Source organism: Chiloscyllium plagiosum, unplaced genomic scaffold (genome assembly GCF_037043375.1).
Source record: "Chiloscyllium plagiosum isolate Xiang-an unplaced genomic scaffold, Cpla_swu_hap1 HiC_scaffold_28, whole genome shotgun sequence".
Classification (NCBI taxonomy): Eukaryota; Metazoa; Chordata; class Chondrichthyes; order Orectolobiformes; family Hemiscylliidae; genus Chiloscyllium; species Chiloscyllium plagiosum.
In genome coordinates, this window is record NW_028270166.1 from 1,497,339 (window position 1) to 1,558,286 (window position 60,948).

General features: G+C 44.6%; 2 protein-coding genes and 2 long non-coding RNA genes across 5 annotated transcripts in view; 2 read left to right on the forward strand and 2 right to left on the reverse strand.

Annotated features, from left to right (window-relative positions):
• The window catches only part of LOC148142481 (uncharacterized), a 156,586-nt gene extending 147,958 nt beyond the window's left edge, over positions 1 to 8,628 (reverse strand). The window contains exon 1 of the long non-coding RNA XR_015751792.1: positions 8,552 to 8,628. This is a non-coding gene — a long non-coding RNA (uncharacterized LOC148142481). The remainder of the gene's footprint in view (positions 1 to 8,551) is intronic.
• The window catches only part of kxd1 (KxDL motif containing 1), a 70,691-nt gene extending 44,578 nt beyond the window's left edge, over positions 1 to 26,113 (forward strand). The window contains exons 3-5 of the mRNA XM_087975870.1: positions 2,181 to 2,333; positions 14,721 to 14,767; positions 25,501 to 26,113. Coding sequence (XP_087831996.1) covers positions 2,181 to 2,333; positions 14,721 to 14,767; positions 25,501 to 25,742 — 442 coding nt within the window. The 3' untranslated portion in view covers positions 25,743 to 26,113. The remainder of the gene's footprint in view (positions 1 to 2,180; positions 2,334 to 14,720; positions 14,768 to 25,500) is intronic.
• Positions 26,114 to 29,830: 3,717 nt separating this feature from the next.
• On the reverse strand, positions 29,831 to 35,233 carry LOC122565506 (protein S100-A1-like). Of its 2 annotated transcripts, none has more exons than XM_043721547.2 (3): positions 35,078 to 35,233; positions 34,215 to 34,366; positions 29,831 to 30,144 (listed from the first exon to the last, which is right to left on the reverse strand). In XM_043721547.2, exons 2-3 carry the CDS (start codon positions 34,353 to 34,355, stop codon positions 29,962 to 29,964), a joined length of 324 nt encoding a protein of 107 aa, XP_043577482.1. In that variant the 5' UTR covers positions 34,356 to 34,366; positions 35,078 to 35,233; the 3' UTR covers positions 29,831 to 29,961. The 2 variants fall into 2 exon arrangements, with proteins under 2 accessions (XP_043577482.1, XP_043577483.1); XM_043721548.2 differs by having other exon boundaries at positions 34,215 to 34,369; positions 35,078 to 35,229.
• A 23-nt stretch (positions 35,234 to 35,256) lies between these two features.
• On the forward strand, positions 35,257 to 58,751 carry LOC148142482 (uncharacterized). The gene is made up of 4 exons (XR_015751793.1): positions 35,257 to 37,007; positions 41,874 to 41,935; positions 55,803 to 56,128; positions 58,360 to 58,751. It is a non-coding gene; the product is annotated as an uncharacterized LOC148142482 (long non-coding RNA).
• The last annotated feature ends 2,197 nt before the right edge of the window (positions 58,752 to 60,948 follow it).

Consider the following 60,948-nt stretch of genomic DNA (forward strand, 5'->3'; position numbering starts at 1 on the left):
TAAGTGGGCACATTGTGTTACAAGGCACAATAGTACCAAGAAAAGCCAAAAATAAAGTTAACTTGGATCTTCCCATTCCTTTAACAAAAAGAGAATCTTCTTGGTATATTGGATCAAGGCAATTTTATCAGGTATTTTTTCCAAATTTCAAAACTTTAATTGCTCCTTTGACAAGGTTTTTTTCAAAATAGATCTGAAATTTGAATGGACAAAAGAATGCCAGAGTGCCTTTGACATCCTGAAAGTTGTAATGACTACCAAGTCTGCAGTGGTGACAGGGTGTTCTTGAAATGGATTTATATGTATTTAAATGAGGCTGTTAAAACCGACAGTGAATAATTTAATAACACTTAAGGAAACAAAGAGTAAAAAGAAAGAAAATTGGACTAAGTGTCTTATGGCACGGGAGTGGGTGTTGAGGACAGACACAAATATCATTCTTTTTAAATAGACAGTCATCAGACAGTTTCTTTGAGTGAATGTGCAGAACTGTGGTTAGCTTAGTAACCTCCAGAATAGCCAGGGTGCAAGAAGTCAAGTCCTGTGTGATTTTTGTGAGTTGAAGAGAAAGACCTAAAAACAGAAGATTATGAAAGAGGAGATTAAGGAATCCTTGTTAAGAAAGAAGTGAATTGCGGTCATAGTTTGAGTCTCCTGAAGAGACACTAGCTGAAGAAGTGAATGCTGAACTTGATTGATAAGAAACCAAAATCAGCTGTTGCCCTGAAGAAGGAACTTTAGAGTGGAAATAGGGTGTACTTTCACTGAGGTTTGAGTATCTGTAGGATTATTATTGAGTAGAAAAGCATTGAATTTTTACTTCTGATTGGTGTAATTACTAGTTTTTGCACAGTGTAGAAGAGTTTATGCTTTTACCTCTTTGTTGAATAATTTTTTTTGTTGAAAGTACATTGGCAGACTCTTAAGAAAATCTTGAGTGTCTGACTGCTATTACCCAAATAGTTTTTAAAAAAATTTTGATTTTTCAATCCAGATCTCTCTCTGGAATTCTGAATTGTCTAGTGTTACTGTCAGCCAGGTAATTCTCACGGGACAGAGTCCACACATAGACTCTCAGCAATTTTACACACTGAGTCTCAATGGATATGGATTTCACTCACACTGACCCTTACTACGGTCAAGATTAAGACATAGACTTGTTACTGGGCAACGGGTTTCCAAACGCAATGCCACAATTGTTCCCACACAAACAGATTCTCAGTGGAATAGGGGTCTGAGGTGAAACGGTTAAAAATTATGTCCCAATACATGTGTGAATCTAACCGGAATGGAGGTGTTGCTTAGTCCCGTGTGAATCTTATTACACACCTCCCCGTGTGAATCTTCTTATCTGTATGTAACCAGAATGGAATGTGTTTTTTAGCCTTGCTCTGCTGTTCACATGAATGTTTATATCTGGAAAAGAGTATATCAGCTGGAAAAGTCTCCAGTTCGGTGAGTCTGCTCCGGGGTTACGTTTAACCGCCGAGCGTGGGTTGTTGGCAACCGCTCTACGAGAACTGACGGCTCCCAGTTCCGGTAACATGTAGAGTGAGTATAAGCCAGACCCGTTGTGGCGACGCTGCGGGGAATAAAATGCCCATATTCTAGCAGACTCGCCTCTTGGTCGTTTGTTCTGTGTCAGACTACTCTCCTACGAACCTGACCTTGAGAATTTTTTAAAACAGGGTCCCATTCCAACACTGACTTGTTTCTGGGGAATGGTACGCAGACACTGACTCTCACTGGGGTTGTGGGTCTCTCCCTCTCCCTCTCCTGCCACACACTGACTCTCACTTGGGTACAGGGTTTCTTTCCCCTTCACCCACCCACCCACCCAAACACACACTCACACCCTCTCACTGGAGTACGGGTCACCACACACATGCACTGACTCTCTCTGGGGTACGAGCTTCCCCCCCCATTACACACTGACTCTCACTGGGGAATGGCTCCCACGCACACTGACTCCCACTGTGGTACAAGTTCTACACACACTGACTCTCACTGGATTTGTGCTCATATTTCATTGTATGAGGAGATAGGTTTCAATGCAGCAGGAGAGGTGTTTGAAAGTTATTGCAATTGGTTGTTCCATATTTGAACTTCTGAGTAAATGTAGCAGAATCTCACTACCGCAGATCAGGGCCCAACACTTATCAACATTTGTCCTCCTTCAGGCTGGACCGTTTTGAGAAGACAAATGAGATGTTACTGAACTTCAATAATCTGTCGAATGTGAGGCTAAACCAGATGACAGAACGATACCAGCATCATACCAGGGCACTTGTGGACATGAAGAAGGATCTTGACAATATCTTTCGGCGAATAAGGTACAGTGTTAGCAAATGATCGCATGTTATGCTTCGGAAGAGAAATGGCTGTACCCTCACTGACCCTCACCCTTGCCAACTTTGTTGCCACTGTTCCTTATCACAATCATTTCAAAATCTTAACCTTGTTTACAGCTTTCTCTGTCGTCACTACCTTCAACCTGCAACTCTCTCTCCTGTCTTTCCAATTCTGATCTCCTCAATGCATCCTCTGCATCAGCCCCTATGGCAGAGCCTCCGGGCATATTCCAATGCATTTTGTGGTTTCCTCTCTAACTCCTTCTATCAACAACTCACTAAAATCCTCCTCTTCTGACCTTTTATCCCCAGTTGAGTGAGCAGGTCAGCTGGAGTTCGCAACCCTGATCCCAGTCATTGAAGACAGTACATGGCCAAGACTTCTCCTATCTCCCTGTAGTTGGACAAACTGACAGCAGTTGTTGCCAATAGGGAAACGTGATGAGTTATCAGTGGGTAGCTCCCCTGGAGGAATATACCACAAAGTGCTCTTTAGGGATAAGAACAGATTTCCTAGAATCACAGAATAGTTACAGCACAAAAGGAGGCCATTTAAACTGTCATGCCTGTGCTGGCTCTTTGAATAGGAATTTTCCTCATGCCATTCCTCATTTCACACTTCTCTGCATTGAATTGCATTTGACATTTCTCTGCCCATTTCACCTGTTTATCTTTCTGAAACTCTACACTGCGCTCCACACAGTTCACAATGTTCCAAGTTTTGTATCATCTGCAACATTTGAAATGTGTACCCTGACCCCAAGCTCGTTAACATATTTCAGGAATATTCATTTTGTCTTGATTTATTGTTTGAAATGGGAATAAAGGAAATCTTTGTTCTCTGCCAAAATATTCTCATGCCATTAAGGAATTTCTTTCAGCTCCTGTATTGAGGTATTGTGCCACTGGAGGGAGCAGGTGCTTGAGGCAAATACAAATATCAAATCGTTGCAGAATTTTCATCTTGAGGCTTATCATAGTATCAAAGCACATATATCCTTCCTTAACTACGGAGAACAATAATGTACACAGTACTCCAGGTGCTTCTCACTCATGCCCAGTATAATTGAAGGATCACCTCCCTTTTTTTGTGTTCGGTTCCTCTTGCAATAAAAAATAACATTCTATTAATTATTCTGATTTCTTGCTGTATCTACAAACTAATCTTTTGCAATTCATACTCAAAACAATTGGGTCACTCAGAATTTCAGAGCTCTGCAATCTCTCTCTGTTTAGATAACATAGTGGCCTCGTTCCTGATGAAGGGTTATGCCCAAAATGTTGATTCTCCTTCTCCTCGGATGCTGCCTGACCTGCTGTGCTTTTCCAGCACCACACTCTCGACTCTGACCTCCAGTATCTGCAGTTCTCACTTTCTCCATGGTGTCAAAATAGTCCGTTTTGCATTTTTCTGTTATATTGCATTTGCCAGCTCTCTGCTCGTTCACCTAACCTATCTATATTGTTTTGTAACCTCCTTAGATGCTCTTCACAATTTTTAAACCTATTTTTGTGTCTTCAAATTTAGCAACAATGCCTTCTATCTCTTCATTCATGTCATTGATATAAATTAACAGTTTTGTGAAGGGTAGGTCATGCCTAAATAATTTTATTGAGTTCTAACCTTATTGCGAAGGTGACAAAACAGGTGGGTGAAGGTAAAGAGGTTGATGTGGTGTATATGGATTTCAGTAAGGTGTTTGATAAGGTTCCACATGGTTGGCTATTGCATAAAATAAGGAGTTTTGGGATTGAAGGTGATTTAGCGGTTTGGATCAGAAATTGGCGAGCTGAAAGAAGACAGGGTGGTGGTTGATGGAAGTGTTCATCCTGGAGCTCAGTTACCAGTGGTGTGCCGCAAGGATCTGTTTTGGGGCCACTGCTGTTTGTCATTTTTATAAATGATTTGGATGTAGAAGGGTGGTTTAGTAAATTTGCAGATGACACTAAGGTCAGTAGATTTGAGGATAATGCCGAACAATGTTGCAGGTTTCAGAGAGACATAGATGCAGAGCTGGGCTGAGAAATGGCAAATGGAGTTTAATGCAGAAAAGTGAGGTAGTTCACTTCAGAAGAAGTAACAGGAATGCAGAGTACTGGGCTAATGGTAAAATTCTTGGCCGTATAGATGAACAGAGAAATCTCTGTCCAGGTGCATAAATCCCTGAAAGTTGTCACCCAGGTTGATACGGTTATTAAGAAGGCATGTGGTGTGTTGGAGTTTATTGGTAGGGGGATTGAGTTTCTGAGCCATGAGGTCATGCTTCAGCTGTACAAGACACTGGTTCGGCCACTTCTGGAGTATTGCGTACAGTTCTGGTCACCGCATTATAGGAAGGATGTGGAAGCTATGGAAAGGGTTCAGAGATGTGCTAGGTTGTTGCCTGGTATGGAGGGAAGATCTTACGAGGAAAGGCTGAGGGAACTGAGGCTGTTTTCGTCAGAGAGAAGAAGGTTGAGAGGTGACTTATTGAGACATATAAGATAATCAGGGGGTTAGATAGTGTGGATAGGGAGAGCCTTTTTCCTCTGATGGTGAAGGCTAACATGAGGGGACTTAGCTTTATATTGATAGATTTAGGACACATATCTGGGTAGTCTCTTTACTCAGAGTAGTAGAGGCGTGGAATGGCCTGCCTGCAACAGTAGTAGACTCACCGACATTAAGGGCATTTAAATGGGCAATGGACATACATATGAATAATAATGGAATGGTATAGGTTAGATGGGCATCAGATTAATTTTATAAGTTGGTGCCACATTGAGGGCTGAAGGGCCTGTAACGTTCTATGTAATAGTTGAGGTCCTGGCACTGATCCCTGTAGCACACCACTTCTTCCATCTTGCCAACCAGAAGGAGACCAATTTTTGCCTACTTTGTTTCCTGTTGTCCAGCCAATCCTCTATCCATGATGCTACCCCGATACCACAAGCCTTTATCTTCCTCAGTAACCATTGATATGGTACCTTATTCAATCCCTTCTGGACATCTACAGTACATAATTTTACTTCCACTAAGAACTCCAATAAATTGGTTAACCATGATTTCCATTTCACAAAACCATGTTGACTCTGTTTGACTATCTCAGACTTTTCCTATAACGTATTTAATAATTGTTTCAAACCTTTTCCCACTCTCAATCCAACTGCCATGGCGAGATTTGAACCCAGGTCCCTAGTACGTTCCTGGATTTCGCGATTAATAGTCCAACAATAATACCACTGGGCCATTGACTCCTAACGTCTCCAATCTATTCTCATCCTTGTAGCCATGTACCTTTGTACAGATTGGGAGATTTCCCACTTCAATACCCTACCAGGCAGTGCTTTCCAGATTCCTCATCACTGTCTTGGTGAAAAAATGCTTTTCCTCAAATCCTCTCTAAACCTTAAAATTATGCCCCCTCATTATTGACCCCTCAGCTAAAGGAAACAGTTGCTTCCTATCCATCCTGTCATAATCTTATACAGCTCAATTAGATCCCACCCTGCCTGCCTCAGCTTCTCCAGTGTAAAGAAGCTTATCCAGCTTCTCTTCATCACTAAAATGTTCCGCCTCTGGCAATATCCTGGTGAATCTCCTTTGCACCCCCTTCAGTGCAATCACGTCCTTCCAAGAGTGAAGTGACCAGAACTGCACATGGCCAGCCATGGCCTCACCAGAGTTTTGTATATCTCCAAACTAACCTCCCTGCTTTTATAAACTTTGCCATGATGGATAGAGACAAGTGTCCCATATCACTTTTTACAACCCTGTTAACCTGTGTGCTGCCTTCGGGGAACTGTGGACAAGCACTCCAAGCTCCCTCTGTTCCTCTGAGCTTCCGGATGTCCTGCCATTCACTGAGGTAAAAACAATGACTGCGGATGCTGGAAACCAGATTCTGGATTAGTGGTACTGGAAGAGCACAGCAGTTCAGGCAGCATCCAAGGAGCAGCGAAATCAACGTTTCGGGCAAAAGCCCTTCATCAGGAATAAAGGCAGAGAGCCTGAAGCGTGGAGAGATAAGCGAGAGGAGGGTGGGGGTGGGGAGAAAGTAGCATAGAGTACAATAGGTGAATGGGGGAGGGGATGAAGGTAATAGGTCAGGGAGGAGAGGGTAGAGTGGATAGGTGGAAAAGGAGATAGGCAGGTAGGACAAGTCCGGACAAGTCATGGGGACAGTGCTGAGTTAGAAGTTTGGAACTAGGGTGAGGTGAGCGAAGGGGAAATGAGGAAACTGTTGAAGTCCACATTGATGCCCTGGGGTTGAAGTGTTCCGAGGCGGAAGATGAGGAATTCTTCCTCCAGGTGTCTGAAGGAGGCCCAGAACCTCCATGTCCTCGGCAGAGTGGGAGGAGAAGTTAAAATGTTGGGCCATGGGGCGGTGTGGTTGATTGGTGCAGGTGTCCCGGAGATGTTCCCTGAAGCGCTCTGCTAGGAGGCGTCCAGTCTCCCCAATGTAGAGGAGACCGCATTGGGAGCAACGGATACAGTAAATGATATTAGTGGGTGTGCAGGTAAAACTTTGAATTCACGGAGTACTCCCTTGTCTTGTTACTTCTTCCAAAGTACATCACCTCCAGTTTTCTGAGTTAAATTCCATCTGCCACTGATTTATTTTAAATCCTCTTGGCTTCTGCAGTTACAAGGCTCACTACAATATGAGCCCCAGTATAGATCAGGTGTGGACAATCCCAACAGGACAATTGGCATCCTCCCAGTACCAGTGTGGCCTGTGAAATGGAGCCCAATTCTCCCATACCAGTCTTTGAGCCATGCAATCACCTTTCTAATTTGATTTGCAGTATTGCAGTTTGTATGTCACTCAGGTAATGGTACATACAATATTATCATTTGAGGGTCTACTGTGTAATCTGGTAGTGAGGTCCTCCTACTGGCTGTTCAGAACCTCATCCTTCATCCTGCCTACATGGACTGTGACATTTGGATCCACCCCTCCATCTGTCTTTTTTTTGAAGCTCTGAATTACCAAACTTTGACATCACGCGTGCAATGTAACCTTCTGCACTCTTGCTTTTGGCTGCAGAGGACAGTGTTAACTCTTCTAACTATACTATCATGTGCATACACTTTCACCCAAACATGACATGACCTGAAATCTGTTGGGCAATTGCGAAGGCTGAGACTCTTGCACTTCTGCCCTCCAGAGACTCTATCTGCCTTCCTCGCAGTTGCATACTCCTGTCCCTGAGCACTGACTAATTCAAAAAAGTCTATTCCAAGAAGTGTGACTGCTTCCTTGTGCAAAGCATCCAGGAAACTTTCCCCTCACTGATGTATTGTGGTGTCGTGTCTTTAGTTCAGCCTCCAGATCATAGCAACTGAAGCTTCTTGAGTTGCAAACACTGATTGCAGATGTATTTGCCCAGGTTTACACCAGCATCCAGGAGCTTCCACATGCTATAGCTGTGACATGTCACCTGACCTGTCATCTCCAATTGTTTTAATTAATATGTAATTAATTTACTCAGTTGTTTAGTTTTGTTAACCTTATCACCAGTTCCTATACTATTTTGAATGGTAGGCATAAAATAAACCTTAAACACTCTACGTCGGGGAGACCAAACGTAAACTAAGGGAACGTTTCACCCAGCATCACAGGCAGGCCTGCAAAGGCCAACCGGACCTCCCAGTCACCGCCCTTTTTAATTCCCCTTCCCACTCCCTTTCTGACATGACCATCCTTGGCCTCCTCCCTTGCCAGATTGAATCAAATCACAAATTGGAGGAACAACATCTCATCTTCCACCTGGGCAGCCTATAGCCCAGAGGATTCAACAATGAGGTCTCCAATTTCAAATAACTACCCTTCCCATCCCCCGACTCCCTTCCCAGCCCCTCCCCCTCCCTTCCACTCCTCTCAGCCACCCATTGACCAATCAGGTTGTACCCTCTACCTGTCTCCACCTATCCCCACCTCATCACTCTGCCCCTACCACCCCCTTTATCTGCAGCTCCCCTCAACACCCACCCCCAGTCCTGAAGAAGGGTTACACCTGAAACATTGACTTCTCCACTTTCTGATGCTGCCTGACTTGCTGTGTTCCTCCAGCCTCCTGCCTGTCTACCTTAAATACTTAGCAGCAGCTAGCTTCTTTCCTGTAGTAGGGTAAGAACCAATTCATACAGGGTGAAAAAAATTGAAGACAGATAAAGATGGACCTCGTTCCCCACTTTCCCCAATTCATTTACTCACCGACTGTCAGTGCTCAACTCCTCTGTCCGGAGGCCCAATCTCATTGTCTTGATGTCTCTGGGCCTGATATTGGTGAAAAATGAATATAGCGAAGGTTGGAAGCTAAAAGACAGGACGAGCAGAGTAGTCATCTCTAGATTGCTACTGGTGCCACAGGCTAGTGTGGCAAGGACCGAGAGCGAGTGCAGATGAACATGTGGCTGCAGGGCTGATGTAGGAGGAAGGGCTTCAGATATGTTGATCATTGGGATACCTTCTGAGGAAGGTGGGACCTGCACAAGGAGGGTGGTTTGCTCCTGAACTGGAAAGGCACCAATATCCTGGGCAGGAGGTTCCGCAGAGCTCTTCAGAATGGTTTATACTAGTTTGGCGGGCAAATGGGAACCGGAGCTATGGTTCAGAAGATGGGACAGCTGGTGAACAGACAGGTACAACATACAGAGTCACTGTGAGGAAAGACAGAAAGTTGATAGAGCAACGTTGAAGTGTATCTACTTTAATGCAAGAAGTGTCAGAATAAGGGGGATGAACTTAGAGCATGGATCAGTAATTGGAGCTATAATGTTGTGGCCATTATGGAGACTCTGATATCACAGGGGCAGGAATGTTTGTTGGGTGTTTCGGGGTTTAGATGTTTCAAAGGTAAAGGGAGGGTGGTAAAAGAGGTGGGAGAGTGGCATTGCTAATCAGGGATAGTATAACAGCTGCAGAAAGGGAGGTCGTCGAGGAGGGTTTGTCTACTGAGTCAGTATGGGTGGAAGTCAGAAAGAGGAAAGGAGCAGCCACTTTATTGGGAGTTTTCTATTGACCCCCCAATAGCAACAGAGACACGGATGAGCAGACTGGGATGCAGAGGTTAGAAAGGTGCAGAAGTAACAGAGTTGTTGTCATGGGTAACTTCAACTTCCTTACAATGGATTTGAACCTCCTTCGTGCAAATAGTTTGAATGGAGCAGCTTTTGCCAGGTGTGTCCAGGAAGGATACCTGACTGATTATAGAGACTAGGCCATATTGGATTTGGTGCTTGGCAACAAACCAGGTCGGGTGTCAGTTCTCTCGGTGGGAGAGCATTTCGGTAATAGTGATCATAACTCCCTGATCTTTACTATTGTCATGGAGAGGCATAGGATCAGACGGTATGGGGAAGTATTTGGGGGAGGGGGAATTACAATGCTATTAGGCAGGAACTGTGGAGTGTAAATTGGGAACAGGTATTCTCAGGGAAATGCACAACAGAAATGTGGAGGTTGTTTAGGGAGCACGTGCTAATAGTACTGGATAGGTTTGTCCCACTGAGGCAAGGTAGGGATGTTGGGGTGAAGGAACCTTGGATGTCAAGAGATGTGGAACACCTAGTCAAGAGGAAGAAGGAAGCTTACTTAAGGTTGAGGAAGCAAGGATCAGACAGAGCTCTAAATGGTTACAAGGTAGCCAGGAAGGAACTGAAGAGTGAACTTAGAAGAGCTAGAATAAGTCATGAAAATGCCTTGGCGGGTAGAATTAAGGAAAACCCCAAAGTGTTTTACACTTGCGTGAGGAACAAGAGGATGGCCAGAGTGAGGTTAGGGCCAGTCAGGGATCGTGGAGGGAATTTGTGTTTGGAGCCAGAGGAGGTAGGGGAGGTCCTTAATGAATACTTTGCTTTAGTTCTGGATGTAGATTTGCTCACTGAGCTGGAAGGTTCATTTCCAGGATGTTCCGTCTCCCTACTAAGTAACATCTTCAGTGGGCCTCCGGTAGAAGCACTGTTGATAATTCCTGCTTTCTGTTTATATGTTTGGGTTTCTTTGGGTTGATGATGTCATCTCTTAGGATGACAGGAGATGACATCACCAACCCAAAGAAACCCAAGCATATAAATAGAAAGCCTGATGAAGGGCTTTTGCCCAAAACGTCGATTTTCCTGCTTCTTGGATGCTTTTCCAGCACTACTCTAATCTAGACTCTGGTTTCCGGCATCTGCAGTACCCACTTTTGCCCTGGAGAGAGAAATGGGGAGAAGGTAACAAAGTGTACAATAGGTGGATGGGAATGGGAATGAAGGTGATAGGTCAGAGAGGAGAGTGGAGCGGATAGGTGGGAAGGGAGATTGGCAGGTAGGACAGGTCATGAAGATGGTGCTGAGCTGGAAGGTTGGAACTGGGGTAAGGTGGGGGGAGGGGAAATTAGGAAACTGGTGAAATCCACATTGATGCCCTGGGGTTGAAGTGTTCCGAGGCGGAAGATGAGGCGTTCTTCCTCTAGGCGTTGGGTGATGAGGGAGCGGCGCTGGAGGAGGCCCAGGATCTGCATGTCCTTTGCAGAGTGGGAGGGGGAGTTGAAATGTTGGGCCACGGGTGGTGGGTTGATTAGTGTGGGTGTCCCGGAGATGTTCCCTAAAGCGCTCTGCGAGCAGGCGTCCAGTCTGCCCAATGTAGAGGAGACCACATTGGGTGCAACAGATACAATAAATGACATTGGTGGATGTGCAGGTGAAACTGGGATGGATATGGAAGGCTCCTTTGGGGCCTTGGATAGAAGTGAGGGAGGAGGTGTGGGCGCAGGTTTAGTAATTCCTGCGGTGGCAGGGGAAGGTGCCAGGAGGGGAGGGGAGGTTGTAGGGGGGCATGGACCTGACCAAGTAGTCACTGAGGGAACGGTCTTAGCGGAAAGGGGTGGGGAGAGAAATATATCCCTGGTGGTGGGGTCTGTTTGGAGGTGGCGGAAATGTTGGTGGATGATGCGGTTAATGCGAAGGTTGGTAGGGTGGAAGGTGAGGACCAGTGGAGTTCTGTCCTTGTTATGGTTGGAGGGGTGGGGTCTGAGGGCGGAGGTGCGGGATGTGGACCAGATGCGTTGGAGGGCATCTTTAACCACTTGGGAATGGAAATTGCGGTCTTTAAAGAAGGAGGCCCTCTGGTGTGTTCTGTGGTGGAACTGGTCCTCCTGGGAGCAGATACGGCGGAGGTGGAAGAATTGGGAATACAGAATAACATTTTTGCAGGAAGTAGGGTGGGAAGAGGTGTAATCCAGGTAGCTGTGGGAGTCGGTGGGTTTGTTTAAAAAAAAAGTTAGTGTCAAGTCAGTTGTCATTGTTGGAGATGGAGAGGTACAGGAAGGGGAGGGAGGTGTCAGAGATGGTCCAAGTGAACTTAAGGTGTGGGTAGGAGAAAGTGAGGACTGCAGATGCTGGAGATCAGAGTTGAAAATGTGTTGCTGGAAAAGCGCAGCAGGTCAGGCAGCATCCAAGGAACAGGAGAATCGACGTTTCGGGCATATTCACATTCTAAGGTGTGGATAGAATGTGTTGGTGAAGTTGATGAACTGCTCAACCTCCTCGTGGGAGAACGAGGTGGCGCTGATGCAGTTATCAATGTAGCGGACAAAGAGGTGGGGAGTGGTGCCGGTGTAATTACGGAAGATGGACTGTTCTACGTAGCCGACAAAGAGACAGGCATAGCTGGGGCCCATACAGGTGCCCATGGCTACCCCTTTGGTCTGGAGGAAGTGGGAGGATTCGAAGGAGAAATTACTAAAGGTGAGGACCAGTTCGGCCAAATGAATGATTGTCAGTAGAAAGGTACTGTTGGGGATGACGGGAGAGGAAGAAACGGAGGGCTTGGACGCCCTGGTCATAGAGGTGTAGAGGGATTGGATGTCCATGGTGAAGATGAGGTGTTGGGGGCTGGGGAAACGGGAGTCTTGGAAGAGGTGGAGGGCATGGGTGGTGTCTCGAACGTATGTGGGAAGTTCCTAGACTGGGGGGGAAGGGACAGTATTGAGATAGGTGGAGATGAGTTCGGTGGGGCAGGAGCAGGCGAGACAGTGGGTCAGCCGGGGTGGTCAGGCTTGTGGATCTTGGGAAGGAGGTAGAATTGGGCGGTGCAAGGTTCCTGGACTATGAGGTTGGAAGCTGTGGATGGGAGATCTCCTGAGGTGATGAGGTTGTATATGGTCTGGAGATGATGGTTTGGTGATGGGGGCTGAGGTCATGGTCGAGGGTGCAGTAGGAGGAGGTATCTTTGAGCGTCGATTTTCCTGCTTCTCGGATGTTGCCTGACTCACTGAAGATGTTACCTAGTAGGGTGACGAAACGTCTGGAAATTAACCTTCCAGCTCAGCGAGCAAACCTACATCCAGAACCTCAACTTGAACTACAAATCTTCTCAAAACCTGCTAACTTTGCTTTAATATTCACTAGTGAGTGGGATCTTTTCATTTGTGAGGACAGTGTGAAACAAGCTGATACGCCCGAACAGGTTGATGTTAAGGAGGAGGATGAGCTGGAAATTTTGAAAAACCTGAGGATAGATAAGTCCACTGGGCCAGAAGGGATATACCCAAGGTTACGATGGGAAGCGAGGGAGGAGATTGCTGCACCTTTGATGATGATCTTTGCATCCTCACTGTCAACTGGAGTACTACCAGATGATTGGAGGATGACTAATGTTTTCCCTTGTTCAAGAAAGGAAATAGGGATAACCCTGAGAATTACAGGCCAGTCAGTCTTAGGTCGATAGTGGGCAAATCTTTGGAGAGGATTCTGAGAGACAGGATTCATGATTATTTGGAAAAGCATAGTTTGATTAGGGATAGTCAGCATGGCTTTGTGAGGGACAGGTCATGCCTCACAAGCCTTATTCAATTCTTTGAGTATGTGACAAAACCCATTGATGAAAGTAGAGGAGTGGATGCGATGTATATGGATTTAGCAAGGCATTTGATAAGGTTCCCCATGGTAGGCTCATTCAGAAAGTAAGGAGGCATGGGATATAGGAAACCTAGCTGTCTGGATACAGAATTGGCTGGCCCGTAGAAGACAGAGGGTGGTAGTAGATGGAAAATATTCAGCCTGGAGTTCAGTGACCAGTGGTGTTCTGGGATCTCTGCTCTTTGTGACTTCTTTAAATGACTTTGATGAGGAAGTGGAAGGGTGGGTTAGTAAGTTTGCCGATGACATGAAGTTTGATGGAGTTGTGGATAGTGTGGGGAGGGCTGTTGTAGGTTGCAACGGGACATTGACAGGATCCGGAGCTGGGCTGAGACGTGGCAGATGGAGTTCAACCTGGAAAAGTGTGAAGTGATTCATTTTGAAAGGTTGAATTTGAATGCAGAATACAGGATTAAAGGCAGGATTCTTGGCACTGTGGAGAAACAGCGGGATCTTGGGGTACACGTCCATAGATCCCTCAAAGCTGCCACCCAGATTGATAGAGTTGTTCAGAAGGCATATGGTGTGTTGTCTTTCGATAGCAGGGGGATTGAATTTAAGAGCCGCGAGGTTACGTTGCAGCACTGTAGATCCATGATGAGACCACACTTGGAATATTGTGTTCAGTTCTGATCGCCTCATTATAGGAAGGATGTGGAAGCTTTAGAGAGGGTCCAGAGGAGATTACCAGGATCTGCCTGGACTGGAGGGCATGTCTTATGAAGAAAGGTTGAGGGAGCTAGGGCTTTTCTCATTGGAGCGAGAAAGGATGAGATGTGACTTGATAGAGGTGTACAGGATAATGAGAGGCATAGATAGAGTGGATAGCCAGAGACTTTTTCCCAGGGTGGAAATGGCTATCACAAGGGAGCATAATTTTAATGTAATTGAAGGAAAGTTTAGGGGTGATGTCAGAGGTCAGTTCTTTACACAGAGTGGTAGGTGCATAGAATGCACTGCCAGCAGTGGGAGTAGAGTCAGATATATTAGGGACATTTAAGTGACTCTTGGATAGGCATATGGAGGGTAGTAAAATGAAGGATTTGTAGGTTAGTTTGATCTTAGAGTAGCATAAAAGGTTGGCACAACATCAAGGGCTGAAGGACCTGTACTGTGCTGCACTGTTGTATGTTCTGTGTCTCCGGACTTGGAGTTGGTGTCTTGAGCGGAGTCTTGGTCACCCGGTACTCCAGATGAAGACTCAAGTTGGAGAGTACATTGTAAGTAGGTATGTATGATATCACTGTTTGTATGTGCATGCAATATTTTTGTCAGGTATAAACAGTCTCCATGTCTGAGTGTCCTGATGCACAGTATTGCCATGCGTAAGTTACAAGAAGCAATATTGCACAAGAGGATGCAGATAATCTGAGATGAAGAAAGTCTTATCAACTGGCAGCAACAAAGGTCTAACCGAAGGAGAATGTTTCTGAATGTGGCTTCCAGGGTCTTGATCAGTTGATTGTTTTTCCCTTTAGGATTCTGAAGGACAAGCTTGCAAAACAGCATCCAGAAGCATTCAGCAGTAAGTATCTTCAGGTGGGATGTACACTTTTCACAGATTAGTGTCATTTGTCTCGCTATGGGACTTGTCAGAGAAGCCCATAGACATTTATCAGGTAGGACACCGAAATCTTCTACTTTGAGAGATTGGAATGTGGAATTTGAAATCAAACTGATCAGCCAATATCTTATTGAAGGTGGAGATGGCTCAAAGGTCCAAATGACCAACCCTTGCTCTGTGTCTATGTTTCTAAATATTTTCATTAGAGGGTTATGGATATTTGTAATTCTCTGCCTGTACATTAATCCGGGGGAACAATGTGGCAAAATTCAAAAAAATTTTAATGAATAAATAGAACGGATGTGTAATTGGCAAATGTCTAGATTAGAGTCGTGCTGGAAAAGCACAGCAGGTCAGGCAGCATTCCAAGGAGCAGGAAAATCGATGTTTTGGTTAAAAACTCTTCATCAGGATTCCTGATGTTGCCTGACCTGTTGTGCTTTTCCAGCACCACTCTAATTTAGACTCTGGTTTCCAGCATCTGCAGACCTTGTTTTTACCCTGTGTAATTGGCAAATGACTTGCAACACAGAGAAGTGTGAGGTTGTACCTTGTGGTAGGAAGCAAAAGGAAATTGCAAACTGCCTGGAAATTTGGAGTCTAAATGGTACAGAGAGTAACAGGAATCAGGGAACTGCAGATATTTGCGCTCGTATGAAATAGGAGCAGGAGTAGACCATTCAGCCCCTCAAGCCTGCTGCACCATTCAGTAAGATATTGGCTGACCTGTCTGTGTTTAAAATTCCACATTCTTATCTACCCCCAATAACCCTTTATTGCCCTGCCTAACCAGACTCTTTGAGGAAGTGACCAAGTTGATAGATGAAGGAAGGGCTGTTTATGTCATATACATGGACTTTATTAAGGTATTTGATAAGGTTCCCCATGGTAATCTAAAAAAGAAAGTAAAGTCACATGGTGTTCTAGCTAGGTGGATAAGGAACTGGTTGAGCGACAAAGAGTAGTAGTTGAAGGGACCAGTGGTTGTAGAACAAGCACCTGATAAAGAAGCAGTGCCTCAAAAGCTAGTGCTTCTGAATAAACCTGTTGGACTAGAATCTGGTGTTGTGATTTTTAACTTTGTCCAACCTATCCTCATAAGTCAGTGCTTTCATTCCAGCAATTAGTCTCATAAACTCCCTCTGAACCAGCTTCAGTGCATTTTACATTCTTCCTCGAATAGGGAGACTGACATCGTCTGCGTTGCTCAAGATGTGGTCTCCCCAACGCTCTGTATAACTGAAACATAGCATCCCTACTTTTATGTTCAATTTCTGTCATCATAAAAGAGTCTCTTATTAGCCTTCTCGATTCCGTGTTGTGCTTGCACACTAATCTTTTGTGACTCATGCACTAGAACATCTAACTCCTCTGCATTTCAGAATTTAATCTCCATGAAGTGATTTTTGCTTTCTTAGCAAAACATGGGTTCTTCCCCCATGTTTTCTCATTATATTCCATCTACCAGACTTTTGTTAACTCGCTTCACCTGTCTGTATCCACCTGCAAACTCATTATGTCATCTTCACAACACATTTTCCCACCTGTCTTAGTTACTTCTTTGAATTTAGCTCCTGTGCCCTTGCTACCCTCACCTAAGCCATGAATCATTAAAAGTAATGTCGCTACCTAATAATTTTTTTTAAATACCAAAGCATACAATTGAAGAGCTGAGAAATTATTTTAAACTTGTAGAGAACCTTAATTATATCACACTAGTCTATCCAAGAAAAAATATATAGGAGCACTTGTAAAAGTGCAAAAAAGATTCACAAGACTAAGACCAGAATTGTAAGCATGTACTTCTGAACATGAAAAGGTAGGCGAGGAGTCACCTGACATTTTTTAAATTATAGAATGGTATGATAGGTTAGATGTAGAGAAAAAGTTTCCATTTCTGCAAAAGTCCAAACAAAGGTGGTCAACAAATCAACAAGGAATTCAAGAGAAAACGGTTAACCAGAGAATAATGGGAAGGTGGGACATTACCACAAGGGACAGATGAGGTGAAGAGCAGAGATGTATTTAATGAGAGACTGAGTAAATACATGAGAGCAAAAGGAGCTGGCAGCCATTTCTACAGCAAGTCTGTGCAGCTCGAGGAGCATCAGCTCTTTGGGATTCAAACCACTTCAGGAAAAATTGGTGGCGTAGTAGTAACATCACGAGACTCATCATCCAGAGGACCAAGCTAATCCTCTTGCAGGGGTATGTTCACATCCCACAGGGCAGCTGGTGGAATACAAATTCAGTTAAAAAATTTGGAATCCAAAGCTGGTCACAACAATGCCAACTGTGAGCCTATCATTGATAGTTGTAAAAACCCATCTGGTTAACTAATGTCCCTCAGAGAAGGAAATCTGTTATCCTTAGCCAGACTGGCCTATATGTGACTCCAAACCCCCAGCATAAGAGACCCTTGGAAATGGCTCAGTAAGCCACTCAGTCCAAGGGTACTTGAGAATGGACATTACATTTGCTAATGACAAGTACCATCCATGCAAAACCAAAGGAAACAGACTCAAAGCTGGAATCTTAAAGCTTCAGATACCACAATGTAAAGAGGGGAATGTTGCCTGCATGCTTTTATTTCATGTTGCAGTGATTTATTGGTAATGTTACTGGACTCCATCCAAAGCCGCAAAGGAGCCTTCCACGTCTATCAGATTTACCTGTACTTCCACACACGTCATCTACTGTATTTGTTGCTCCCTATGTGGTCTCCTCTACATTGGGGACACAGGACGCCTACTTGCAGAGCGCTTCAGAGAATATCTCCGGAGCACGTGCACGAAACAACCCCACTGCCCTGTGGCTGAACACTCTTAACTCCCCCTCCCACTCCCCCAAGGAGATGCAGTGCTGGGCCTCCTCCATCGCCTAACCCTTACCACCCGACGCCTGGAGGAAGAATGCCTCATCTTCCGCCTTGGGATCTGCCAACTACATGAGATCAATTTTGATTTCACCAATTCCCTCATTTCTCCTCCCCCACACCCCCCACCACCTTATCCCAGATCCAGCCTTCCAACTCGGCACTGCCCTCTTGACATGTCCTACTTGTCTATTTTCCTTCCCATCCATCCATTCTACCCTCCTCTCTGATGTATCACTTTCACCCACATTGATCTACCTATCGCATTCCCAGCTACCTCCCCCTTCCCTACCCCCCACCTCCCATTTATCTCTCAGCCCCCTTGGGCCACCCCTCATTCCTGATGAAGAGCTTATTCCTGAAACGTCAATTCTCCTGCTCCTCAGATGCTGCCTGACCGGCTGTGCTTTTCCAGCACCACACTCTTCAACTGTGATCTTCAGCATTTGCAGTGCTAACTTTCTCCCTAGCGATCCAGAACTTCAGGCCAATGTTCTGGGGATGTGGATTTGAATCCCTCCAAGCTTATGATAAAATTTGAATTCAGCAAAAATCTGGAGTAATGAGCTAGCCTAATGGTGAATGTATAACCACTGTTGATTGTTATAAAAACTCATCTAGTCCACTAATGCCCTTCAGAGAAGAAAGTGTGTTCTCCTTACCCAGTCTGGCCTACCTGTGAGTCCAGACCCACAGCACTGGTTGCCTCTAGCCAGTGACAGCCACATCCTGAGAACACATTTTTTAAAAGTATGGGGATCACAGATTTGTTGTGGTGCAGGAGGTGGTGATTGGGCCCACTCTGCATCAGCGCTCTCAGCATTTTTGATTTATTGCCATTCTTCTGCTTTTAACACATACTCTTACACTTTATTTCTGTTTAAGTAATCATCTAAATCCCAATTGAAGCTGTCTACGCCACACTTCCAGTTTCTTTCCTCGCTACACATATGTTTGTCTTGCAAAAGACTACAAACCTGTGCCCTCTGGTTTTCCTTTTATGAGCAGGAATTGTTTCTCCCCACCTATTCTATTCCAGAGTTGTTATGATTTTGAAAGCTGTACCAAATGTCTTCTCTAATCTATTCTCATTCCTGTAGTTACTCTTGTAAACGTCTTCTACACTCTCTCCAATGTGTTCACATCCATTCTAAAATGTGGCACCCAGAATTGTACAGAATCCTCAAGTTGAGTAGTTTAGGCTCAGCACTTCAGATTTGGTCTGAGGTCAGGCACAGGAGGCTGAGTGAGGCAATTATGGGGACCCTGAAAATAGCAGTGGAGGACCCTCTGTGCTTGCAGTTATCCAATAGGTTCTGGGTTTTTGCATCTTGTGTAAAAACTGCAGGGAAGTTGGGAAAACTAACCAAAGCACCATTTTGCAAAAGATCATTCAACAGGGTATAGTAAGAAGGAATTTAGTTGTTGTAGGGATCAGTATAGTGAGGTAGATAGATCATGTTCTCTTCAGGGAAAGTGCGTCCTGAAGTCTATGTTGCATGTCTGGTGCCAGGGTTAAGAACATCTTTTGAGGCTTGAGAGGAACAGAAGTGGGAGAGAGAGGATCCAGCCAAATTGATCCCAACAACATAGGTAGGATAAAAATGTGGTTCTTCCGAAAAAAATATGAGCACCAGAGAGTAAAGTAAAAATCCATAGAACAATCCCTGGATTATGACTGACCCCAAAAGCAAAATGGCACAGTCCATAAGATCAGAGATTTGAATGTGTGGCTCAAGGATTGATGCAGGAGAAAAGTTTCAGTTCATGGGGTACCTGCACCAGTGCTGGGGATAGTGGGAGTTGTAGTTCATGGGGCACCTGCACCAGTGCTGGGGATAGTGGGAGCTGTAGTTCATGGGGCACCTGCACCAGTGCTGGGGATAGTGGGAGCTGTAGTTCATGGGGTACCTGCACCAGTGCTGGGGATAGTGGGAGCTGTAGTTCATGGGGCACCTGCACCAGTGCTGGGGATAGTGGGAGTTGTAGTTCATGGGGCACCTGCACCAGTGCTGGGGATAGTGGGAGCTGTAGTTCATGGGGCACCTGCACCAGTGCTGGGGATAGTGGGAGTTGTAGTTCATGGGGTACCTGCACCAGTGCTGGGGATAGTGGGAGTTGTAGTTCATGGGGCACCTGCACCAGTGCTGGGGATAGTGGGAGCTGTAGTTCATGGGGTACCTGCACCAGTGCTGGGGATAGTGGGAGCTGTAGTTCATGGGGCACCTGCACCAGTGCTGGGGATAGTGGGAGTTGTAGTTCATGGGGTACCTGCACCAGTGCTGGGGATAGTGGGAGCTGTAGTTCATGGGGTACCTGCACCAGTGCTGGGGATAGTGGGAGCTGTAGTTCATGGGGCACCTGCACCAGTGCTGGGGATAGTGGGAGCTGTAGTTCATGGGGCACCTGCACCAGTGCTGGGGATAGTGGGAGCTGTAGTTCATGGGGCACCTGCACCAGTGCTGGGGATAGTGGGAGTTGTAGTTCATGGGGCACCTGCACCAGTGCTGGGGATAGTGGGAGCTGTAGTTCATGGGGCACCTGCACCAGTGCTGGGGATAGTGGGAGTTGTAGTTCATGGGGTACCTGCACCAGTGCTGGGGATAGTGGGAGCTGTAGTTCATGGGGCACCTGCACCAGTGCTGGGGATAGTGGGAGCTGTAGTTCATGGGGCACCTGCACCAGTGCTGGGGATAGTGGGAGCTGTAACCTTGGAACAGTTTTCACGTGGATCTTGCTAGGCCCAATGTTCTGTGAGTGGTATCATTAGGACATTAGATATGACTTTAAACTAAATAATGGAGAGAAGGGTTAACATGAGGGGCGATTTGGAAAAGTTAAAGAGAAGGACAAGGCAATAGAGCAAGGTAATGATATGGGGAAGGATTATCAAAGTGACATGGGAAGAAACAGAATATATAAACATAAGAGTGCTGCACCAGGCAAGGAAAGATTGGGGGAGAAAAAGGATTAAAGGTTTTCTATCTGAATATACATAGGATTTATAACAAAATGAATGAATTGATAGTACTAATAGAAATCAGTGAGTATATAATGGACATGACAGACATGGTTGCAAAGTGACCATGGCTGCAAACTGAATGTTTAAATGCTATTTAATATTTCAGAAGGACAGGAGGAAAGGAAAATGGGATAGGCAGCTGACGAAGGATGAGGTCAGTATGAGTGAGTAGTAATCTTGTTCAGAAGATGAAAATGTAGAATCAGTTTAGGTGGAGATAAGAAATAGGAACAGAAGAAGTCATTGGTGGGAATAATTTGTAGGTTCCCTGGCAGGAGCTGCACTATAGGACCAGAGTGCTAATCAAAAAATAACAGGCTTGTAAAGAAGGTACTACAATAATGAGGGATGATTTTTTTTCACATAGATTGGATGATGAATAAAATTGGTAAATGGGTTCTGAAGGATGAGCTCATCATTATGTGGGATAGGTTTTATTTTAAAAATATTACCCCTGGAACCAACCACGGAGCAAGCTATTCCAGATGTAGTAAATATATAATGACACAGTATTAATTAATGACCTCACATTAAAGAATACCAAGGCAAGAGTAATCTTAACATATAGAATTTCACATTCAGTTTGTGGATGAGAAATGAGTCTGAAACTTGGAAAAGGCCACCTCAAAGAATGTAGAACAGCATATCACACGAATAGGCCCTTTAGCCCACCATGTCTGTACTGACCATGATGCCATTCTAAACTAATAGAATTGGCTACAGTGCAGTGGGGAAATAGATGAAAATGAAGGACAAACAGTAGCAGACATTGAAGGAGATATTTTTGTAACTCTGAACCAAGAAGTATCCGAGTAATTGGTGGTACAGAACTTGAGTATTGCTGAAAGAAGATATATTTTATTGAGTGTATTACCTTGCACTCATCAGGACAATTTACAAGAATGCCAATAAAGAGGTAAACCAACAATTGCACAGTATAAGAGGAACGTGCTGATTAGTTTACAAGTTGACTCTAATTGGTGGAGGCATAGCAAAGGAGAATGCACTAGTTGATGATAATTTACAGTTAACTAAGTTTTTTCAAATGTCAAACCGGGCAGTTTGGGACTATGCTTCATCAGATATGAACCAGCAAATGACTTTCACCTATTGTTGAGTTGAAACAGGTACAGTGTTTGTCTGTAAGGAAAAGGACCCTGTCATTAATGTTTGTAGCTTTGCAATATTAGCGAGAGTACCACACTAAGAGCCCGACTGATAATCAGGGTTTCCTTACATATCTTAATGGGGTCCATCCTGTACTCAAATTGCCGTCTAAAATGGAAGACTCAAATGAGCTTCCTTTCCTCAATATCTGGGTTGAGAATTCAGCAAGGGGGGCCTCTGTCCTACTACCACAAACCTGTCTTCCCTGCACAGCATATGCATTGGGATTCCTACTGTCCCAAGCACTATACCATTGGGCTTGTTGGCAACCTCCTAAGTACAGCCCCTAGCCATCTGTTCACCACACAAACTTGGTGCTGAAGTAAGGCACATCAAGTCATCATGCAAGTTAATGACTATCCTGATCAAATCATTTCACGTTGGATATTCTCAAACTCACGAAACACCCTAAGGTCATTAGTTTGTAATCTGAAATGTACACGGAGAAAGGGCAAGATATATCAGAGGTTTGAGCAAGAGATGAAGCTGTCAGTTTACACTGTTACTATGCTTAAGCAACACATGGTGTTCACCACAGCATGTTGCTGCCATCAAGACAAATAAAAGGCTGTGATGAGTGATGTGGTAAATGAACTTGAGTGTCACAACGATGCCAGGTAAGTAGGCTGTATGTATCAAAGACTGGCAGATCATATCAAACAAGGTATCCTTTCAGCTATTCACAACAGGTAAGGTACTAACTGCGCCCATCCAGTCTGCTCTTGCATACTTCACAGTCAGAGTACAACGGGATCAGATGGGCCAGTGGGCTGAGGAGTCAGATGGAGTTTAATTTTGATAAATGTGAGGAACTGCACTTTGGAAAAGCAAATCTTAGCAGGACTTATACACTTAATGGTAAGGTTCTAGGGAGTGTTGCTGAACAAAGAGACCTTGGAGTGCAAGTTCATAGCTGTTTGAAAGTGGAGTCGCAGGTAGATAGGATAGTGAAGAAGGGTTTTGGTATGCTTTCCTTTATTGGTCAGAGTATTGAGTATAGGAGTTCGGAGGTCATGTTGTGGCTGTACAGGACATTAGTTCGGCCACTTTTGGAATATTGCGTGTATTTCTGGTTTCCTTTCTATTGGAAGGATGTTGTGAAACTTGAAAGGGTTATGAACAATTTACGAGGATGATGCTAGGGAAGGGGGATTTGAGCTATAGGGAAAGACTGAATAGGCTGGGGCTGTTTTCCCTGGAGCATTGGAAGCTGAGTGGTGACTTTTCTAGAGGTTTATAAAATCATAAGGGGCATGGATAGGACAAGCAGACAAAGTCTTTTCCCTGGGTTGAGGGAGTCCAGAGCTAGAGGGCATAGGTTTAGGATGAGAGGAGAAAGATATAAAAAGAACCTAAGGGTTAACATGCAGAGGGTGGTACGTGTATGGAATGAGCTGCCAGAGGAAGTGTACAATTGTAGCATTTAAAAGGCATCTGGATGGGCATATGAATAGGAAGGGGTTAGAGGGATATGGACCAAGTGCTGGCAAATGGGACTAGATTAGATTAGGATATCTGGTCAGCATGGACAAGTTGGACTGAAGGATCTGTTACTGTGCTGTACGTTTCTCTGACTCTGAATTACAGTGATAACCAATTTAGGGATTATTGATGTGTTTGAATGTACAGGAAGCTGCATGTAATAATAAACAGGGCCCTGTTCTGTGCAGACCAAAAGGAGTGGTGTATATAGTAATATCACTGGATTAGTAAAGCAGGCTAATGTTCTGGGACTTGGTTCAAATCCAACATGGAACATGATGAAATTTGAATTCAATAATATTTTTAAAATCTAGAATTAAAAGCTGACCTAAAGATGGCCATATAACCATTGTGATTGTCGTAAAAACCCATCTGATTCACTAATACCCTTTTAAAGAAAGAAATCTGCTGTCCTTAGTTGGTCTGGCTTGCATGTGACTCGAAATCCACACCAGTTTGGTTGATTCATAATGGCCCTCTGAGATGGTTCAATAAGCCACACATTTCAAAGGCAATTAGGAATGGGCAATGAATGTTGGCTTTGTCTGGCATGCCCACATTGTAACACATTTTTAAAATCTCAACCAAATAGATGACAGCCATTTGCTGGTTAGGACATTGTCCTAAGAAATGACCGAGCAGGGTCAACTGAGCTGGTTTGAAATCTAAACAAACTTGACAGTTAACTGTCAACCATCATTAACTGCTGCATTTTCCATGGCAACATTCCTACCATCAGAGTCCATTGGCCAATCAATCAGCACACTTTTTCTCATACAGAATAAGGATTGTTTTTCCCTTTATTGGTATTTCTTGCAAATTGTTCTGATGGTGAAAGACAAACTGTTTTCCAGATACTTTCCATTGAAAAAGAAAAGAGGAATTGGAGTAAAGGAGAATAAAAAATGTCAGTTAAAGCTTCTACAAATGTATAAAAAGGAGAGAGTATCTGAAGTGAATGTTGGTCGCTTAGAGGGAGAAACTTGGCAAATAATGGTCAGAAACAAGCAAAATGGGACAGTGTAAGAGTCCCAGTTGATGAGAAAACTGCAATCATAACTCCAATATTGAAGTCAGAAGAGAGATGGAATACTGAAACATAAGAGCAGGGTTAGGCTGTTCAGGCCCTCGAACCTCCTTCACCATTCAATAAGATCAAGAACGATCTAGTTATTACCTTAACACTACTTTTCTGTCATGCCCATAATTCTCAGCTCTCTTGTCAGCCTCTACTGCTCTCTAACAACTCTTTGAGAGGAAAGATCATTCTCTAGCCGTTTGCAGCCCCTATTTTTATGATGTTATTAGGACTAGAAGGATATGCTAATAGAGTGAAAGGGGGTATTGTGGAACATAGGCAGTGTGTGGACTAGTTAGATGAAATGGCATGTTTCTGTGCTGAAAGCTTGTTGTAAGACTCCATGTGATTCTGGGCAATTTGCCAACATATGACCGGCTGCCTGAGGAATGCCCACATTAAGTAGAGAATTGCTGGGGATATGGAGGAAACAACACATCACCCAGAGGAAGGAAAGGCAAACAATGCCTGAAGATATCAGCTTGAAAGAGTTCTCTTCAGTTACTCAATGGGCTGTGAAATGCTGCATTTGTGATGTATCTGATTAACCTGAGCAGCATTGTGTGCGATAGTGTGCTATGGGATGGTTGGGCCTGAGTTAACACCCGTGGACTTGCCAGGGAATGTTTCTTGACCCCAACAGTGTTTACTGAGTGGTGAGTAGGAGAGAACTATGATGGAGTCAGATATGGAGGAAAGCTGGGAAATGGGTGGGATAGATGTTGGAGTTGCAAGATGGAGGTAGGAATGACTTGGGTGGGGATAGAATGAGTTAGAGCTGGATGGGTTATAAAAGAGGTAAAAACAATGACTGCAGATGCTGGAAACCAGATTCTGGATCAGTGGTGCTGGAAGAGCACAGCAATTCAGGCAGCATCCGAGGACAGGCAAAATCGATTTTGCCTGTCCTCGGATGCTGCCTGAATTGCTGTGCTCTTCCAGCACCACTGATCCAGAAGCTGGATGGGTTATACCTTGTATAAAGTGCAGTGGTTGATAACTGAAGTATATTGGCAGGGTTGACATGCAACCAGATCTTACTGATACATGATTCTGTTTTTGGGGGATAGGTACCTACAATTCCCTGGTTGCAGATGATGACGAGGATTTTGATTCAATCCCAAAGGGTTCGCTGCCACTGTCCTCCACTTTGGAGTTGAGTTCTGACTCCAGTAATACCAGCCCAACTTTACTGTCTACTGGAGCAAGTGGGGATTCGGAAGATGCATCACGGGGACTTGCAGATGCCCTGCCGATTCAGGGACAGATTGATGGGCATGAGCAGCCTGTCAGAGAAGATGGGGAAGAATAATCTTCAAACTGCACCTGGATAATATGTCCCCTCAGAGTGGGAGGGTGAAAGCAGCCTGAGACCAGGCCCAAGGAGCTGGACAGGCTCTCTTTGATGAAACCTCTTACCTGTTGCTGTTAGAGCAGACACTGAGGCTAATGCCTAAGGAAACATGAACTGTCTTCAAACATTTCCTGTTTTTTTTTGTTTTTTTATTGCAGTGTGGATTACTCTTTCCCACTATATTCGGTGAACCCCACTCACGGTGTGATCCTAGGGGATTAATGGTGAAACACACTGTGACATGTTCACTCTGTTACTGTAGGATTTGCACAATTTGGATTAATGTTAAAATGTAAAATGTGAGAAAATAAAACGTCGACATCACTGCAGCTGATGGGATGAAATGTGGGGTGGGGATGGTTCTTTGTTGATCTGTGAAGACTGTCACAGTCAGAACATCAAGGATTTATTGACCAGTCACTCCTTAAACCTCACAGCATGTCCGCTCGAGGAATGATGCCCCAACTGATGGGATGCTGTGACAATCAGAGCAGGTGGTTAGCAACGTAATTTGAATTCTCTCTTTATGAAACAGGAACTGGCAATAATTTACTGAATAATTATGATAATCCTCAGGAATGACAAGACTCCCAAACAGATGGAAATTCCTGCCAGTGTGAATGGAAAAGGGGAAAGCAGGGTCTGAAAACTATTCCAAGGCTGAACTCTCAATGTGCACAGGATTCTAGCTCGATGGGGAGTCTACATGATCTGTTTCCTTAACTCTGCTTTGGTCCTAAGCTTGCCCACTCTTATCCAGAAAGAAGAATGTTAAAGTTACTGGTTATGTTTACACTGCCAATTGGTAAACTGCTGCTAGTTGTTGTCATGTTACTGCTTGTTAATTATACTCTTATTTGTTTTTTGCGCTCTCATTAAGAAGTTTGGTTTTCATTGCTTTCTCAACACAGAAGTTTCTGGAAGAGGAATTGCTCACCTTTGCCCAAAGCTGGGCTGCTCCCATCCATCACTGCACTAAGCTGATGAGAACAGAATGCATTACATTTTGACATAGTGCAGTGAAATATCCTCAAGCACTTCACATGAGCAATTGTCAAAACAAACCGAACCATGTAGATGTTCTGAGGAAGGGTCACTGGACCCAAAATGTGAACTTTGATTTCTCTCCACAGATGCTGCCAGACCTGCTGATTTCTGTTTTTGTTCCTGATTTTCAGCATCTACATTTCTTTCCATTTTTATTCATGTAGATGTTAGGACAGGTAATCAATATCATGGTCAAAGAATTGCATATTATAGAGTATCTTAAAGGTAGGAAAAGAGATAAAGGAAGGACTCTTTTTTTATATATATATATATGGCAACTTGCACAATATAGCACTTCTGCAGTGTAGCCAAGATTGTAATGTAGGAAATGCAGTAGAGGCCGGGAGGTTTCAGGCATGAATTCCAGAGCTTAGGGTCCAGGCAACTGAAATCTTCGAGGAGAAAGTGAGGTCTGCAGACGCTGGAGATCAAAGCTGAAACTTGATTGCTGGAACAGCACAGCAGGTCAGGCAGCATCTAGGGAACAGAAGATTCGACGTTTCGGGCATGTGCCCTTCCTCAGGAAGGGCATGTGCCCGAAACGTCGAATCTTCTGTTCCCTAGATGCTGCCTGACCTGCTGTGCTGTTCCAGCAATCAAGTTTCAGCTCCAGGCAACTGAAGCCAAGACCGGCATCAGTGGAGCAATTAAAATCTCAGGATTCATCTCAAAGGTGCTCAGGTTTCCAAAGCTGGAGGAGTGGCAAGATGTTGGGAGGTTTTAGGATTGGAGGAAGTTACAGATGAGTGAAGAAACCCTGGAGGGAATTGAAAATGAAACTGAGAATTTGAGATGTTGGTGAGCTGGACGGTAGTGTAGGTTAGTGAACTCAGGGAAGGAGAAAGTGGCGACTGCAAATGCTGGAGATCAAAGTCAAAAAGTGTGATGCAGGAAAAGCACAGCCAGTCAGGCAGCATCCGAGGAGCAGAAGAATCAATGTTTCGAGCATAGGCTTTTCAGGAATTCCTGATGAAGAGCTTATGCTTGAAACATCGACACTCCTGCACTTTGGATGCTGCCTGACTGGCTGTGCTTTTCCAGCACTACCCCTTTTGTCTAATGACCGTAGGGCTGTGAGTGAATGGGATTGGTCTGTGTTTTGATGAGCTGAGGTTTCAGTCGTGGCTGACCTCAGGCAGGAGTTGAAACAGATGATATGACAGCAATGGCAGAGGGTGGTCTGAGTAAAGGAGAGTATATCAAGTTGAAAGTTCAGTTTGGGCCTAGTCAGGATCGTGAAGTCAGGAATAACCTGATTCAAGCTGACACAGTGACCATGGAGACGGCTGTAGTCTTAAATGGAAAACTCTCCCAATGGACCACCTTTGAAATACTTCAACCTCTTGGCTGCTATCTTTAGTCAGAATGTGGCACATGAAGTCAGAGTAGGAGCAGACCATTCAGCCCATCGAGGCTGCTCCAATCCTCAATGCATTAGAGCTGATCTTGCATTCAGTTCCACTTTTCCTACCAGTCCGCATATCCTCAAAAATCTCTCTGTCCGTGCCTTAGATAGATTTCCCCAATCCTCTGAAGCAGGGGTTTCCAACTCACTGGGATTAGACATTTCTCCTTGTCTAGTTTCTTCCCCTCCTCCCAAAAAGACCTATGTATAGATTCCACAGTCAACAAAACAACCTTGCATGGTCTACCATTATGCTTTACTGAGGAAAAACTCTCACTCTTTTACCATCCAGAAAATATAGACAGTAATTACCCAGTCTCTCATCACAAGCACAGGCATTCCAAAAATGAGTTTGACAACCAGTGAAGCTACAGAGCCACTGACATGCCCCAGCAGCAAAACCAGCAAGTGATAACTGGGACCAGGCTGTCCCACACCCAACAGATCACGTCTAGCTCTGCAGTCCTGCCACAACTGGTCGTGAATAGTAGTTGTCAAATAAGCAATTCACGAGGGAGGAAGCTCCACGTATAAACCCCATTCTCAATGATACATCTGGGCAAAAGATAAGGCTGAAGTATTTACATTTCTCTTCAGTCAGAAGTGCTAGTCAATCTCAGATCCCCCTTAGCGTTCTAGCTTCATAGATACCAGTCTTCTACAAATTCTATTCACTGCACCTGATATCAAAAAACAACTGATGCACTTGATTCTATAAAGTCTCCAGGTCCAAATGCAGTGAAACCTGGACAATATCCAGGCTTGGGCTGAGAAGTAACATTTGCACTATACAATGTCAAACAATGACCATCTCCAACAAGAGAAAAATCTAAATCACCTCTTGACACAATTAAATTATCACGATTGAATTCCCCATTTTCAATATCATGGGGGTTACTGTTGACCAGAACTAGACTAGCCATATAAATACTGTGACTACAAGAGCAGGTCAGAGGCTAGGAATCCTGTAGCAAAGAATCTCCTGCTGACTGCTAAAGCCTGTCTCCCACCTCCACTCCCCTGAATGAGTGCAGCTCCAACAATGCTCACAAAAAACTAGGCACCATCCACAACAAAGCAGATTGCTTGATTGGACTCCAAACACCATCTTGGGCACTCACGGCCTTCCCCATCAGTTATCATGGCAACAGTGTACCTCTATAAGATGTACCACAACAAATCACCAAGGCTCATACATCAGGAAAGCAGCTGCTTTTGGAAAGGAAGTGACTGTTCCCCTTAGTTGAACGGTCAATAACAAGGGGGCATAATTTTAAAGTGAAAGGTCAGGAGTTTTTTTTGTAAAAGTCTTTCACCCAGAGGTTAGTCTGTATCATCAGCAACTTAAATTGGGTTTAGAAAAGATTTACCAGGATGTAGCAGGAATAGAGAGCTTGAACTATAAAAATAGATTGTGATTCTTCACTTTAGAGTAGGAGGTTAAGGGGTGACCTTATAGAGGTTTATAACATCATAAGGGGTATCGATAAGGTGAATAGCAATGGTCTTTTCTCTAAGGTTGAGGAGTTCAAAACTAGGTAGCATGTTTTTAAGGTGAGAGAAGAAAGATTTAAAAAGGACGTGACATTTAAAATGGTTGGTTGAACCATTTTTATTTCATTAATTTGTATTTTACAAAAAGATGAGAAGCAAGCAAGGATGCTGCTTGGATTGTAAGCTGATCGTTCTCACATATTGTCACATGGTTTAGTAACCAGTCACTGTTCATTTTGTGACCTGGCAGGCTCCTCCTTTTGCTTGGTGCTCCCTTCTTTTGACATAAATTTCATTACAGGAAAACATCACACCAGCAACGAACGACACAAACTCTTCAAAATTCAGTTGCCCATCACCGTCAAAATCTAGATCTTTCATCATTCTGTCAAAAGATTCAACGTTCTTCTGATTCTGCCAAGAGATGGAAGAAAAGCAAAAATATAAGGAGGTGGAAATTTATTCCGATTTAGTGGAAAGAATGAACATTCAACATAGGAGCAGAAAGAATCCATTCAGCACTTTATAGCTGCCCTGCAATTCAATGAGATCACAGCTGATCTGTTTTGTGTTTCAAATTCCACATTCCCTGACTCCCCTACCTAATGAGAACCTATCTACTTCAGCCTTCACCCATCCTGGGCACAGAATTCCAAAGTTTTAAGAGAATATAATTCCTCATGACCAAGTTGGATAGAAGGATCTGTTTCTGTACTGAATGACTGTTTGAGTCTGAAGGAGAAAGTGAGGACTGCAGATGCTGGAGATCGGATTGAGAGTGTGGTGCTGGAAAAGCACAGCAGGTCAGGCAGCATCAGAGGAGCAGGAGAATCGATGTTTCGGCAATACGGCCTTCATCAGGAAGGGCTTACGTCCGAAACATTAATTCTCCTGCCCTCAGATGCTGTTGAACCTGCTGTGCTTTTCCAGCACCACACTGTCAACTGTATGACTGTGTCTTAAAAAAGTGACGTGTACTTTTGATACAGTACCCAGAGTCGAGTATGACCTACAAAAGGAAACAGTCTTTCCATGTCAACTTTGTCAAGATGATTCAGGATCTTACACAGTTTAATCAGGTCACCCCCACTCTTCCAAACTCCAGGGGAACAAGCCCAGTCTGCCCAACCTGTCCTCCTAAGACAGCCCACTCATTTCAGGTATCAATCCAGTGGACTGCCTTCAATGTATTTACTTTCTTCCTTAAATTAGGACAATACCCTGTGCAACTGAAGTGTGACATCCTTATTTTTACGTTCAATGGAAAGAGAAACCACATAAGATATTTAACTCTATAGGGGTGTAGGAACAGTGTGTCCTGACTGTTTAGCACAGTTAGTGAAACAGACAGTAACCTGGACTTTACAGAGGCATACTGTACAGGGGCAGTTCTGTGAAATGTGTATGGAGTACTATGTCTTGCCAGACACTGGACTTAGGAGGGATGTGAGAAGATGCAGAAAAGAAATACAAGAATGGTTTCAGGGAATAAGAGACTTCAGCTAAGTGGATAGATTAAATAAGTTGGGACTGTTTTCCATGGAGAAGAAAGGTAGATGTGATTGAGGTTTTCAAAACCATGCAGGTTCTGGACAGAATGGTTAGGGACAAAATATTCTTATTGGTGTAAAAGTTGAAAAAGAAAGAGAGAGGATATTGATTTAAGGTAATTGGCAAACAGAAAAGCAATGACAACATGAATGGGTGGGATCAGGAAGGCACTGCCTGAAGTGGGTGAAGATGGGATCGTTCAACACTGAAGAAAAACAATGTGGGCAGCACGGTGTCAGTGGTTAGCACTGCTACCTCACAGCGCCAGAGACCCAAGTTCAATTCCCGCCTCAGGCAACTGTCTGTGTGGAATTTGCACATTCTTCCCGTGTCTGCGTGGGTTTCCTCCGGGTGCTCCAGTTTCCTCCCACAGACCAAAAATGTGCAGGTTAGGTGAATTGGCCATGTTAAATTGCCCGTAGTGTCAGGTGAAGTGGTAAATGTAGGGGAATGGGTCTGGGTGGGTTGCTCTTCGGAGGGTCGGTGTGGACTTGTTGGGCCAAAGGGCCTGATTCCACGCTGTAAGTAATCTAATCTAAATTGCAAAGATACAGGGAAAGGAAGCAGGACAGGATGAACAGAGAGCCAGCACTGATATCATGGGCTGAATGGACCCATTCCATGACATAACAGTTTCATGATTCCACAGAGGCTCTATCCTTGAGCATTTTTCTCCACAGCCCGACCTCACAAAGGACGGGGTTAAATTGGATACTGGGAGCAGAGGATCATAGGAGGTGCAAACTGTTGCATCTTAATTCGTCACAGTCTACGCTGGTCAGGACATTAAAACCAACCAGCGCCCCACCCCCCCCAGGACCCAAAGTGCTGAGAGGTTTTGTCTGTCTGCCTGAGCTTGTGTGCAACACACTGCTGGAATGGAGTCAGGCAAGTCTAGATACGAAGCATCTCACTGTGCTGCTGTGGATTTGTTCGGATTGGCCTGATTGAACTACTACTCAGTTTCTCATTGTTCAGTCTTGGCTTCTTTCCTAGAAACCACACCCTCATTCTAAACATTCCCAAACCTTTTGAATATTATTTCTTCTACCACAGATCGAACTGCTTGTGAAATGCCTGCTCTGTACATGCACCCTGATTTGCCAGTTGGACCCAAATTACTACCTATTCCTGCACTTGGCGCTGGAGTCAGTCCCAAAATGCAGATGTGACTATTTCCAGGATACAGTTAATTTAACTAAATGGTCATTCTGCCCATACAACCTCAACACAGAACCATACCATTATTCACCCTTGGGAATGATACAGATATTCTGGTATCCCCCAGGGGGTGGCACAGCGGCTTAGTGGTTGGCACTGCTACATTACAGCATCAGGGACCTCGGTTTGATTCCCACCTTGGGTGAATGCGCAAAATCCACACAGACATTCTCCCTTTATCTGTGTGTGTTTCCTCTGGGTGCTCCGATTTCTTCCCACAATCCAAAGATGTGCAGGTCAGGTGAATTGGTCATAATTGGTCATTGCTAAATTGCCCTTAATGTTAGGTGCATTAGACAGGGGTAAATATAGGGTGGGGGAATGGGTCTGGGTGGGTTGCACGTCGGAGGGTTGGTGTGGACTTGTTAGGCCAAAGGGCCTGTTTCCATTCTGTAGGGAATCTAATCTACCCTTGGCCTCATTTTTTAGCCACACTCTACCTCTCAACAACATCATCTAAAAGTACAATGTTAGTTTCCACAAGTCCAATACCCAGAACCTTTTTCTCACCACAACCTCAATCTGCCCTTGTTCATTATTTTATAAGTCTGCTTGTCCGACAACCAGGACAGGATGTTAAGGCCAGCGAAGTTATTGTCTTCAGCCCTGTCACAAACCCCAACCCCATTGGCAATTGTCAGACACAGAACCTTAATATTTAATACTGAGACAGATTACTGATCACAAGCCCTGCACATCTCAATTGTTTCCACCTCCATCACATCACCTCGCCTCACCCGTTGGTTACTCTACTGCTGAAACCTGTTACCTCTGGACTCGTTTACTCCAACATATGCCTGGCCTATTGCCACATTCAAGTTCTGTAATCTGCATGACATCCAAACCTCTGCTTCCCACATGTCTTGATTGACATCAAGTGCTGTTTAACCCTGACCGTGCACTGACTGACACTGGTTCCCAGACCATCTGTTTCTTTCAAACCCATCATTCTAACCACCCTTGTCATTTCTTCCAGCCCTATATCCTTCCAAAGCCCCTGCGACATCAGTCATTTTTAAATTGCTAGGTCATTGGCAGTCAAACCTGAAGCCAGCTGCAGCCTAACTGCTGCAACTCCAGCCCAAAATGTCTCAATGTCACCTTTCATCCTTCAAAGGACTCCTTAAAGACCAGCAATAACAGAATAGCAGAAGGGAGATAGTGGTGAGGTTGTAATCCGTTACTACTCCACAAAGGCAGGTTCAAATCCCACAGGGTCAGCTGGGAGATTTTGGATTACAGTTAATAAATCTAAAGTATAAAACTAGTCTTGGGGTGGTGACCATGGAATTATTGCTGATGGTTTTTTTAAAAAGCGAATTGCGATTAATGTTCTGTGTAATTCAGGAGGAGCAAACACAGGGAGGATTGATCTGGATCTGGAGGGCAGGAATATGTTAAACAATCACCCAATGGTCTGTTTGGGAGCTTTCCTTTCTAAAAATGATGAGATCATTGAGAATTTGCTGTCTGAACAAATAGAGCATTCTGAATCATCAGAGGCAGCCTGCAGTTCAGCTTGTTCACACTGACTGTGTGTGTTGGGGCAAGGGGTGTGGGTGGGCCAGGATGAGGGTGTGAGCAGATAAAAGCGTTACGGTTTTGTCGATGTTGGTGTGAGGTTAGGATAGGTTAGATGCTTGGTAGGATTGGGACTGTGGCAGGGGTGAGGGGTGCAGCTGGGAATAGGGATGAAGTTTCAGTGTGCCTACCTTACACAGCCCACTGAGCTCTGCATCCATGAACTCTTTCATCTGGAGTTTGTTCAGGGTGTGTTTCTCATTTTTGGCATAATGATGGAAAACTTCTATCAGGTTCTGCATGGCCACCTCGGTTTTACTTGGAAGCGTCATGATGAAGGATGCTGCTGGAGGCAGAGAGACTGGGGTTAGCAAATCCGGCGCTAGGCAAACTCCACCACCCCCTCCCCCCAAAACCCGGCGCTTGTCAAACTCCACCCCCCCCCAACAACCCGACGCTAGTCAAATTCCACCCCCTCTTCCCCCCGCCAAACCTGGAGCTGGTCAAACTCCACCCCACGCCCAAACCCAGCGCTAGTCAAACTCCACCCCCTCCCCCCAAACCCGGCGCTAGTCAAATTCCACCCCAAACCCGGCGCTAGTCAAATTCCACCCCAATTCTGGATCAGTGGTGCTGGAAGAGCACAGCAATTCAGGCAGCATCCGAGGAGCTTCGAAATCGACGTTTCAGGCAAAAGCCCAAATTCCACCCCAAACCCGGCGCTAGTCAAATTCCACCCCACCCCCAAAAACCTGGAGCTGGTTAAACTTCACCCCTCCCTCCTCCCAATCTCGGAGCTGGTCAGACTGCCCCTATATTGGGGGGGAAAGAGTACATTTCCAGCCCGTGATTTCAGTCACATTGAACTTTAACGAAAACTAACATAAACTCCCGAAACTTTGACCAAGCGTGTGCAATTCCCACATCCCATAATAGCCCCCCAACTCAGAAACAAACCCCAACAGCCCATAATAAACCCCCATTTTTCTCCCCGCAATTCCGAGTCAAACCCCAGGGCAGGATCTCCAATAACGGGCAAAGAAAATGAACAAACTTCAGCGACAGATCTCAGGCCAATATCGAATCTGGGGTGAAATTGCCTTCTGAAAGAGTAATATCCGCACGGAACCCGGCTCAGAGCTGCTAGCTTTCCAGTTTCTTACACAGATGTGCAGCAGTTGCTGGGTTTATAGGGAGCCCAGCCCAATCTGCTTTGTCACTCAGACAGGAGGCTGCTCACTGGCTCTGCCCTCCCTAAACCTGACTCATGGCAGAAAGAATTTGCAGAGTTTAATCTCCAACTTTTCCTGCAAAAAAAAGCAAAATCTGTCCAACCCATTTGGAAGCAACAGATCGACAGAAGCACAAATCTTCTTATCAACATTTTCTTAACAAGACAAAGACAAAAATGAAGCTATGATTGATGGATGAACATTCACACACAGGGGAAATCAGCAAGGACACAGCCCCATTACTCAAACTGCCTGAAAATCCCAAATTCAAATTGTGCAATCAATATAATATGCCAGTTCCCTGTCAGGTCAGTTTCATTGCATCACTGACTGGACGGTTAGTGCCAAAGATTTGTACATAGTACAACTTCACTCCCAGCTCATGGCTAAATGACAGCCTCATACATATAGTGTGGTTAGATACAGAGTAAAGCTAGCTCTACACTGTCCCCATTAAACACTCCCAGGAACAGGGACAGCATAGGATTGGATACAGAGCAAAGCTGCTTCTACACTGTTCACCAAGCAAATTCTCCCAAGACAGGGCCAACACGGGGTTAGATACAAAGTAAAGCTCTCTCTACATTGTCCCATCAAATACTCCTAGGACAGAGACAGCACAGGTTTAGATACAGAGTAAAGGACCTTCTACACTGTCCCCCCATCAAATACTCCCAGTACAGGGACAGCATGGGTTTAGATACGAAGTAAAGCTCTCTCTACACTGTCCCTCCATCAAAGCTTCCCAGGACAGGGACCACAGAGTGTACATACAGCGTAAAGCTCTTTCTACATTGTCCCTCATTAAACACACCCAGGACAAGTGGTTAGTCACAAAGTCCTCGGACAAGGTCTCTCCCTGCCTCAGTTCCATTCCAGTCATTTCTCAGTTACAGTCAAAGGCTTAATTAAATTGGACACAATGGTTCCATATTCCCCCCAGGAATGGGATTAACATTGTCACTGTGAGATTTTCATACAGATTTGATAAGATTCGTGCTCAAGCCTCCAGAGATGAACAAATGGAGTTAGTGGCCTGTTTAAGTCCAAATTTCGGGATTTTATTGTAAAGAGTTTGATGAAGTTGCTTTGAGTTGCTGAAAATCTGCTTCTCCTCAAAAAAATGGAACATTCTGTCTAAAGGGGAGTGAGTCAGAGATTCCAGCACAGGGCCCCTGTCCAAGTTGGCAAGTTTCAACAAATGCAGAATTAAGGTGGCGTGCTAACATTAATGCAGAATTAAAATGGCGTGCTAACACTAAGTTGTTTTTTTTTTACAGGGGAAGAAGGTTAAACACCAAGTTAAATCAATGATTACTTTTTAGAAAAAGCAATGTTGCACTCTCAACATTGACATTGGTTTTGAGCGGGGAAATTGCTGAGATAGTGCAAGAGATCCTGATCCTGACTCATTTTCTTACAGGGTGTGGCAGTGAATAAACACAGTGTCTGTTCTCAGTTACTCTGACAACCAAACCTACAGAGAGTGAAAACTTTCTGAACCCCCACGAAACACACCCACAGTGCAAAAACATCACAATCCACTGGCAGGATCTGAACAATCCTCTTCCTGTCCAGCTGCTTTCGGTGCTGTTCACCCAACAAACAAGTTATCGGTCAGGGGTTTGGCAGAATGCTGGAAACTGACTGTGCACAGCCCAGCCAGCAATATAGCTGAGGCTCAAGTAGCTACACTTTATCTGAGTTCTTGTAGAAACATTAAAAATCACAGCAAACCTTCAGTAACTGCAGGTGAGGTCCTGCCCTGGGATAGTGGGCATACATTGGGCAGGCTACTTTCTCCCCACCCCCACCCCCCTCTCATTTATCTCTCCACCCTTCAGGCACTCTGTCTGTATTCCTGATGAAGGATTTTTGTCGATTTTCCTGCTCCTCGGATGCTGCCTGAACTGCTGTGCTTTTCCAACACCACACTAATCCAGCATCTACAGTCATTGTTTTTAGCTGGAAAAGCACAGCAGGTCAGGCAGCATCCGAGGAGCAGGTGAATCAATGTTTTGAGCATAAACCCTTCATCAGGAGTCATCAGGATTCCTGATGAATGGCTTATGCTCAAAATATTGACTCTCCAGCTCTTTGGATGCTGCCTGACCTACTGTGCTTTTCCCGAACACAATATTCCAAGTTCGGCCTCACCAATGTCCTGTATAACTGCAATATAACTTCCCAACTTCTATACTCAATGCCCTGACTGATGAAGGCCAGTAGGCGAAAAGCCTTCTTCACTGCCCTGTCAACCTGTGACTCCACTTTCAGAAAACTGTGAACCTGAACTCCAAGGTCCCTCTGTTTCACTACATCCTTAAGGTCCTACCATTCACCAGGAAATTCCTACCTTGATTTGACTTACCAAAATGCAAGACCTCACACTTATCTATATTAAACTCCATTTGTCATTTCTTGGCCCACTCCCCCAGCTGATCAAGGTCCTGCTGCAATTTCTGAAACCTTCCTCACTGTTCACAATGCCTCCTATTTTAGTGTTATCAGCAAACTTACTAATCCTGCCTTGTACATTCTCATCCAAATCATTGATATAGATAATAAACAGTAATGGGCCCAGCACCGACCCCTGAGGCACTCCACTAGTCACAGGCCTCCAGTCCAACAAACATCCTTCCACTATTACCCTCTACTTCCTAACATCAAGCCAATTTTGTATCAAATTTACCAGCTTCCCCTGGATTCCATGGGATCTCACCTTCCAGAGCAGCCTACCATGTGGAACCTTATCAAAGGCCTTACTGAAATCCATATAGACTATGTCTACCACCTTGCCCTCATCAATCTTCCTAGTCACTTCATCAAAGAACTCTACCAAATTTATGAGGCATGATCTCCCACACACAAAGCCTTACTGACTGCTCCTAATCAAACCCTATCTTTCCAAATGCATGTATCTCCTATCTCTCAGCATCTTCTCAAGTAATTTACCCATCACAGATGTTGGGTTTACTGGTCTATAGTTCCCAAGCTTTCTTTGCAGCCGTTCTTGAATAAGGGCACAACATTTGCTACCTTCCAGTCTTCCGGGACCTCATCCATGACCAACGATGATGCAAGAATCTCAACCAGGGCCCCTGCAATTCCTTCTCTTGCCTCTTGCAGGGTGCTTGGATATATCTGATCAGGAGCAGGAGATTTATCCACCTTCATATATTCTAATACATCCAACACCTCCCCTACTGTGATATGGACTGTCCCCAAGATATCAGCACTAATTTTCCCATGTCTTCATGTCATCTCCACAGTAAACAAAGAGGAGAAATATTCATTAAGGACCTCGCCCATCTCCTTGCGATTCCACACATGCATGTCCACTTTGGTCCTTGAGGGTGTCCTATTCTATTTCCTTTAACATACTTAAAGAACCTCTTTGGATTCACCCTAATCTTCTCAGCCAAGGCTATCTCATGCCCCCTTTTCACCCTCCTGATGTCCTTCTTCAGTAAACCCCTATAGGCCTGTTTCCACACTATAAGTAATCTAATCTAATCCAATTTAATTCCCTGTATACCTCCAGAATGAGAGTGTCGGTGGAAGGGTACTGTTGGGGACGTCGGGAGAGGAAGAAACGGAGGGCTTGGAGGCCCTGGTCATGGCGGATGGAGGTGTAGAGGGATTGGATGTCCATGGTGAAGATGAGGCATTGGGGGCCGGGGAAACCGAAGTCTTGGAGGAGGTGGAGGACGTGGGTGGCATCTCGAACATATGTGGGAAGTTCCTGGACTAGGGGGGATAGGACAGTGTTGAGGTAGGTAGAGATGAGTTCAGTGGGGCAGGAGCAAGCTGAGACAATGGGTCGGCCGGGGTGGTCAGGCTTGTGGATCTTGGGAAGGAGGTAGAATCGGGCAGTGTGGGGTTCCTGGACTATGAGATTGGAAGCTGTGGGTGGGAGATCTCCTAAGGTGATGTGATTGTGTACGGTCTGGGGGGTGATGGTTTGGTGATAGGGGGTGAGATCATGGTCGAGGAAGCAGTAGGGGCACCTCCTCCAAGACTTCTGTTTCCCCGGCCTCTAATGCCTCATCTTCACCATGGATATTCAGTCCCGCTACACCTCCATCCGCCATGACCAGGGTCCCCAAGCCCTCTGTTTCTTCCTTTCCCGATGTCCCCAATAGTACCCTTCCACTGACACTCTCATTTGTTTGGCTGAACTGGTCCTCACCCTCAACAATTTCTCTTTCAAATCCTCCCACTTCCTCCAGACGAAAGGGGTAGCCATGGGCACCCATATGGGTCCCAGCTATGCCTGTCTCTTTATTGGCTACGTAGAACAGTCCATCTTCCATAGTTACACTGGCACCACTCCCTATCTCTTCCTCTACTACATTGATGACTGCACCAGCGCCACCTTGTGCTCCCGCGAAGAGGTTGAAAGTTTATCAACATCAATAACACTTTCCATCCCCACCTTAAATTCACCTGGACCATCTCTGACACCTCTCTCCCCTTGCTGGACCTCTCCATTTCCATCAACGGTGACCGACTCAACACTGACATTTTTTACAAACCCACCGACTCCCACAGCTACCTGGATTACACCTCTTCCCACCCCACCTCCTGCAAAAATACGATCCGTTATTCCCAATTCCTCCACCTCCGCCGTATCTGCTCCCAGGAGGACCAGTTCCACCACAGAACATACCAGATACCGCAATTTCCCCTCCCACGTGGCTAAAGATGCCCTCCAACGCATCTCATCCACATCCCGCACCTCCATCCTCAAATCCCACCCCTCCAATCGTAACAAAGACAGAACCCCCTGGTCCTCACCTTCCATCCCACCAATCCCCGTATACATCGCATCATCCTCCACCATTTCCTCCACCTCCAAACGGACCTCACCACCAGGGATATATTTCCCTCCCCACTTCTTTCCGCCTTCCGCAAAGACCATTCACTCTGTGACTACCTGGTCAGGTCCATGCCCCCCCAATAACCCACCCTCCCATCCTGGCACTTTCCCCTGCCAACGCAGGAATTGCAAGACCTGCGCCCACACCTCCTCCCTCACCTCCATCCAAGGCCCTAAAGGAGCCTTCCACATCCATCAAAGTTTTACCTGCACATCCACCAATATCATTTATTGTATCTGTTGCTCCTGATGCGGTCTCCTCTACATTGGGGAGACTGGGCGCCTCCTAGCAGAGCGCTTTAGGGAATATCTCTGGGACACCCGCATCAATCAACCAAACCGCCCTGTGGCCCAACATTTCAACTCCCCCTCCCACTCTGCCGTGGACATGCAGGTCCTGGGCCTCCTCCACCACTGCTTCCTCACCACCCGACGCCTGGAGAAAGAACACCTTATCTTCTGCCTCAGAATCCTTCAACCCCAGGGCATCAATGTAGACTTCATCAGTTTCCTAATTTCCCCTTTCCCCACCTTATCCCAGTTCCAACCTTCCAGCTCAGCACTGCCCTCATGACCTGTCCTACCTGCCAATCTTCCTTCCCACCTATCCACTCCACCCTCCTCTCTGACCTACCCCCAATACCCCACCTCCATCCACCTATTGTACTCTCAGCTACCTTTTCCCCACCTCCACCTGCCTCCCATTTTTTCTCTCCACCCCCGAGGATCCCAGCCTCATTCCTGATGAAGGGCTCTGGCCTGAAACATTGATTTTCCTGCTCCTTGGATGCTGCCTGACCTGCTTTGCTTTTCCAGCACCACTCTGATCTTGACTATGATCTCCAGTATCTGCAGTCCTCACTTTCGCCCAGTAATGGGGATGTTGCACAGTGTTCAGCACCATTCGCCAGTCCTCAGATACTGAAAGAGTCTGTGCCCAAATGCAGCAAGAACTGGCCACTATCCAGATATGGGCTAACAAATGAGAAGTAAAATTTGAGCCACACAAATCCAGGCAATGACCATTTCCAATAAGAGACAATCTAACCATCTCCCCTTGACACAGCACATTGTGATCATCTGTTGGAAGTCAATTTCCAATATTTCTGGAGTCATCACAAATTGAACATTTAATTAAATCACCAAATTGCCCCAATTTTACTTTACCATCTAATTAAAGTAAAAAAATACACAGGTAGACAGCAGCAGTTCAAGAAGGCAGCTCACCCCCACCTTCTCAAGGACAACTAGGGACGGGCAATAAATGCTGGGCCCAGCCACCCACATCCAATAACTGAATTTTTAAAATTGCTTTTTTTCCCTATTAACCAGGAAATAACTACTTATTTTAATCCATTCGATCACTGACAAGAAAGAAGGATAAATTTCTCATTTATAACATAATAATGTAAACTCTACCCCTTTTAAAAAATTCCCATACACATACAAACAGATATTTAGAGAGATAAGTATTCTGTGTGTGTTCGGGGAAGGAGAATCACCAGAGTCTTTCAGTTGCTACTTTGAAAGGTTTGGAAAAGTCAGGAGCAGCCAAAATGGGGTCATTTATTGGGATTCCTACAGCTTCTCAAGGGCTGCTTGACATTGTGCTGACCAGAGTAGCCTCGCCTAATTTCTGTAACTCACCTGTTCAAGTTATTGTGCTAAGTTAGGCACAAATTTCCAATAAAACCCACACATTGCTGAACATCTCATAATTTCCCACTTGGTGTTAGGAACAGGGAATTCAGTCAGAGCCGTCACTGTTGCTGTTTTTGGCAATCCTTCCCTGTCCCAGGTAAGTTACCTTTACTTCGTTCATTCACTTTTGGCCAGACTTTGATTTTGATTTGATTTGATTTTTTATTGTCACGTGTACTATTTTACATAAGTGTCGTATAGTGTTGCCACTCTCTGGCACCATCTTAAAACCCCAGAAAAATAAACCAAAACATCGAATATAAAGTCAGAAAAGTACAGACCTAAAGTTCAACAACAGCTCTTCTTGTTAGGAGCTCAGCCCTGGGCATGGAGCAGCCATGTGTGCCCTCGCTGTGTCACTGGAACAAGAGTCATCACTCTCCGGTGCCATCTCACCTCACTGGCACAGCCACCACCATGAGGGATCACTGGACCTCACCAATCCAGCCATTGCTGATGCTGCCAGGCCTCATCCTGGGCCTAAGCTCATCCCAGCCATCAGCTCCATGAGTCTGCACTGGGCCCACCTCACCACCGCTGATCCCATCACCATGACTGAGCTCTTCACAAGAGGATAAGTAAAAGAAGAAGCAAAAAGAGAAAATAGACAGGGAAATAAAGGAAAGCCAATGGTGCGCAGGAGCTCTGGGGTTCAGGAGCCCGACTCTGCTGCCATCCAGAACTTCTATTCTTCAGATTTATTACTAACGCTGGTAACTGCAATTGTTTAAACAGGTCTTTTGATTTCCCTACATGCTTTTCCCATGTGTTACTGTATATTACGCCTTTTTGTAAATAAATTACACAGTTAGATATTTCAGCAAACTCTTGATTCATTAGTCTTTGGAATGTAGCTGGTGCACTTTTAAACCAAAATGACACCATTTGACATCAATATAATCCTTTCAGTGTAACAAAGCTGGCTGTTCCTTTAGCTTTTGATGTTTGTGGTACTTGTCCATATCCCTTCCACACATCAATTTTAATAAGAAATGAGGCATTGCCAATACTGTCATTACAATGTTCCCACCCAGGATTTTGATTGGAATCTGTTTTCCTTATTGCATTTATTTTTCTGTAGTCTGTGCTGCATCTAGTAGATTTGGGGACTATGTTTGATTCATTTGTGGGATGTAGGCATCGCTGGCAATGCCAGCATTTATCACCCATCCCTCATGTGCCCTTGAGAAGATGGGGGTGAGCTGCCTTCCTGAGCCACTACCTGCTGTGGGTTGACCCACAATGCCCTTAGGGAGGGAATTCCAGGATTCTGACCCAGCGAAGCTGAAGGAACAGCGATACATTTCCACGTAAGGATAGAACATAGAACAATACAGCACAGAACAGGCCCTTCGACCCACGATGTTGTGCTGAACATTTGTCCTAGCTTAAGCACCTATCCATGTACCTATCCAATTGCCGCTTAAAGGTCACCAATGATTCTGACTCTGCCACTCCTACAGGCAGCGCATTCCATGCCCCCACCACTCTCTGGGTAAAGAACCCACCCCTGACATCCCCCCTATACCTTCCACCCTTCACCTTAAATTTATGTCCCCTTGTAACACTCTGTTGTACCCAGGGAAAAAGTCTCTGACTGTCTACTCTATCTATTCCCCTGATCATCTTATAAACCTCTATCAAGTCACCCCTCATCCTTCTCCGTTCCAATAAGAAAAGGCCTAGCACTCTCAACCTATCCTCGTACGACCTATTCTCCATTCCAGGCAACATCCTGGTAAATCTCCTCTGCACCCTCTCCAAAGCTTCCACATCTTTCCTAAAATGAGGCGACCAGAACTGCACACAGTATTCCAAATGTGGCCTTACCAAGGTCCTGTACAGCTGCAACATCACCTCACGACTCTTGAATTCAATCCCTCTGCTAACGAACGCTAATACACCATAGGCCTTCTTACAAGCTCTATCCACCTGAGTGGCAACTTTCAAAGATCTATGAACATAGACCCCAAGATCCCTCTGCTCCTCCACCTTACTAAGAACCCTACCGGTTAATCCTGTATTCCGCATTCTTATTTGTCCTTCCAAAATGGATAAGCTCACACTTGACAGGGTTGAACTCCATCTGTCACTCCTCAGCCCAGCTCTGCATCATTCTAAGTCCCTTTGCAGCCGACAACAGCCCTCCTCACTATCCACAACTCCACCAATCTTCGTATCGTCTGCAAATTTACTGACCCACCCTTCGACTCCCTCTTCCAAGTCATTAATAAACATTACCAACAGCAGAGGACCCAGAACTGATCCCTGCGGAACTCCACTTGTAACTGGGCTCCAGGCTGAATATTTACCATCTACCACCACTCTCTGACTTTGACCGGTTAGCCAGTTCTCTATCCAACTGGCCAAATTTCCCTCTATCCCATGCCTCCTGACCTTCCGCATAAGCCTATCATGGGGAACCTTATCAAATGCCTTACTAAAATCCATGTATACTACATCTACTGCTCTACCCTCATCCACATGCTTGGTCACCTCCTCAAAGAATTCAATAAGACTTGTAAGGCAAGACCTACCCCTCACAAATCCGTGCTGGCTGTCCCTAATCAAGCAGTGTCTTTCCAGATACTCATAAATCCTATCCCTCAGTACCCTTTCCATTACTTTGCCTACCACCAAAGTAAGATTAACTGGCCTGTAATTCCTGGGGTTATCCCTATTCCCTTTTTTGAACAGGGGCACAACATTCGCCACTCTCCAGTCCCCTGGCACCACCCCCGTTGACAGTGAAGACGAAAAGATCATTGCCAACTGCTCTGCAATTTCCTCTCTTGCTTCCCACATAATCCTAGGATATATCCCGTCAGGCCAGGGGGACTTGTCTATCCTCAAGTTTTTCAAAATGCCCAACACATCTTCCTTCCAAACAAGTATCTCCTCTAGCTTACCAGTCCGTTTCATACTCTCCTCTTCAACAATACGGTCCCTCTCATTTGTAAATACTGAAGAGTGGCTCGGAGGGGAACTTGCAGGGAGTGGTGTTCCTGTGTATCTGCTGCCCTTGTTCTTCCAGATGGAAGTGGTTGTGGGTTTGGAAGGTGCTGTCTGAGGATCTTTGGTGAATTTCTGCAATACATCTTGTAAGTAATACACACTACTGCTACTGACCGTCAGTGATGGAGGGAATGGAGGCTTAATTCATTTGGGTACCATTGGAGGATGCCAAGATGGATCATGATCTGGCTAGGAGGGTAAATAGCTATTAATAGCTATTCTATTAGCCTCTAACATTTCCTATGAACAGCTATTCACCCTCCCAGCCAAATTGTTATCAACCCCTGTGTCTGTCCAATTGTCGTCTCTCTCTTTGGGCTCTGTCCCCACCTATCACTTACTCCTTAGCCCCTTCCCACCCAATCTTCTGCATAAAAACCAACATTTTCCAGCTACCATCTATTCTGAGGGAGGGTCACTCGACCCAAATGGTTAATTGGGGTTTCTCTCCACAGATTCTGCCAGACCTGCTCAGCTTTCCCAGCAATTTCTGTTTTCTTCAGCCTGAGGGTGGGGAATTAATGGAACTCATTGCCACAGAGGGCTGTGGAGGCCACGTCATTGTGTGTATTTAAGACAGAGATAGATAGGTTCTTGATGAATAAGGGGATCAAGGGTTATGGGGAGAAGGCAGGAGAATGGGGTTGAGAAACATATCAACCATGATTGAATGGTGGAGCAGAATTGATGGGCCAAATGGTCTAAGTCTGCTCCTTTATCTTATGGTCTTATGGTCACTTCTCTCAAAATACGGATACATAATCTAACTTTGGAGATTACATTTTTTGTCTCAAACATTCCCTTAATCAATTTTAATGGATCTCTAATCTCATGGCCATAAATCAATTTAAATGGAGTTAATCCAATGGAGTTAGTCCAATGGAGTTAATGAAATGGAGATTCCAAAAAAGAAGAAACAAAAGGAGCTTTAGTGAATTTAAAATGATGTAAATGAAGTAAGGAGTGAGAGTCTGGAATTCATAGCCTGGCAATCAATGGCATCAGGTTCGACAACTGCATTCAAGAGGGACATGCAATGATTACTTGGTGATTATTTAGATATAATGTACAGGGGTACAGGACAAGGCAGGAGACTGGCACAACGGAATATTGCTCATTTGAAGAGGCAGTGCAGACATGATGGGCCAAATGGTCTCCTTCTGTGCCGTAACTAATCTGTGATTCGCTTGGGGAATCCCTGGCAGACATGATGGGCCAAATGGTCGACAACTGCATTCAAGAGGGACTCTATGACTCTATAAAATTAGCTCCTTGATCAACTGTACCTCAATTGGTCTTCCATAATAAGTAAAAGACAAAGTTAACTTCTCCACTATTACCCTGATCCGAAAGGAATAGTCTCTGTGAATCAAGTTGTCAAATCCATAAATGTGAATATATTGATGATCCGAATTCTTCAGAAACTGGCATAGGCATCAAAGGTCCTGATCTGATTACATGCTGAGGCTTTCCTACCATATTTGATATGGTTTACTGCATCTTTCTGAAGTCCTCGCCATGTGAGACGCCTGTTTATCAATGCTGGTGTTTTCTGTAATCCTGTATGTCCTGTCTTGTGCTATGTCTCCTTCAGTATCTGGATTGCGCTGCTATTTTGATGTCCATCCTTTATCTGCAGATCTATGAGGATGTTGTTTCCTTTTAACATAGAGAGAGCAGTTGATAAGGAAATTGTGACTGAAAACAGTTACTGGGAGATTTTCTGTTCCATTCCCACTTTATCTTCACCCTGATCTTTCTCCTGTATTGTCCTCATACAGGGCCATTGCCAAATGCCCAGGAATCAATCAAGTGGTTGTTGCAATGTTCAGCCTATGGCAAACGATCAATTGAAAAACCAATCAATAGAGTGTCTCTGGGTAAAACTGCCTTGAACACATACACATGGACCTGAGGGGTCCAACCATCTCCGCCCCCCACCGCCCTCCTTTAGACAGAATGTTCCAGTTTGTTTAAACAAGGCAATATTGTGGATACAATGAAGAATAATTTCCAGAAATAATTTTAAAGCTGCAACAACTCTTCCAAAGTGTTCTTCTTTGTTTAAAGGGGTATTTTTCCATTTTTAATCAACAATCCAAAAAATAAAAATGTCTTTACATCCTTCACATTTAAAGGTGTTATCATCACTGAATCTCCCAACTACCAACATCCTGGGAGTTCCCATTAACCAGAAACTCAACTCGATCAGCATCATAACCCTGTGGCTGCAAGAGCAGGTCAGAGGTTGAGAATCCTGCAGTGAGTAACTCATCTTCTGACTCCCCAGAGCCTGTCCACCGTCTACAAGGGACAAGATGGGAGGCTGAAGGAATACTCCTCACTTTCCTGCAGGTCCAATAGTGTTCAGAACAATGACGCTTGCTTAATTGGCACCACATTCAGCATTCACTCTGTTAACCACAGATGAACGATGGCAGCAGGCTGAACCATCTACAAGATGCACTGCAGAAACTCTGCCAGGTTCCTTTAGTAGCATCATTCAAATCACACAATTGTTACAGCACAGGAGGAAGTGGGGCAGTGGAGTTGGTTTGTGCATGTGCATGTGCATTTACTGACAGAGATTTTACCTGTACTTCCATACACATCATCTACTGTATCGTTGCTCCCGATTTGGTCTTCTCTACACTGGGGAGACAGGACGCCTACTTGCAGAACGTTTCAGAGAACGTCCCTGGGACACACACATGAAACAACCCCAACGCCCTGTGGCCGAACACTTCAACACCTCCTCCCACTCCACCAAATTTATGTAGGTCCTGGACCTCCTCCATCACCAAACCCTTACCACCCACCACCTGGAGGGAGAACACCTCATCTTCCACCTTGGGACCCTGCAACCACATGAGATCCATGTGGATTTCACCAGTTTCATCATTTCCCCTCCCTCTGCCTTTATCCCAGTTCCAATTTTCCAACCGGGCACTGCCCTCTTGAACTGTCCTACCTGTCTATTGTCCTTCCCACCTATCTGGTCCACCCTCCTCTCCAGCCTATCACTATTACCCCACCTCCATCCACCTATCACACTCTCAGCTACCTTGCTTCCAGCCCCAACCCCCTCCCATTTATTTCTCCACTCCCTCGGCTCACAGCCTCATTCCTGATGAAGGGCTTATGCCTGAAATGTCAATTCTCCTGCTCCTCCGATGCTGCCTGACTGTCTGTGCTTCTCCAGTACCTCACTCTCGACAATACTGGAGGAGACCATTCAGCAATTGATCCAGCACCAGCTTATTAAACAATTACCCAATGCTAATCTCCTGTTTCTCCCCATCTCCTTACATAATATTTTTATCCAAATAGTCATCCATTGCTCCTCTTGAATGCTGTATTTGAACCTATTCCCCACCACATTTCCAGGTAGTACATACTGGACTCTAATTACTTGCTGAGTGAAAAGCTTTTCCCTCACTTCACTATTTTATCTATAACAGATCAATTTAACCCATGGCCACTTCCATCTAGAAGGACAAGGGCAGTAAATACATCACCAGCTGCAAGTTCCCCTCTGAGCCACTCACCATCTTGACTTGGAAATATATCACCATTCCTTCAGTGTCACTGGGTCAAAGTCCTGGAAATCCCCCTCAAGGGACATTGTGGGTCAACCCACAGCACATGGACTGCAGGTCACTTCTACCCTCTCAAGGGGCAACTAGATCCCTCCCCTCCATCTCAAGAGGCAACTATTCTCTTTCCATTATATCATTTATCCTATTTATTCTGGAACTATTCAGAATGGCACCAGATTTTGGCGAGTGTTGAAGCTTTTCATTGTATGTTATTATATATATAAATCATCATCGCCATCATTAACTCATGGCAGATAATAAATTCAGAGAGGAAGAAATAGAACAGTGTGTGAGGAAGGTTCTGGATTAGTGGTGCTGGAAGAGCACAGCAGTTCAGGCAGCATCCAAGGAGCTTCGAAATCGACAGTGAGAGTACCAGTGGGTAAATGAGCGTGAGCCTAAACTGTTTCTGAAACCGTTGTTGGTGAGAAATGGATAAGTTTCAAGGAATTGTTGTTGGAGCAGAGAGCACCGGCAGCTTCTAGTTCGTATTAAATGTCACTGACATTGTGAGGATTAATGAAAGTCAAGGGTCAGCCATGGCAGGAGAGCTCCAAATCATAGTCTGCTCCTCTGGCTCGATGTGGGAAGCCGGGCACATTTCCAGAGCCTGGAACCTACATGTATGCAGCAAGTGACTTCCAGCTGCAGCTCCTGGAAGGCCGTGTTTCAGAGTAGGAGCGGTGTCTGGGGACACTGTGGAGCAGCTGCAAGGCAGACAGTATCGTGGGCAGCACGTACAGAGAGGTGGTCACACTGCAGACTCAGACTCCACCGGCAGGAAGGGAACGCGTAATCATCAGGGAGAGCAGGAGGGCTACACAGGCGGTGCAGGAACCTCCCGTGGCTTTTCCCCTGGAAAACAGATATTCCGTTTTGGATACTGTTGAGGGGAATGGTCTCTCGGGATAACAGCAACAGCATGGCTTTGCTGCAGAGAGTGGGAGGAATAGGCATAGGAATACTGTAGTGATAGAGTCTGAGAGATATACACAACAGAAACAAACCCTTAAATCCAACTTGTCCACACCAACCAGATACCCTAAATAAATCTACTCCCATTTGCCAGTATTTGGCCCATATCCCTCTAAACACTTCCTATTCATATACCCATCCAGATCCCATTCCAGATACCAGCCTCCACCACTTCCTCTGGCAGCTCATTCCATACATGCACCACCCTCTGGGTGAAAAAGTTGTCCCTTAGGTCCCTTTTAAATCTTTCCCTCTCACCTTGAATCTATGCCCTCTAGTTTTGGACTCCCCCACCCTGGGAAATGTCCTTGGCTATTTATCCTATCCGTGCCCCTCATGATTTTATAAACCTCTATAAAGTCACCCCTCAGCCTCAGATGCTCCAGGGAAAACAGCCCCAACCTGTTCAGCCTCTCCCTGTAGCTCAAATCCTCCAACCCTGGCGACATCCTTGTAAATCTTTTCTGAACCCTTTCAAGTTTCACAACATCGTTCCTATAGTAGAGAGACCAGAATTGCACGCAATATTCCAAAAGTGGCCTAACCAATATCCTGTACAGTCACAAAATGACCTTCCAACTCCTGTACTCAACACTCTGACCAATAAAGGCAAGCACACCAAACACCTTCTTCACTATCCCATCCATCTGTGAATCACTTTCAAGGAGCAATGGCCAGAAAGAAGTGTCCAGGATGGTGTGTTGATTCCCTGGGGCTAGGTCCTGGATGAGAGGGTGGTACGTGTATGGAGTGAGCTGCCAGAGGAAGTGGTGGAGGCTGGTACAATTGCAACATTTAAAAGGCATTTGGATGGGTATATGAATAGGAAGGGTTTGGAGGGATATGGGCCGGGTGCTGGCAGGTGGACTAATTTGGGTTGGGATATCTGGTCGGCATGGACGGGTTGGACCATGGATCTGTTTCTGTGCTGTACATCTCTATGACTCTATGACTCTGAGCAGTTGCAGGGCATCTGGAGGGGGAGGGTGAACAGCCCACAGTCCTGGTACACGTTGGTACTAACAACATAAGTTTAAAAAAAGGGATGAGGTCCTGAAAGCAGAGAATGGGGAACTCGGAAGAAAATTGAAATGTAGGACCTCAAAGGTAGTCATCTCAGGGTTACTACCAGTGCCACAAACTAGTCAGAGTCAAAACAGCAGGATATATCGGATGAACATGTAGCTGAAAGGTGGTGAGGGGGTAGAGTTGCAGATTCGTGGGGCATTGGGACTGATTCTGGGGGAGGTGGGACCTGTACAAACCGGACGGAGGCAGGATCAGGACTGATGTCCTTTGCAGGATACATGGTGCAGTGTTTGGAGAGGGTTTAAACTGGTATGGCAGTAGCAGGATGGGAACTAGGAGAGTAGGGCAGTAGGTACAGAAATCGAGGGAGAGGTAGAAACCAAAGAAAACGTGACTAAGAACAAGTACAGACAAGAAAACACTGCTGAACGGAACAGGGGAGGTGGTCTTTGAAATACAAGTGTTTCACTGCGAGAAGTATAATAGACCAGGTAGATGAACTCAGAGCATTGGTTCGTACTTGGAACAATGACGTTATTGCAATTATGGAGCTGAATGTCCCAGGATTTCAATGTGTCAGGTATGATACAAAGTGGGGGTAAAAGGGCTGGGGGAGTTGTATTACTGAAAAAGGAATAGCTCACAGCTGTACTGAAGGAAAATTCATCAGAGGGCTCATGTAGTGAAACAATGTGGGTAGAATTCAGGAGTAGGAAAGGTGAAATCACAATGCTGGAGATATACTACAGGTGTCCCAACAACCGAGGCAGAGAGAGGAGAGAAGATGTAGACAGATTATGGAAAGATGTAAAAACAACAGGATTGTTGTGGTGGGTGATTTTAATTTGCCATGTGTTGACTGGGACTCACTTTGTGCTAGAGGGTTGGATGGAGCAGAATTTGTAAGGACCATTCAGGAGGGATTCTTGACACAGAAGTAAACAATCTAACCAGGGAAGGGGTTATACTGGGTTGAACAGTGTGGTGTTGGAAAGGAGTTATGAAGATGTGGGTGTACTGTACCTTTAAGAGAGCTAAAAGCAACAGAACTACCTGACAGAATCAAGTGTTCTGAAAAAAAATGTAACATTTGATCGAACAACTTGATTAGCTGGTTGCCTGGAAACAACAAAACAGATTTGAATTAGACCAATCAATTTAAATTGTACCCTGAAAAATAACCCTCTGGAATATTCTCTGCCTCCTTTTCAAAGTACACATCCACATATATATCTTTTATCATCTTGTCTTGCTGTTGCAAGTCCCTTAGCCTTTCAGGAGTAAATACCTCTGTCTGACCCTCTGCCTGTTCAGGTTTTTCCTGCACCATTCCGTCAAGCAGGGTGACCGCTAACTGAACCTCAACTCCTTCATCTTTCTCTTTACTTTTCGCTTTGTGCTGTGACTTATGATAGTGGGATCTGGTTACCACACAGTCTGGGAAAATACCAGGATATTTCTGTTTTAACTCCTTAGTTTTGTGGGATATAGGTAAATTAATGTTACTTCTGCAGTTCTGCAATTCTGCAATTATAATTTCTGATACAAAGTAAATGAACTCACACCAGTGTGTAATTGTTTTAGCCAAGAGCTGAGTCAACAAGAATGGAAACGATGTGGAGGAAATATATAATTGTTTTTGTATTAGCTAAAATTGTATGTCAGCATGAAACATGATTGCAAAACAATGGTAGATATTATGGGCAAATAGATAAGATGTTGTGAGGAGATGAAGTTAAGTTAGATACGCCTGTACAAACAGTAGGTATAAACATCTGTTTCCCACTTTTACAGAGACACAGGAACAAACCCCAATTAAAAAGATCATAGGGATCAGAATGGCCTCGGGAGAAACCCAGATGGAAAGAGTAGATACTGATGAAGAAAGAATATTCCTAACAATGACCTGCAGCAGGATGGGGTCAAACGGCCTTGTGAGGCCAGAAATAAGCATTTTGTCACAGACAAGGCCGGATAAGGCAAGAGATGAACAGGAGTGGTGGGACCAGTCTTAGGGAAGTGGAGGATGTAAACGGGGGGGGAACAATGAAATAAGAAAAAATATGTAGGACCCAAATTATATAAATATCAAGAGTTTGTTGAATTTGGTGTGTGTATGTCCTTTGCCTTGCCTGGCACTGGACATCACACCTACTTGCAAGTGTAAAAATAAAGGACACTACTGATTCAGATTTTGTCTCGGACTGCAATTATTGAAGTGTGTGAGCATTGTTTCTCACAAGTGGGGGCTCGTCCGGGATTTTCTTCCATCGCCGGGGGGAGTGGCTGGCCTTGGACACTGGGAAGACACCTCCTGTTCCCTATTGAGGAGCGGTCTCGTGTCCTGGTTTGGTCCGCTCCCTTGGGCGACTGGTACGGATCCCACAAGAGAGACATCTGAATCAGACAGTGATAGGAGCTCGATAGAACATACGGCGAAAAGGGGCCAGGCAACTCTGTGCACAGACCAAGGTAAGAAAATTGACTTTTAAGTATTGCCTTGGTGGCCGGGATTGAGTTTTACTAGTTAATAAGGGACTAACGAAGGAACTCAATATGGGTTGTGCCATGGGTAAGGAAAAAGCCTCCGGGAAAACAAAAGAAGAAAAAGGCAATGGAAATGGAGGCGGGGTCCCTTACAACATACCTCCAGAAAGTCCTTTGGGCAGGATGTTGTGGAATTGGCAAAATAATACTTGTACAAGGGAAAAAGATGATTAAATATTGTTGCTTTGTATGGACTAAGGAATCCATTCTTCGTCCCGCCATCTTCTGGCCAAAGTACAGGTCGAACGAAGACTAGGTTTGTAAATATCTGAATTTATTTGTCAATGAAAAGAGCTGTACAGCTGGTAGAAGGTTTAACCCTTTGTGATTTGCTTTGAATGCACATTTGTTTGTTGGTGATTGAATGTTTGCGTTTTATTCCCTGGAGCTTGAGTTCCAGGACTGTTTTGAACCTGATTTTTATTATGGAAACTTAACATGATTTCTTTTAAGATTAAGGATTCTATAGAGATTATGAAAAAAAGAATGATAACTCTGGTTCTTTTTATAGGTCATGACTGCCTTACTGTCAGTTTCTAACTAATCTCTTTTATCTTTACATAAAAGCGATTTATGGAGGACAGTTGAAGTTTCAGTTCAACATTAAATTGTAGTAAAAACGAAACTCCTATGGTTAATATCTGTGACCTTGGATTCGGCCATTGTTCATGCATTAGAAGTTTTTTTTTTAAACTTGAATAGACAAATTCTTTTAAGGCAGCTCTGATTATTTCACGACCTATAGTATTGTAATTGAGCAACGATTGGTCAGGACTACTTAAGAAAACTATTTTGGATTTAAATTAAGGGACTAAAACTGGGTGATTACAGTGAATTTCAAAATTGGGATCTGTATGCATTTTACATTTTAAATATTAAATACTGAATAAATGAATGTAAATGTATAAATATATTTACAAGTTAGGAACAGGCTTTAAAAGTTAGTCAAGCATGAATTGATGAATTGGTGTTTGAAGATATGGGGAGCTAGAAATAGTGCAATATTTCTTTAAGAAAAAAAAGGAAGAACGTAACGACTTATCCCCTTCGGGAGGTACCAATAGGGAACAAAGAGATTGGGTTTGTAAGTGCCCCCCTCACTAGTGGGGAGGTCAGAACATTTAAAAAGGGAATGAAGGTCCTGGTTGAGGATTCGGTGGGGTTGTCTGAACAAATTGATCAATACTTGGGGCCCAGTCTGTATACCTGGGCTGAGTTAATGTCTATTTTGAATATACTATTTACTGGGGAGGAAAGGGGACTTATACGAGGAGCAGCCATTAAAATATGGGACAGGGAACACCCAATTGGAGATGGGGATGCTGGACAGGGAGAGGTAAAGTTTCCCCTCAGAGACGCCCAGTGGGAAAACCAAAACCCGGAGCATAGAGAAGAAATGAGGGAATTGAAAGACCTGATTCTAAAAGGAATAAGAGAGGCAGTTCCTAAGTCACAGAATTTGACTAAAGCTTTTGAAGTTAGACAGAGAAAGGTGAGACTCCCTCAGCTTTCTTGCAAAGATTAAGGGACTCAATGCGGAAATATTCTGGAATGAACCCTGAGGACCCAGTGGCACAGGGTCTTTTGAAAGTACATTTTGTGACAAAGGCATGGCCAGACATACAGAGAAAGATACAGAAGATAGAAGGGTGGAGTGAAAAACCATTAGATGAATTGTTAAGAGAGGCACAGAAAGTGTTTGTAAAGAGAGAGGATGAGAGACAAAACAGAAGGTGAAAATGATGGTAGCTACAGTTGATGAGGTAGTTAAGGAAAGAATGGATCCAATAGTGAGCAAGCAGAGAGGCGGGTGGCAGCATGTAGGACAGAGAGGAAGAGGGAGAGGGAGAGGACAAGGGGGAGCATTTGATAGAGGGTTCGAGCGACAGGGGCAGAGATGGAAGTCTCCACAGGCAGGATGCTATTATTGCGGAAAGATAGGGCATTTTAAGCGGGAGTGTCCTGATCTACAAAGGGAAGAAAGAGCAATTCCGCTTATGAATTTTGATGAAGAATAGGGGTGTCAGGGGTTCCTGCCCTCGGGGTGGGGGGGGGGCCATCAGGACCCCTTGATAACCCTGAAGGTGGGACCCTAGAGGTAGTCTTCCTAGTAGATACGGGGGCAGCACGGTCATCGCTGAATTTTAAACCAAAGAAAGTAGAAATGTCGACATGGTCAATTACTGTATCGGGGGTAAAAGGGGAAGGATTTACTGTTCCAGTATTTGAACCTATGATGATAGAAGGTCCTAAGGATAAGGTCACAGGGGAACTGCTGTATATCCCTGATATAGGAAGTAACTTACTAAGGAGAGACTTAATTATCCTATTAGGACTGGAGATAGGAATTCAGGAAAAAGAATTAGTTGTACAAATGGCAATGTTGACAGAGGATGTGGAGAGAGAGATAGACCCTATTGTATGGGCTAGGGAAGGGAATCATGGAGGATTACAGATCCCTCCCCTTGAAATAAATTTAAAAAGGAAAGGGGACATTGTCTGTGAGCGACAATATCCCATTTCCATAGAAGGTACACGAGGACTGCAGCCAGTAATTGAGGGACTGATTAGAGATTAAGTAAGATCCCCCATGACCACAAATGGTTTAGTGTGATAGATTTAAAGGATGCCTTTTGGGCTTGTCCCTTGGCAGAGGAAAGATTTAGGACTATCCCTCTATGAAATCTTATTTGGATTACCTTATCTGGGAATGAATGGAGAATTGCCAAATCCCGAAACTAAAGATTTGTTTTTAAAGAAGTATTTACTGGGCTTGTCCTCCTCTTTGTCTTTCCTCAGGAAACAGGGTTCATTGGCACAGACTCCACCCCTTGAATTCACCGTTCATCCCATCCGGCCGTGCGATTGGATCTTAGTAAAATCATGGACAGAGACTAAATTGCAGCCAGACTGGGAAGGACCGTACCAGGCTCTTTTGACCAAAACGGCAATAAGGACGGCGGAGAAAGGCTGGACTCATTATACTCGGATCAAAGGGCCAGTGGACCCTCCAGTGGAGGAAGAAGTCTGGACAGCCGAATCAACGCAAGACCCGCTGAAACTCAGACTAAAGAGACTTTGAGTAACTGACTATACAGTGGCGGCGCGAGCACGGGATTATTTCTGTAAGTTTGTATATTAAGTCTTTTTGTGCTTCAGCATGATGATTAGAATACTGGGAATGTTTAGAGTTATGATGATAGCCCTCTTGGTATTGGGATTTTGTCAAATATCATTTTCATATGTATTATTAATGGTTCCTGAGTCTGATCATCCACAAGTAATAGACGCTGATGCAGGCAGCTTAGTAAATTGTGGGGATGTAGATAATCAGGGACAGTACCGCAGCTCTGAGATACATCTTAAGTCATATGGGGATGGTACTTGGTAAATTGATCTTGTCACAGTACACCGGGCCCCCCTCCAACCAGCTCGCGATTGTCCCGATAAAAAGTGTAACCCAATATACCTAACAATAAGGAAAACCACATGGCACGAAGCAATTCTGGGGGGGGGGGTATCTATGAGATACAATTAAATGAAACATTTGGGATCGAAATGAAAGCAAATGGGAGGGATTTCTTGGGCTGTTGTTTTCGAATTAGAGTAGGACAGGGAGAATGGGCGGAATTACTGGGTAATAAGATACAACCTTTCACCCCTCCCGATGATCCTAAAGTAGTAAAAATTATAGAGGTAAAAGACTTGAAACAGACCATCGAAATAGAAACTGGGTAGGGGAAGCAAATGCCTGGGTTGAATGGGTAAAGTATACTGTAAAAAGTCTGAATGAGAGCAATTGCTATAGATGTGCCTCCGGTAGGCCAGTGGCCCAGGTGGTTCCCTTTCCGCTCGGGTGGAAGCGAGACAGGAAGGGCATGAAATGTATGATAGCCGTGTACCAGGATGAGGCTGCATGGAACCTCCCTATCTCTGATGTTCCCTCCCTTGGAGAAGAAAGATGCAAAAGTCCCCCCCACATTTTCCACCGCAGTTGGAAATCACACGTCGTGTGTGCGCAGGCGAGGTACAAGTCGGTCGAGAGATTTGGGGGAGCTGAAATTATGTACAGAGATTAAGGATGTTACTGAAACGGAGAAGGGAGGGAACTACTCAGCACTAAAGGTTCCCCGAGCGGATCTGTGGTGGTACTGTGGAGACAAAATATTGAGACCCACGCTACCTCCGGATTGGAGAGGGATATATGCAATTGTACAATTGGCAATTCCATTTACCTTGGTATTTGAGAAGGAAAAGATAGTAGGGAAAAAGGGAAGGGGTAAGAGATTACTGTTAGACACTTCTTTCGATGACAGGATTTATCTGGATTCAGTAGGAGTCCCTGGGGGTAACTGATGAATTCAAGGCTTGTAACCAGATTGCAGCAGGCTTTGAGTCAGCTCTCTTTTGGTGGGTAACAATGAATAAAAATGTATATTGGATAAATTACATTTTCTATAATCAACAGCAATTTATAAATTATACAAGATATGCGGTTAAAGGAATATCAGAACAGCTTGATGCGATGAGTAGGGTGGCATGGGAAAACAGAATGGCCCTTGATATGATTTTAGCAGAAAAAGAGTGTATGTGTGTGATGTTAGGAGGAAGCTGTTGTACCTTTATTCCTAATAATATTGCGCCTGATGGTTCAATTACTCGGGCCTTAAGGGGATTGACTACCTTAGCAGAGGAACTGGCTGAGAATTCAGGAGTAGACACATCTCTCACGGGATGGCTTGAATCATGGTTTGGAAAATGGAAGGGGGTGGTGGTTTCTATCCTTACTTCCCTGATAGTAGTAGTTGGGATATTGGTGGCCATTGGCTGTTGTATCATACCCAGAGGCTGATTGAAACAGCCTTGATGAAACAAATGCCCCTAAAAGGGATTCAGACAGAGGAACTTTATCGACTAAATAATGAGGAGATGAGTGAGACCAAGATGGATGAAATCTCCGGAATGATGCTTGCGAATTTCGGGGGCGATGTTTAAAAGAAAAAATGCAAAAGATAACAAATGGTAAAAAAAAGGGGGAAATTGTGGGATATAGGTAAATTAATGTTACTTCTGCAGTTCTGCAATTCTGTAATTATAATTTCTGATACAAAGTAAATGAACTCACATCAGTGTGTAATTGTTTTAGCCAACAGCTGAGTCAACAAGAATGGAAACGATGTGGAGGAAATATATAATTGTTTTTGTATTAGCTAAAATTGTATGTCAGCATGAAACATGATTGCAAAACAATGGTAGATATTATGGGCAAATAGATAAGATGTTGTGAGGAGATGAAGTTAAGCTAGATACGCCTGTACAAACAGTAGGTATAAACATCTGTTTCCCACTTTTACAGAGACACAGGAACAAACCCCAATTAAAGAGATCATAGGGATCAGAATGGCCTCGGGAGAAACCCAGATGGAAAGAGTAGATACTGATGAAGAAAGAATATGCCTAACAATGACCTGCAGCGGGATGGGGTCAAACGGCCTTGTGAGGCCAGAAATAAGCATTTTGTCACAGACAAGGCCGGATAAACAAGAGATGAACAGGAATGGTGGGACCAGTCTTAAGGAAGTGGAGGATGTAAACAGGGGGAGGAACAATGAACTAAGAAAAAAAATATGTAGGAACCAAATTATATAAATATCAAGAGTTTGTTGAATTTGGTGTGTGTATGTCCTTTGCCTTGCCTGGCACTGGACATCACACCCACTTGCAAGTGTAAAAATAAAGGACACTACTGATTCAGATTTTGTCTCGGACTGCAATTATTGAAGTGTGTGAGCATTGTTTCTCACAGTTTGTTGGTCTTCTTTGGGTTTCTCCACAACAAGGGGGTGTCACTCGCACCTTGGATCCTACCAAATCATTCACAAGAATAAACTGTATTCCTGGAACTGACACTGTCAATCACTCCCACTGTAACTTCCCCAGTCTTGAGTTGGTACTCCAACCTGATCTTACACAGGGAAATGCTAAGTTTCTGTCCATCTATCCCACAAATTACCACACTCTTGGGTAACAGATCAGAAAGAGTGCAAATTCACTCATCCCTTACTATCAGCGACTGGTTAGATCCTGTATCTCTCAAATTCTGTCTTTCTCCCCCTGTTCTTTATCCATAGAGGCAAATTCTTCGTAGAGATCAGGGACTAACTCCATACCCAGCCCCTGCCTGGGCTGTGCACTCTCCTGCAGCTCCTCGGTTCTTTTCTTGGGGGTCTCCTTTACTCCCTTCACTAATGCCACTGGCTTTGCTTCTTTTACCACATCTTTTCCCACAGCGCCTTTCTTTAACGACCAGCACTGTGTTTTATGTGCCCTACCTTCTGGCAGTGAAAACACCTTTTCCCAATGCCCTTCTGAAACCACCAGGGATGATATAAACTTGGTCAAAAAGAAAAAGGAAGCATATGTAAGATCTTAGAATATGGGAACTGACAAAGCCCGTGCAGTATATAAGTAGGAAAGAACTTAAGCAAAGAATTACAAGGACTAAAAGGATCCATGAAAAGTCATTAGCAAACAAGATTAAGGAGAATCCCAAGGCTTTTCATACAAATATAAAAAGCAAGAGGGTAACCAGGGAAAGGGCTGACCCACTCAAGGACAAAGGTGGGAATCCATGAGGGGAGCCAGAAGAGGTAGGCAAGATCCTGAACAAATACTTTGTGTCAGTATTCACCAAAGAGAAGGAATTGGTGGAGAATGATCTCACGGAAAGTCAAGTTTCTAAGCCAAGTTGTTGTTGAAAAGGAAGAGATGTGCATCTTAAAAAGTATTAAGATAGATTGCGCCCCCCCCCCCCCCCCGATGCACTGGAGAGTAGCCAATGTTATCCCATTGTCTAAAATGGTAGCAGGGATCATAGAACATAGAACAGTACTGCACAGAACAGCCCCTTCAGCCCACGATGTTGTGCTGACGACTGATCCTCATGTATGCACCCTCAAATTTCTGTGACCATATGCATGTCCAGGAGTCTCTTAAATGTCCCCAATGACCCTGCCTCGCCAACTGCTGCTGGCAACGCATTCCATGCTCTCACAACTCTCTGTGTAGAGAACCCGCCTCTGACATCCCCTCTATACTTTCCTCCAACCAGCTTAAAACTATGACCCCTCGTGTTAGCCATTTCTGCCCTGAGAAATAGTCTCTGGCTATTGACTCTATCTATGTCTCTCATTATCTTGTATACCTCAATTAGGTCCCCTCTTCTCCTCCTTTTCTCCAATGAAAAAAGTCCGAGCTCAGTCAACCTCTCCTCATAAGATAAGCCCTCCAGTCCAGACAGCATCCTGGTAAACCTCCTCTGAACCCGCTCCAAAGTATCCACATCTTTCTTATAATAGGGCGACCAGAACTGGACGCAGTATTCCAAGTGCGGTCTAACCAAAGTTTTATAGAGCTGCAACAAGATCTCATGACTCTTAAACTCAATACCTCTGTTAATGAAAGCCAAAACACCACATGCTTTCTTAACAACCCTGTCCACTTGGGTGGCCATTTTAAGGGATCTATGTACCTGCACCCCAAGATCCCTCTGTTCCTCCACACTGCCAAGAATCCTATCCTTAATCCTGTACTCAGCTTTCAAATTCGACCTTCCAAAATGCATCACCTCACATTTATCCAGGTTGAACTCTATCTGCCAACTCTCAGCCCATCTCTGTATCCTGTCAATGTCGCGCTGCAGCCTACAACAGCCCTCTATACTGTCAACCAAATCTCCAACCTTTGTGTTGTCTGCAAACTAGCTGATCCATCCTTCAATCCCCTCATCTAAGTCATTAATATAAATTACAAACAGTAGAGGCCCAAGGACAGAGCCCTGTGGAACACCACTCACCACAGACTTCCAGGCAGAATATTTTCCTTCTACTACCACTCGCTGTCTTCTGTTGGCCAGCCAATTCTGTATCCAGACAGCTAAGTTCCC

Bases quoted from the DNA above. Each gene is read 5' to 3' on its own strand.
- LOC122565506 (XM_043721547.2), bottom strand. From the start codon at position 34,355: ATGACGCTTCCAAGTAAAACCGAGGTGGCCATGCAGAACCTGATAGAA. The intron at 30,145-34,214 runs GTAGGCACACTG...ATCTCTTGGCAG, and splicing joins AGCTCAGTGGGCTGTGTAAG to AATCAGAAGAACGTTGAATC.